The 72089-nt window shown below is 37.1% G+C and overlaps 2 protein-coding genes and 1 pseudogene across 6 annotated transcripts; 1 reads left to right on the top strand and 2 right to left on the bottom strand.

The window, feature by feature from the left end:
* The first annotated feature begins 3440 nt into the window (after positions 1-3440).
* On the top strand, positions 3441-4976 carry LOC127421041 (nuclear receptor subfamily 0 group B member 2-like; annotated as a pseudogene).
* Positions 4977-12668: 7692 nt separating this feature from the next.
* LOC127420749 (keratinocyte differentiation factor 1-like) lies at positions 12669-30540 on the bottom strand. 5 transcript variants are annotated; one of them, XM_051663273.1, is made up of 5 exons: positions 30397-30540; positions 22915-22940; positions 21881-22764; positions 19262-19330; positions 12669-14230 (listed from the first exon to the last, which is right to left on the bottom strand). In XM_051663273.1, the coding sequence occupies exons 3-5, from the start codon at positions 22740-22742 to the stop codon at positions 14151-14153; spliced, it is 1011 nt and encodes a 336-aa protein (XP_051519233.1). In that variant the 5' UTR covers positions 22743-22764; positions 22915-22940; positions 30397-30540; the 3' UTR covers positions 12669-14150. The 5 variants fall into 5 exon arrangements, with proteins under 5 accessions (XP_051519233.1, XP_051519234.1, XP_051519232.1 ...); XM_051663274.1 differs by lacking the exon at positions 30397-30540 and adding an exon at positions 25719-25756; XM_051663272.1 differs by lacking the exon at positions 30397-30540 and adding an exon at positions 25492-25704.
* A 23879-nt stretch (positions 30541-54419) lies between these two features.
* Positions 54420-59276, bottom strand: LOC127420742 (trophoblast glycoprotein-like). Its single transcript, XM_051663261.1, has 2 exons — positions 58750-59276; positions 54420-57351 (listed from the first exon to the last, which is right to left on the bottom strand). Exons 1-2 carry the CDS (start codon positions 59013-59015, stop codon positions 56502-56504), a joined length of 1116 nt encoding a protein of 371 aa, XP_051519221.1. The 5' UTR covers positions 59016-59276; the 3' UTR covers positions 54420-56501.
* Between the last annotated feature and the right edge of the window lie 12813 nt (positions 59277-72089).

Here is a 72089-nt window from a genome sequence, read left to right as displayed (position 1 = left end):
AAATAGGCACTCAGTTTCCTCAGACAGTCAAGAGAATGTTCAGTGAGTTAGGCCCACTTAGCTGTTACACAAGTGCAACAAATGCCCTAATCACTCCAATGTTTGCAAGAAATATTCCAAAAAACAAACTCCATCCAATAGGAGGCATAAGCAAAAAGAACGTGCAGATTCATCCACAAACTGTCCCAAAGGAGTGTTATTCCACAAAACAAACTCCAGCCGCTAGGCGGAACCAACAAAAAGAGAAACAAAATAGGCGCTCAGTTTCCTTGGACAGTCAAGAGAATGTTCAGTGAGTCAGGCTCACTCGGCTGCATCGAGAGCATCACACAATGACTTACTCCGTTGACTTTATAAAGGGCATCGTTTGCCGTGGGCATGTAAATATTTTGCGGCCATCCTTAGTATCTATTTTCAATTTGGCCGGGAACATCAGTTCAAAGCAACCTTCTGTTGATGTAAGAGTTTCTTACATTCCTTGAATCGATCACGTTTCTCTCTTGTCGAATTCGCAAAGTCTGGGAACAAGAAAATGCTGTGGTTCTTCCAAGAAAGCCTTCCTTTACTCCTCGCCTCACGTAACATGGGATCTTTATCGGATGATCTCAGAAATTTGACCAGAATTGATCGGGGCCTGTCTCCCTCAGTGGATCTCCGAGCCGGAACTCTGTGAGCTCGCTTAATTTCCAGCTTATGGCCTGTTATGTCAGGCAGACTCGGGAAGAGCTTGTCTAGGAATTTCACCATATCTCGGCCTTCTTCGTTCTCAGGAATTCCAACAATTCGGACGTTGTTTCACCGATTACGATTCTCAAGGTCTTCCAACTTTTCCCAAATGCACTCCAAGTCCGCCTTGGTCGCTAGCAGGTTAGCAGCTAATTCCCTCTCCGATGACTCCAGATAATCGATCCATTTCTCGACGTCCCCCACTCTTGTAACCAACTCAGTGAATTTCGTCTCCATGGCAGCAACGACCTTCATCAGCATTGCCGTCATGTTCGACAGTTGATACTGGATCTCTTCCACTGCACCGGCCAAATTGAGTCCCGGGCTTTCAGCCTGTTGTTCAGGGGCTTCAGCTTAAGCACGTACTGTAAGTGTCTTTTAATGTCTCCAGAGCCCGAGGATTTTGAATTCTTTGACCTATTGTCTTCATAGAACAGTTATGAAACCGAGTGTATTGAATATCACCGGATTATGACACAACAAGTATTAAAACTAGTAAAGTGCGCAGAGCTCGCCGTTCACCCGTCCGAACCTCGTATGGCACCACGCGACTCCCGGGTAGAGGACAATATTAAAATTATGTTAGAATGTGAAGACAGTGTTCAAGGGAGGAAATGTTTATTTAGTTTTTTAAGGATGACTGGACTGGAAAGACAGCTTTAAAATGAATGGACACTGAGGGAGAATGAAACTGAAGGTGGCAGTAATGCAACATTGTGGATGCCAACTGCCATAAAACCTCAAAGAAAAAGAAGAAGAAAAACACACATAGGCATGACAATGCTCTTCAAGACACTCTTCACTGTTAAACCATCAGTCATCTGAAAAAACAAACAAACAAAAAAAAACATGATTTCTCTGTTCATTGCACATAAAGCCAGCTAAAAAAGGGCTGTTTGAAATGTGTTTTTGCCACAAGCCAGAGTGAAGGAGCACACCTCACTTCCTGGTCCTCTGGATTCTCACCGGCCTTACTCTTCTTCAAGCTGGGCTTCCAGGCGTACTCTGGTTTGTCCAGCTCCACATCTATAAAGCCAGCGACATGCAGCGACAAAGAGACAGAGCAGAGCGACTTCCGGAAACATGAGCAACAGCAACCGCAGCCAACAAGATGCAGGCGTGGAGAGTGACACATCAAAGCTAAGAAAAGTTTAACTTTATGCAAATGATGACTGGCATTTGGAAGCGACTACCAATGAGAGTGAAGTCAGTGGAGCAAATGTCATCTGTCTCCTGTGAGATGCTGGAGTTGAGTGCAGAGTTACTGTGTGCAATTTCACTGTTTTAAATGATTTGTCTGTAAACACACATTTTTATAATAAAAAAAGATGTAAGAAATTGTCTGCATTGTGAATGAGTTTGATTCATACCTTGATAGAATCACATCTTGTTAATGAGCACTGCTGCAGTTTATATGAAAACACTCTCCCCTGCAAGAAGTATATATTTTAGCCACAAGAAATCTGACTCCTTATCAAATTAGAAGGATATCTTAGTTTTAGTGGCAGCACATCTCATCTGTGTTCAGATTTCAAAAGCTATGGCCAGGTGCGCAGTCCACCAACATTAGATCGACAGCAGTAGTACAAGGACTTGCGACATTAAAGGAATAGTTCACCTAAAAATGGAAATTCTTTTATCATTTACTCACACTCATGCCATCCTAGATGTGTTTGACTTTCTTTCTTCAGCAGAACACAAACGAAGATTTTTAGAAGAATATCTCAGCTCTGTAGGTCCATACAATGCAAGTGGATGACTAAAATTTGACATTCCAAGAAATGCTTAATTAGGACAACTTGATTTTTCCAGTAATGACAACAGTAGTGTTTACAGTGCACTAAAAACTTCCCAGAAAAGGACATCAAAACACCTTTACATATTATGACTATATTATCTGTGCTTATCCAGTAGCATACTGATTGTTGGACCCAAGCCCAAGCCTTTAGCCAAGATAACACCACTATAACACCACTAGTCCTTGGTGGCTTGGTACAGGCTGAGTTAAAGAAAGTTAAACATGATAAATGTCATTCACCCCTACTTTTCTTGTGCTAACCCTGATTCAGCTCTGACTATGTGAACTGCACCGTCTCCACGTGGAAGAAACCTTTTCCTTGAAGGACAGGTCAAGAGCTCAGAGAGGTCAAGGTTGAAGTTAAGTTACATACTGAGGGAGCTACTATTATTAAGACTCTGGGGACATGAAGACTACATTCACACAAGAGTAGAATAGGGATGTCAGTTATGTTGTACAGTAGATGCTAAATATGGCTATGTTCACATACGGTTTTAAACAAGAGTGACCACCGCTTTTTTAACTGAAGGGGCTGCCATACATTTTGAAGCCTTGCAACACAATGCAAATGGAGCACTCAAAAATCAGTTAAAATTATTAACAAAAAAGCATTTAAAATGGCTGTCAGTTAATTAAGAGTTGATGGATGAACTTGCGTCTAGATTAGACTTTAGTAAATAACATCATGTCAATTGAGATTAAACTTTACGGTATTATGGAAGTCACCATCTTTGATATTTACTTCAGTCACTGTGGTTGCAGGTGTTTTTCATAGCTATAACATGAATACAAAAGGGCTTGACCTTGGTTATTCGAGAGTCACACAATTATGTGTGAACGTAGCTAAACTGGATCCTATCTGGAGTGGAAACTGGACTTTTTCCTTCATATTGAAACAGGCATTACATCAGAGGAAATGAAGACAGCCTGTTACTGTTCAGAATTCTGGGAACCTCATGGAATTCTCTTAAGCATCTTAACTTGAGAACATAAGTGTGACTTTGCACACTGGAAGGATCCAAGGATGCTCATCTCTCACTGTGAGTGTTTAATATGCTTGAGAAACCCATAAGTCACCTGTCCGACTGCCTCAGGGGTCCTAGTGAAAACCATTTGTTTTATGAAGAGATTACCTTCCTTCCAGCATCTGCCACGCAACGACCAGCTCATTTTTCTCCAGAACTGCTGGGTACTGCTGTTTCTCCTGGGTCTCGCATGAGAGCGCATCTCTTTTGAGGTGAGGGACATGCCTGCCTCCATCATCCTTAGAAACATACTGCTGAATGGGCAGCAGATAGAAGACCACTGTCCACCCACCCTGGCGGAAGTGCACAAGCTCATGTCCTTCCTAAACAAAGAGTTTAGACCTGAGTCTGAAAGATTATGCATATGTCAAGGGTGCAATACAGTTCAATCCAGGTGAGATAAAAAAACAACAACAAAAAAAAAAACAGATGGAATTTTGGCATTCAATACCACATAAATAATACCAAAAATTATTTACGTCACTGATTCAACCTGAATATATTTGATTACTCAAACAAAATAAATTTTAAGGTTTAGATCAGGTAGAAAAAGCTACTTAAGTTAACAACTACAGGTTACCTCTTTTTAAAGTGTAGTAACAACCTGGAAACTACCCACAACACTGTAGCAACTGCATATCACTGTGGTAACCACCATTCAGAACACCTAGCAAACACATAGCAACACCTAGGCAAACTCACAGGACAAACAAATCAAGCGCTTCCCCAGCACGTTCAGGTGCTCAGGCCAAAGAACTATCATGAAAAATAAGACAAGGTCTGCACTCTGAACATGTCTCTAAAGAAGAGTCTTTTATTTTTAGCAGCAGAGGATTTAAAAGCAAATGTTTCCTCAGTGTGGACACCCAGGGCACCCGTGCATTGTGGCGATGACTTTTGCATAAGCTAACACCACTCACATTTTCTTTAAAAAAATCTAGTTTCTAATACTAGTAATTAGTCTAGTAACATCTAGCAATATGTAGCATGGACACTGTAAAGTTTTCCACGTTCTACTCATGTTAGATAATATTTAAAATCTAATAAACATAATTATATGATTTCTTTATATTTGAAATTTTAAGTGATCATGGAAGGTTCTATTTAATGTTTGAGAATTCTGTTATAATAAGTGAATTCTGTGTCACTCCACTTTTTTCTCCTCTGTTTCAGATCTTCCTGGACTGGAGAGTTTATCAGTGATTGCAGAACTGCAAGAGGAGGCACACAGACTTCTGTGCAAGGTTATTCTCACACATTACCCCACAGATCACGGCAGATTCAAGGATGTCCTGCTCACAGCTGGCTCTCTACAGATGATGGCCCAAGGCCTGGTGATTCAACTGTTTTTCAGATCCATCACTGGCCAAACAGATCTCACGGAGCACCACTGTGAGATTATTTACAACCGCAAGGCAGAACTGTAAATCTTCAAATCATTTGATCCAATTTATACTACATTGTAAGACTAAAAAGGGACTCAACAACACTTTTGTTCGATATTCTTTATTAAGCAGTAAATTTCTGTAAAGACTTTTTATAAATATTATATATATATATATATACAGTGGTGGCCAAAAATATTGGCACCCTTGGTATATGAGCAAAAAAATCTGCTTTGTTTATCCTTTTGGTCTTTCATTCAAAAAAATCACAAAAATCTAACCTTTAATTGAAGTAAAACTATTGGGGAAATATCTAATTATTAAATAAAATCTTTTCTTCAAAACGCATTAGCCATAATTATTGGCACCCTTTTATTCAATAATATTTGCAACCTCCCATTGCCAAGATAACAGCTCTGAGTCTTCTATTATAATGCCTAATGAGGTTGGAGAGCACATGGCAAGGGATCTGCGACCATTCCTCCTTACAGAATCTCTTCAGATCCTTCAAATTCAGAGGTCCATGTTGGTGGACTCTCCTCTTCAGTTCACCCCACAAATTTTCAGTGGGGTTCAGGTCAGGGGACTGGGATGGCAGAACCTTGATTTTGTGGTCAGTGAAACATTTTTGTGTTGATTTTGATGTTTGTTTTGGATCATTGTCCTGCTGGAAGATCCAACCAGGGCCCATTGTAAGCTTTCTGGCAGAGGCAGCCAGATTTAGATTTTTTATCTGTTGGTATTTGATAGAGTCCACGGTAAACCCATCTCTGGTGTTTGCTGCCAAAAAAACGTTTTTTGTTTTTGTTTCATCTGACCATAGAACCCGGTCGCATTTGACATTCCAATAGTGTCTGGCAAACTGAAGACGCTTGAGTTTGTTGTTGGAGGTTTTTTTTTTTAAACCCTCCCAAACAACTTGGTGGTGTAGGTGATTTTTTTGAGACTTTCTGACCCCAATATTTGTGGCCACCACCGTATATACATATATCTACGTATCTACATTATATATATATATATATATATATATATATATATATAATAAAAGCACTATGCTTAATGCACTTTAAGCAACTTAATTACTAGGTCTTGTTTGTCTCGTATCATTCAAATCTAAAATGGATTATACATATTTTTGTATTTGTAGACTTATGTCATAAACTATAATTTGTCTCCCCCTATTGGTTGTTTTCTGCCACAGTGACATACATTAGTACACACGTCATGTTCTAATTATGACACAGATCTTCAAATAGCCATAAGCTATACTAACTATGTGATTAAAAATTAAAGATGACCTTAAAATTGTGCTCTAGGCAAAATATGAACCACCCATTCCTCACAAATCCACAGTACTTAGGATTCACAGGATTCTTAAATGCTCAATATACACAATATTTGGTGCATGGGAACTTGTGCAATACTGTAGGTATTGTTGGCTTTGGATGACCAATTGCTTATGTCTCTGTGGCAGGTTGAGCAAGAGACAGACACAGTGGGTGTGACTCAGGCCTCGGAGAGGCATTTATAGAAAATAATAATAAATAGAAAAGAGGGAATAAAGTGTCCAAAGGAGAAAGTGTCCAAAACAAAGGGGAACCTGGCATCTTAGAAGGGAGTCCGGCGACCGCAACATGCTCCCCTCCTTGGTACGGCGGCTTCTACCCAGTGGCTCGGCTTCCCTGGGCCACGGCGTCCGAGGGGAATAGCGCCCCAGCATCCTGCCCGTCAGCCGCCATCTGTGCTCCAATCCCCGGTGTTGCATCTAATTCACGTGGGGAGTCCAGGGTGCAGGTCCAGCGACGTTCCTGGACCTCGAGGAGAGGCGTGCTTGATTTTTAAAGGCAGCGGTGATGAGGCTCTTCATTAATTACAGTTGCACCCATCATGCATTGCCAATTGACGTAAAGTCATTGCACCCCTCCTCTCTCCTCTGCCCACTCCAGTTGTGAGCCTGGCTGAAGAACGGCCCTCTGAAGAGGCGAGGTGACGATAATCCTCGGGAGGGGTGTGTCATTCTGTCACAGTCTCTCATTTGTAAAACGTTTTGGATAAAAGCATCTGCTAAACATTTGAATAAATGTAAATTGTATATGGAAATCCTGAAGTGCATGTACATTTTTCAGCCTTTTTCTCAAATTGTTTTATGGATAATATAATTTGTAATGAAGTATTTGTATTAAATTTAAAAGCAGTGCAAAATACAGTAATTTTCACTAATTAACCCCACTGTATATTTGCTAGATAATAAACATTTTCAATAGAAAAAACACAAAATCAAATAAACAATCAAAAATGGATTATGCACATAGTAGATATACATATACAAATAACAGTGAAGCATTTTCAGTGTGTTGGTGTAGTTTGTATGATCTTTGCTATTGATGCTGTTAGTGCTCCTGGTTTCAAAACCCCTCCATTTGCTGGTTAATTTAGCTTTTTAATAAACCAAGCAAATTTGCAACTGCATATCAATGGATGTCAGTTGATACATGATGGCGCCGTGGATGCCTGCTTCGGTGTGGAGCTCTCTAGCGTTTTTGATACTTTTGTTTGTTTCTCATGTTTTTGTCACTATTTCCCAATCAGTTTCACCAGGGATGAACTGCTGAATATTCGGCACAGCATACCTGATGTCAGCAGCCATATCACCCTGTAGCTCAAGACTGGTTGCCCACTGAAGTTAAGCAGGGTTGAGCCTGGTCAGTACCTTGATGGGAGACCTCTTGGGGAAAACTAAGGTTGCTGCTGGAAGAGGTATTAGGGAGGCCAGCAGGGGGTGCTCACCCTGTGCTCTGTGTGGGTCCTAATGCCCCAGTTTAGTGGTGGGGCTAAATTCCCCCCATTGGCCCTTCTCAATCATGGCTTCCTAATAATCCCCATCCATTAATTGGCTCTATAACTCTACTCTGTCCTCTCCACCAATAACTGGTATGTGGTGAGTGTACTGGTGCACTATGGCTGCTGTTGCATCAAACGGGCGGATGCTGCACACTGGTGGTGGTTGAGGAGAGTCCCCTGTTCACTGTGTAAAGTGCTTTGAGTGTAGTGTCAGAAAAGTGTAATGTTCATTGATCATTTTTTGCCAGTGTTTGATTATTCGGATGTTTTAATAGACATCTTAGAGGCACAGCGGTGTTCTACAAGTGCTCCAAGAGATGCAAGCGAGGGAAGCGTGCTGGCGCGCTTTTGAAGCTTCGTCAACGCAGCTTTAGGACTCTGCTGCCGAGTATTCATCTTGTGAATGTCCGCTCCCTCGCCAACAAAACGGATGAACTGCTTCTGTGGTCATGAAGTCATTTGAGAGACTACCTGAAGGACATCACTGGACCCCTGCTAGACCCCCTTCAGTTTGCTTACCGAGAAAACAGGTCTGTGGATGATGCTGTCAACATGGAACTGCATTATATCCTACAACATCTGGACAGACCACTTTTTGTGGACTTCAGTTCAGCTTTCAACACAGCTATTCCCAGCTATTCTCCGGACTAAATTAAACCAACTCTCTGTTCTCTGTTCTGTATTTGTAAGTGCAAATAAATGTTTCTTAGTTAATATGAGGTTGTGGAAACAACAAGTATGATAATAATATATTATATATGTATATATAGCTATACAAGATCAGAAAATGTTGTTTAAAATAGTTAGATGAAGACAGCGTCACACAGCAGGACACTAATGACAATGCTTAAAATTTGATGTCAATTGCTAACATAACTGTGTACATTTTATTTAAAAAAAAAAAAAAATTGGCCAGAATATGTACATATATAAATATATGTAAAAAAATAAAATAAAATAAGCATACCTCTTAGTGTAGATCTTTGCAGATATTTTGCAGATGAATTGCTAATAATTTCACTCTGACTATGTTTGTTGAATCTTTATATCTGCAGTGTTTTAATTCCTTCCCCAGATTATTCTTGAGAAAAAGTGAAAAGCCCTATGCTATGACAAGTGCTGTTTCTGATATCCTTTAAACTAAGTAAAAACTCAAATAGCTACAAAGTAATATTTTTCACGACTTCTTTTCTGCATGTTTATCAGGTGTGAGCATTATTCAGCAAGCCGCGCTTCAGCTCGTAGAAATGCTTTGCGGTATGTACTGCTCATAGCTTTACTGTTTGCCGATTTTATTTACGCTGCTGTTATTGTATTTGTTGTAACTTCCAGTTATTTGTCATTTAGTGATTATTCAGAGCTCATCTTATTCTTAATATGTTGTTTTTGGTTGTCACCATTATTGTGTTTTGTATATCAAATAATGAGGTCCACACAAGGTATGAGTCGAGGTGATCATACGGATATGCGCTCCGAAGTAATTTAAAAATAAAAGCCATTACATTATTTCAAATAAACGTCATTGTATTGGCTTGTCTTGCAGAGTTTATTAAATTTTCTCTCTGTTATGAGGTCCGCGCAGGCAGGTGCTCCTGATGGCCAGTAGGGCTGAAACGATTAGTCGACAATAAAAAATTGTCGACAAATTATTTTGTTGTCAACATAACATGAGATCATATGAAACTCTAATGATGGCGCACGAGAGCAGCACTGCAGCTCGCGCCTGACTGAGAAGAGGAAGAAAACACAGTTCACAGTCCAGATGCACTCTAAACTTTCACAGCTTCAGGTGATGTAGATCTCGAAGTATGAGGGTATTATACAAAAATACCAAATAAGTAAATACAGAAGCACTCTCCTTGTGGAATAAGATTTAATTATGGAAAAAGAGAGAAAATATTCCAGGTTCAATATAAGTTAAGCTCTATCAAAAGAATCTGTGGAATGCTGTCGATATCAACAGAAATTCATTTTGGCTCATTATCTGTTTTAAAAATAGCCAAACATAACAAAAACCGGGTTTTTTTTTTTTTGTGTTTTTTTTTTTGACAGATATGCAGTTAAATGGAAGACTAAAAGGGGCAATGTTGTAGGGTGATTCTCATGAAACCTGTCCTGGTCATAATTATCCCCAGATTATACAAAGGATAATAAATAATATTTTACCTAAAGGAAATTAAGCCTACATTTAGGACTATTAATTTATTTTGCATTGCGACATTATTTCAGGACACTTAAGCACATTTTACACCTCAATTCTCATTACTGCAACTCATCTGGACGTTATACTTTTACTATTAACATTGTTTTCAGTGATGATTCTTATAACCCTAATGTGTCTGAATGTTTTACTTTTACTATTTCTATCATTTTCAATGATTATTCTTATAACCGTAATGTGTCAGGACATTTTACTTGTACTATTCCTATCGTTTTCAATAATGACTCTTTTAACCGTAATGTGTCTTGACGTTTTACTTTTACTATTAATATTGTTTTCAATAATGATTCTTATAACCCTAATATGTCTGGACAACGTTTTACTTTTACCATTCCTATCGTTTTCAACTACGGTTTTTATAACCGTAATGTGTCTGGATGACATTACGTGCCAGGACATTTTACTTTTACTATTCCTATCATTTTCAGTAATGTTTCTTGTAACGTAAAGTGCCAGGATGTTTGATTTTTACTATTCCTATCATTTTCAATAATGATTCTAATAACCAAAACGTGCCAGGATGTTTTACTTTTACTATTCCTATCGTTTTCAATAATGATTCTTATAACCCTAATGTGTCTGGACAACGTTTTACTTTTACCATTCCTATCGTTTTCAATAATGATTCATATAACGTAATGTGTCTGGACGACATTTTACTTTAATTATTCACATTGTTTTCAATGATGATTCTCATAACCAAACATGCCAGGACGTTTTACTTTTACTATTCCTATCATTTTCAATAATGATTCATATAAAGTAATGTGTCTGGATGACGTTTTACTTTTACTATTCCTATCGTTTTCAATAATGATTCATATAACGTAATGTGTCTGGACGACATTTTACTTTAATTATTCACATTGTTTTCAATGATGATTCTCATAACCAAACATGCCAGGACGTTTTACTTTTACTATTCCTATCATTTTCAATAATGATTCATATAAAGTAATGTGTCTGGATGACGTTTTACTTTTACTATTCCTATCGTTTTCAATAATGATTCATATAAAGTAATGTGTCTGGATGACGTTTTACTTTTACTATTCCTATCGTTTTCAATAATGATTCATATAAAGTAATGTGTCTGGATGACGTTTTACTTTTACTATTCCTATCATTTTCAATAATGATTCATATAAAGTAATGTGTCTGGATGACGTTTTACTTTTACTATTCCTATCGTTTTCAATAATGATTCGTATAACGTAATGTGTCTGGACGACACTTTACTTTTACTGTTCCTATCATATTCAACGATGGTTCTTATAAATGTCATGTGTCTGGATGATGTTTTACTTTAAATATTCACTTTGTTTTCAACAATGATTCTCATAACCAAAACGTGCCAGGACATTTTACTTTTACTATTCCTATTGTTTTCAATAATGATTTTTATAACTGTAATGTGTCTGTACGTTTTACTTTTACTATTCCTATCATTTTCAATGATGGTTCTTATAACCGCAATGTGCCCGGATGTTTTACTTTTATTATTCACATTGTTTTCAATGATGATTCACATAACCAAAATGTGCCAGGACATTTTACTTTTACCATTCCTATCATTTTCAATTATGGTTCTTATAACCTTAATGTGTCTGGACATTTAACTTTTATTATTCTCATCATTTTTAATGATGATTCTTATAACTGTAATATGTCTGGACGTTTTACTTTAATTATTACCATTGTTTTCAATGATGGTTCTCATTTCTGTAATTCATCTGGATGTTTTACTTTTACTATTCCCATTGTTTTCAATAATGATTTTTATAACCGTAACGCATCCGGATGTTTTACTTTTTTTTTTTTTCACATTGTATAAATGCTGGTTCTCAATACAATAACGCGTCCAAACGTTTTACTTTTATTATTCATATTGTTTTAAATGATGGTTCTTATTACCGTAATGCATCCAGACATTTTACTTTTATTATTCGCGTTGACTTAAATGATGGTTCTCATTACCATAACACATCTGTACGTTTTACTTTTATTATTTGCATTGTTTTTAATGATGATTCTCATTACCATAACGCAACAGGACATCTTCTTTTACTATCACCATTGTTTTCAATTATTTTTCTCATTACCGTAGGACAGCAAAAAAGATGTTGTTATACAATGATTTAAATAAAATCTGTACAAATGAAATCCAGTACCAATAGAATACTACTATGATTTTTTTAAATAATTTTCAACTAAAAAAATAAAATTTACATAGAAGTAATGAGAATATCATAATTAGCATCTTTTTTCACATTGCAGCAATGAGAATTGGGGTTAAAATGTGCGTAACTGTCATGAAAATAATGTCACAATGTAAATAATCTTAAATGGCCCTGGAAATATGCTTACATTTCTACATGCAAAATATATTATTACATTTGATACTTTTGATTTTGAAGTAAAATAGGACTAGGATATTTTCTTGGAAGGTTTTTTTTTTTTTTTTTTTTTTTTTTTAAAATCACCCTAAACAGAACATTCCATTTAATATAACCTGGAAGATTTCTTAATTGGATTCATTTTGTGAGAGTTTTAAAGAAATAAATATAAACACAAGGATAGAATTGTGATGCATTTGTAATGAGCACTTGTAGCATGCGAGTCTCCTTACATTGTCAACTACACTTCTTGTACCATCTTCTCATGCCATATAATACAGAAAAAATATAAAGGAGAACAACAGGTGTTTTTTCTCCAAAAATAAATGCCTGAAGGATCAAGAATACTAATCCATAGACGGATTTCCTTTGTGTTCAAACAAGACACTTTTATTCACTTTTTCCCCTCCAGGCAGAAACTTCTTGACTAGAATGAGTCATTAAGTTGTTACAGTACCTAAACATGATGTCAACTGAGATACAAAGGATCAGTTTTAAGTATTCAGTGTGATGCCTTTGGTGAACAACAAGCTTCTGTTCCCTTTCTCGCCAATCAAATATCTCTCTCTGCTTGAAATAGTTTAAGCATTACAATTTGCTGGTATTATCTGGGGATTTTTAAGGTTTCAATATGTGGAGCGGCCCACAGGGCTATTTAATTCAAACTGAATGTGACCTTGTTCTGTTCTATGAATTAAAATGGCCTCACCACAGCCTTGCATGAAGGATACATTTCTTTCCTCTTTTTTAGCTTAACATTTTTTCATGAAAATATAGTGTTAATACCATAACTTATTTGTTACAATCTAAAAGCTTAAGGATTTTGTGTTGAACTGAGTGCATTACTTGACTCAAATGATGTAAACAGTTCTGCTTCACTGAAGATGCAAATGCATACATTTTAATTTCTATCTCACACATAGATAGCTTACAGTATTTACTACATGTCTGAGCAAAACATCCTATGTCACAAGAAATCTATTTCTAAACAGACAAACAGACTTTTTACAGACATTTTTTTTTAAGCAACCCTCAGACTTTTACATTAAGCTTGTACTAAAAAATCTGGCAAAAAGTGAAATTTACATTGAAGTGTTCATTGAATTCATAAATTACACAAATAATCAATTACTCCTCTAGACTTTGCATATGGCAAGTGAAGTGCTTATGTAGCTTTTTATGTACATTTAAATAAGCATAGAGACAGGCACTTATCTAAACAACTAACATTTTTTATGCATTTAGCATGCATCAACATTCATTCTGGCTCAAAGCATTTCTTTTGGTCCAACATAACTTCCTTCTACACAGTCAGACTTTGACTGGAGCTCCAACATTTGCCTAATACATTCATCATTTTAGCATTTACAGGCAAAGGAGAACTGAGACAAGAGAGTTAAAGGAAAATAATCTGGTCTTTTATGACTATCATGGTTCTATATATCTGCTATCTATAAAGACTTTTTCATTCTTCATTCTCAACAACTCAAGCAAAGTCGGTTGCTTAATACCTTCTGCTGGGCAGTCTTGAGATGCAAATAGCACAGGGGTCCACAACAACAGGGGTAAAAAAAGAAGCATAACTACAATCCCGTCTTCAGTTGTATTTCAAAAAGCCAAATAATGGAGCATGGAGTCTCAACTTCTAAGGGTTACTTCAAAATGATCCATTGACCCCAAGACAAGTACATATATTCTTCATAGAGATGGTTTAAGGACGGTTTGGAAATGTAAACTGTGTCTGGTTTGAGGGGACACTCACGCGCGTATGTTGTTGGGTAGTAAGGGAGTGTCAGATGTGACCAGCACACCTGTTTCCTGGAAACTTGGAGAGTATGCTGCAGGGACAGAGAGAAAAATAGAATAAAGATGTATTGAAACACAGAATATGCATACAATTTCACAGACTCTGCTATTTAGCCACATTACGATTTTGCTTACATCTATGACACTTTCGGACAAAGTAGAACCTCGCAGACAAAAGTTTGACTTCTTTTATTGTAGACTATGAAATTAATGCTGAGGGAAATGGAAAGGGGGAATTAAAGCAATAACGGCAACAAAGTCATGCTCTGCAGTTCAGAAAACACGTTTTGTTGTCATTTGTAGTAGAAATGCTTATGATGCTTAATCACTCTACTGAAGTGTCTCAGATTTCTCTTAAACATCCAAATCTTAATAAAGGATAATTAGACATGTTTCAGTCGTGAACTTTATCAATGGTTTAATGACTCGAAATGTCACCACCTACTGATGTAAAGGTGTAATTTACAGAAATGTTAACTGAACAAATCAGTGAACGAATAGGAACAAATCTTTTTGGTGATTGGATTCAAAATACTTGATTCAGTGGGATGAATCAAAACCACCACCACTAAAGAGTACAATGTGGTGAAGTAATCCAATCTTTGTGATGTTCCTGGCTGTGTGTGGGGCTCATGATATGCTGTTTTCAGTGATCTCAGAGCAGATCGTGTAGATTATAAAAGCTAAGTGCTGCAGGTTCACATTTGTGCAATATTAAGAAATACAGATAATACGTAGATACTTTATTAGCAGCTGTTCCTATGTATAGCAATACGTCGGCGCGTCCGCCATATTGGAACGGTCAAGAGCCATCCATCAACACATGACAGATACGGTCTACAACAGTCTGGAGTCTTTTCCAGCCAACTTTCACATTATCTGATTTTCCATAAACAAACATTGCGCAATATTTTAGATGATATAAAAATTTGTCTTCACTTCTAAAACGGGTTTTTTTTCCCGAAGCAATCTGCAAATAAAGTCCTCTTCAAATGAATGTATCATGGCAAATATACTGAAAATGTATCCGAACCAGCCGAATGAGGCATCTACGTATGTATATCTATAAAAAACCACCGTGCAACTTCTCTGTCGTTAATGTGTGCTGCGCTTATTCAACCGTAAACACTTGCCCATGGAGCTTGTCTTTTAAAGAGACAATACCAATTTAGCGCTTGTTATACATATCAATGTAAACTCAATGTAAATCGCACAAGTGCATCTAAACAAACATGTTACAAAATGTAGTAGTGTGTAAATACATAAATATCTAAAGGGCACTTGTGAAACTTGTTATACATTGTGAAATATTTTAACTTCAGAAAACACTGTAATTATTACAGAATTTAACAAATAAGCTTGTGCTGCATCTATGCAAGGGTTGGTAAAAATGTTTTACCAACATTTTTACCAATCATCATATATTATATGATGATTCCCCATTCTTATTAATATCTTTTTTAGTTTTCAGTTGCATGACGCTTACATGTTGTCAAAAGTCAGGTGAGTAAAAAACAAAAATTTACTAGCCAATGCCGATTCATTCTCCAACATGTCCGTAGAGGGTTGGCACAGGAAATTAAAATGCTTAAAAAATGTATTTCCCCTTTAAAAAAGCATACAGTGCTTAAGTTATAAATGTGTTAAGTATCCTCACAAATGTTTTTAATGGCATAGGCTATGGCGGAAATATACAACTGTTGCTTGCCAACATTGAACAGCATGAAAAAACATCAAGCAAACAGAAAGGGAGGGGTAAACCAGCACTGATGAGGAAAAGAGAGACATTTAAATTCAGAGGAGTGTAACCGATCAGATGTCCTCACACAAGAGAGCATTGTTTATGACAATGAGCTGGTACATCACAAACCCCTCAAACTCGCCGCACACCCCTCTCATACTTCTACAGCAGAGAGCTGAACAGTCTTTAATATAAGCATGGAGCTGCCAGCAGCATGGCTACACTAACTTACACAATGAGCTTGAGCTGCTAGCAAAGATAGCGCAAGCTTTAGCCAAGGCCTTTGCTTAGTTTATGCAAAACTATCTGTGGGTGAATCTTACAAAACCTGTTAAGAAACATCAAAATAAAGAAGTAAAAACTATGCCTATTTTAGGACCACTGCATTGAGACTTTATTATCATGACAATTAAAGACATTTTCCACCAAAAGTCTCTTTACCGTAATGCAAATAATTAATTAAATAACAGGGTTCCCACTCTTTTTAAGGCACAATTTTCCAGGACATTTTATGAGCCTAACCGGTGTAATATTTAAGCAAAAACACACAAGCGATCATGCTGTATACTGTGGTTATTAGATGGTTCTTTTTTCAGAATTACGTATACAACAGTTAAATTTGTTTTTGTCAAAATGGTGTGTATTCAAATGAATTTATTCAAATTAAAATCAAGCTTTTATTTTCCCTCAGCATTTTAAGTTTCTCACCTCCGGATAAGCAGTTCGCTACATGGCCCAGTGTGATTATTAAAATGCAAAAAGCTGTGATTTAATTAAATACATATATAGTCTGTACACTTTAGAGCGCTCTGCTCTCTCTCATCTACAAAACACAGAGCACGTTATGATCATGATGCAGTGTTTTCAGTGTATGAGTGGATGGATTCACACATTCATTTTGAAGCATGCAGCACCTGCAGATTATTTCATTTAATCGCAGCCTTTTGTGGTTTAATAATCAGACTAGGAAATATTGTGATTTTAATTTGATTGTGCATTCAAACATTAATTTTCATCCTAAATACAGGATGGCTATTGCCATTTTTATGACTGGATTCCTTGATTCCCATCCGTGATTTCTGCATCTTAGAAATCATTGGGTCCTACATGTGGTAACTGCGGTATAAGCACACTCCGATTGTTGCATTATTAACAATTAATTCACATCCTGAGGTGTAAAGGCCAATTCACCACGCTATCACCGCAGGGTGTGAATTCATTTAAAAAATCTGCAATCCAACCACTGTCATTGTCTTAAATTTACAACTCAAATGTTTTTGTAGTTAACATTACAACAATGATGAAACAAACAAATCAGATTTTGCATTCTATCAACACTTCCTTAAACTATATCCACAGAGCAAAGCAGAGATGACAGCAGATGAGCAGAGAATGTACGTGACAGGGCTTTGCTTGTTGACTTGACAGTCAACCGCTGATGTTGTTTCACAACATGAACCAGCCGGCAGTGAAATTTTTTTTTTAATTATTAAAATATTTTCCAGGACAAATAATTATTTTCCAGGGCATTTAGGTATTTTTTTTTTTAATAATTTTCCATGACTTTTCTATGACTGGAAAACTGCACTGCAAAATTCCAGGTTTTCAAGGTTTTCCAGGACACGTGGGAACCCTGAATAATTATTAAATTGTAATGCTTTTATAAATAATGGTAGTATTTGTTACAATTGACTTGAATTTTGTATTAAAGTAATTTTTGTAGTACTAGAATCTCATGAGAATCACCACTGAGAATAACAGGAAACACAAAAAAACTCAGAAGTATAACATCTTGATGCATTACGATAATGGGAATTTGGTTGGAAAATGTGCTTAATTGTCATAACCATAATGTCCCAATGCAAAAAATCTTAATGGTGCTTAAAGCAGGCTTTTGTTTTAAACTCCTATAATTTTGTATATTTGTTTTTGCTTTTGGGGTGAAATGCGACTTGGAGATGTTTTCGTGAGACTCACCCATATACTTGTACTGCAAAAGTAAAGCTGTGTAAGACACCCTGTTACTGGACATGTCATCTACACTGGCGGCCAAAAGTTTGGAATAATGTACAGATTTTGCTCTTATGGAAAGAAATTGGTACTTTTATTCACCAAAGTGGCATTCAACTGGTTACAATGTATAGTCAGGACATTAATAACGTGAAAAATTACTATTACTTTTAAACTACTTCAAAGAGTTCTCATCATGTGCAGCGATGACAGCTTTGCAGATCCTTGACATTCTAGCTGTCAGTTTGTCCAGATACTCAGGTGACATTTCACCCCAAACTTCCTGTAGCACTTGCCATAGATGTAACTGTCTTGATGGGCACTTCTCACACACCTTACAGTCTAGCTGATCCCACAAAAGCTCAATGGGGTTAAGATCCATAACGCTCTTTTCCAATTATCTGTTGTCCAATGTCTGTGTTTCTTTGCCCACTCTAACCTTTTCTTTTTGTTTTTCTGTTTTAAAAGTGGCTTTTTCTTTGCAATTCTTCCCATAAGGCCTGCACCCCTGAGTCTTCTCTTTACTGTTGTACATGAAACTGGTGTTGAGCGGGTAGAATTCAATGAAGCTGTCAGCTGAGGACATGTGAGGCGTCTATTTCTCAAACTAGAGACTCTGATGTACTTATCCTCTTGTTTAGCTGTACATCTGGCCTTCCACATCTCTTTCTGTCCTTGTTAGAGCCAGTTGTCCTTTGTCTTTGAAGACTGTAGTGTACACCTTTGAATTAAATCTTCAGTTTTTTTGACAATTTCAAGCATTGTATAGCCTTCATTCCTCAAAACAATGATTGACCGTTGAGTTTCTAGAGAAAGCTGTTTCTTTTTTTGTTGTTGCCATTTTTGACCTAATATTGACCTTAAGACATGGCAGTCTATTGCATACTGTGGCAACTCAAAAACAAACACAAAGACAATGTTAAGCTTCATTTAATGAACCAAACAGCTTTCAACTGTGTTTGATATAATGGCAAGTAATTTTCTAGTACCAAATGATCAATTTAGCATGATTACTCAAGGATAAGGTGTTGGAGTGATGGCTGCTGGAAATGCGGCCTGTCTAGATTTGATAAAAAATGACTTTTTCAAATGGTGATGGTGCTGTTTTTTACATCAGTAATGTCCTGACTATACTTTGTGACCAGCTGAATGCCACTTTGGTGAATTAAAGTACCAATTTCCTTCCAAAACAGCAAAATATGTACATTATTCCAAACTTTTGGCCACCAGTGTACATCTTGCCATCACCATTTGCAGCCTCTGTTTGCCTGCACTTTTGTAAACAGTTCATAAAACCAAATGTACAACTTACACTGGTTACTGTTGTTGCGTAACTTTCTGGCTTCTATGTCATCTGACCTCTCCATTGAAATCTGCAGCTCTAAAAAGAGAATAAAGTAGTTTCAATTACTTATTCAGACTTGCAGTGATTCAGGGGTTCAATTAGAATGCTAGCAAAGACATAAAGACTGTTATTGATTGATTATACTAGAATCTGTGCATGAGACTTTTGGATGGACATGACAACACACATCATGCCATTTGTACACTGTAACTAATGTTTGTTGTAATTAACAAGGCATATTTGACACATAGAGATATGGGGCTTGAATTAAAGCAACAACGGCAACCAACAGGGAGAATTCTCACATATATTCAGTAACTCTAGTACATATGCAAAAACACTTTTTAGGGTTAGTTCACCTCCAAATAAAATTCTATCATCATTTACTCACCCCCATGACATTCCAGACATGTATGAATGTTCACACTACTCTTTTCCATACAATGAAAGCATATTTTGACCAGATGCTATCAATCTCCAAAATGGACAAAAACAAAAAAACAAAAAAACAACACTATTAAAGTACCATTTGCATTTTTACTAGTTGTAAATCAATTGCTGATTTCTGGAATGGACATTTGCATTAGCAACAACGTAATTCTTGATATTAAAAGTAATTGTTTTTACTAGTAAGTAGAAGTACATAGCTGATATGTGTACTTGGAACTTCAAGTAGTAGGAAATTAATTATGGATATCTGTAATTATGTTTTGAACAGGAGTGATCATTGTGAAAGTGAAAATGCAGTTACAGATATCAGTAGTTTTTTACTTGTTGAAATTAACATTTATTAGTGCAAATTATTAATATCAAGAATTATTTTCAATAGTAGTAATTCCATTCCTGATATTAAGAATTAGCATTTTAACTAGTGAAAATTGAATTTCAGATATCTATAATACATATCCTGCACGTGCTTAAATGTTGAAAGAGCTTGCGATCAACGGCATTGGTTCTGGCATGTTTTAAAGGGATAGTGGCTACACTTTATTTTACAGTACATGTACTTTCAGTATTCTTACAGTGTACTTACCCAAGAAAGTACCGAGTTATATTAGGTAAATACATTTACTTAATATGGGGTAAGATTAGTGTTAGGTTTAGGGTTAGTACCTAGTAATTACTACAGTTGTTATAATTATATAGTACGTAAAGGTAGAACAGTACTGTAAAATAAAGTGCTATCCTTTCTTCTGCAGAACGCAAATGAAGATATTTAGAAGAATATTTCAGCACTGCAGGCCCATACAATGCAAGTGAATGGTCACCAAAACTTTGAAGCTCCAAAAAGCACAAAAAGTCAGCATTAAGGTAATCCAGGTTAAATCCATGTCTTCTGAAGTGATATAAGTGTGGGTGAGAAACAGATAAATATTTGTCTTTTTTTTTAAATATAAATCTCTACCTTTGACCAGCTCTAACCAGTAGGTGTCAGTATGCATAAAGAATGTGAATCGCCAAAAAACAAAAAAAGAATGCGGAAGTGAAAGTGGAGATTTATATTAAAAAAGGACTTACATTTTGATCTGTTTCTCACCCACACCTATCACTTCGCTTCACAAGACATGGATTAAACCACTTGAGTTTTGGTCACCATTCACTTGCATTGTATGAACCTACAGAGCAGAAATATTCTTCTAAAAATCTTCATTTGTGTTCTGCAGAAGAAAGTAAGTCATACACATCTGGGATGTAAATAATGAGAGAATTTTCATTTTGGGGTGAACTATCCTTTTAATATGCATAAGTCTGAATGAGATTTGAGAGCTTCAGTGGAGGGGAAGATTTTCAGCAAATGATGACTTAAATTTTGGCAAAGTCCCTTTAAAGGCACGTCAGTCCAATCGGCTAACATCTTTGGAACGCTCCCGAGCAGGGGAAAGACCAAAATCTCAAAAAAACAAACAAAATCAAACTTTAGTCAAGATTACGATCAAAGAACCAAAGAACATATTTCAGATCAGTAGTAAAATCTGACAACACTGGTATCATAAATTGTGCTTCGATAGCTCAGATCACGCTAAAAATGCAATTTTGTCAGACTGGTTCAGCTATTGCATGTGTGCATTCTCGAGTTTACTGACAGGTGATGTCTGTGTCTAAAAGGTAATTGGCTCTTTTACCTGTAAAGCGGGACTTGCTTTTTTACATCCACCATATTGAGTGTTCCAATTTCTCCCAGTCAGTTTAATAAAGAAGTGCTTCGTCTTGGGCTAAATAGTCTCCGATTTCAGTGCATTCCTCACACCAAGCTATATCACGGCTTCAAAAGACTTATAGTCATATAGTGTATGGACTACATTTATGATACTTTTATTGTGCTTTTTTGGAACTCGTCAGGATTATATCCCTATTCACTTTCATTATATGGAAAAAAGCTGCTTGAACATTCTGCTAAACATCTCCTTTTGTGTTCCACTGAAGAAAGAATGCCAAGCAAGTTTGAAAAGGACATGAGGGTGAGAATTTTAGACTGTAAGACTCCTTTAACATTTTTACAAAGGCCAAAGAGAACCAGACAGGGCATCTGTCAAAAGGTTCACAACTAGGCCATGGTTAAAAAAGGAAAATGCAGTTTTCACTCACTCCCATCGCTAACGGAATTGAAGCTGCTCTTCTGGCTGTTCTTCTTGCTGTTCCACGTGTCATTACCGCTGTCTCGCTGCAGCTCCTGTGGCCTGATCTGCAGCTTCTTCTTACTCTTGCGCGTGCTGATGCGAATAATCTCGCGCACCAGCCTGCACTCGGCCTCCTGCTCCTCCAAATTGTGCTCCTGCACGATGTCCGAGATTAGCTGACTGATCTCCCGCGAACGCCGCAGGAACATGGAGTCTGAGGTGCACTTGGCCAACTCGTTGATCTCAAACTCCGAGAAGACCTCCATAAGCTTCCGTGTGATGAGTTTGTCCACGTCTTCAGTCAGGTCGCCATCGACAAGGTGGTCTTCTGTTAAGCTACTGAAGTAGGTCGGACTGTCTATCTCCATTTTAGAGGTGGAAAATGAGAGATGCTCTTCGTCGTCTTCAATGACTGATGTATCCACCTTGACACCACCAATACGGATGTCAGAATAGAATCCATTCTCATTGTTTGGAGAGCTCAAAGGCTTCTCCACTTGTACGTTGACAGGTGAGCTGTCACTGGAAATCAGACAGGGCAAACGCTGGCATACGCGGTACAATCCACAAGTCAACACGCTACAAAAGAGCTTCCTGCAACCTGCCACAGAAGTGCAAGGTCCACACATACATGTCCCCGACACGGGCTCTTCTTTGGCGGGAAGAAATTTTACAGTCTCCGGCCCCGTGGTGTTGCCATTGGCATCTTTGTGATTGACTCTGTGGCATCCTCCAAGGTGCTGGACCTCAATCTCCTCTGGGTCAACACAACGTTCTTGGTAAGGCCCTTCCTCAATGGGACCAGTGAGGAAGGACGGGGAGCTCTCCATTGGGACAACCACTCAATGGGGACTTTAAGAAATTTAAAACATTAGACATTACAGCATGATTCTCTGTAAAGTTTCTTCCAAACAATATGCATTGTGAAAAGTGCTATACAAATAAAAATGACTTGACAACCCTCAGCCCAGACCGACCTCGGGTGGATGATTTTATGGTTACCTGTCACTGGGCCGAAACCTCAGGGTCTGTTAAAGAGAAAGAAACATTATAGTGAGCAGGGACAAACGGAGGGGATGGAGATTTTTACAACAAAACTACTTTGTTGTGCAGATGCAATACACCTTCCTAACCCCAATATTTCCTCCAAGAAATGTAAACCAACCAGTTTCAGAGCTTTGTGCGTTGTTTTTCTTGGCTGCTGTCAGTGTTAATAAGTTGTGGAAAAAAGTGAAAGCAAAACTTCACCTAGATACCATCTGCACTTTCGCTCGATAAAAAGGGACCTAAAACAAAACAGTCTTATGGGAGTGAAAGAACTTGTCAGATGCCTTTGGTATGTAAAAGCATATGATACTGAGCAGACAAGCTATTTTAAGCAGATTTGCTTATTTAGTAGGACTGGGTAAAAATATTGATTTTAATTAATAATTCATTCCAATGTGGGGGCCTGGGTAGCTCAGCGAGTACTGACGCTGATTACCACCCCTGGAATCACAAGGGTGTGTTGAGTGACTCTGGCCAGGTCTCCTAAGCAACTAAATTGGCCCGGTTGCTAGGGAGGGTAAAGTAAACTCCTCGTGGTCGCTATAATGTGGTTCGCTCTCGGTGGGGCACATGGTGAGTTGTGCGTGGATGCCGCGGTGGATGGCGTGAAGCCTCCACACACTATGTCTCCGCAGTAATGCGCTCAACAAGCCACATGATAAAATGCACGGATTGACGGTCTCAGACACGGAGGCAACTGAGATTCGTCCTCCGCCAGTCCTCCACGAGGACTTAGAGCGCATTGGGAATTGGGTATTCCAAACTGGGGAGAAAATAAAAAAATTCATTCCAATGAAAATCAACCTCTCGAGTGTGAGTCAGCTGAAAATGCCCTCTCAGCTTCGCTCACCAGAGAAAACAATAGTTTTCAGATTTTAAACTTCAGCAAATTAGCTGAAATTCAGCATTCAATAAGTTTTATATCTGTATGTATAGTGTCTGATGATTATATTAACGTGTTTGTTTAAATATACCATGTACCACGATTAACTACAGAAACTGTACGATTAATTAGTTTTAAAAAATGCTATCGATTCAATGCCCTACAAATTATGAATGTAAACAATAAACATGTAATAAATGTAATATTTTCAATGTAATATAAAAATGTATTGTTGGAATACATGCATTTATTCATTTTTAAAAAGCTAAAATGTGACCAAAATGATGAAAAACTAATCAAATTTAATAGTAAAACTTATATTTTTGTAAGATACCTAGTTAGAGGGTCCCCAGTATAATTAACACCATAAACTGGGAGAGAATTTTTTTTCATATGTAAGAAAAGAGGTCTAAAATATGCCCATATGAATTGATACAGTATCGAATTCAGAATCGAATCAAGAGTTTGTGAATCGGAATCGAATCGGCAAATCTGCATCAATACCAAGCCCTATTATTTAGCATTGATTTGTGGAGTCCAAAAACAGATGTCATTTAAGCAAGATGTTTACCTCCAATCATAAACTGATTTTAAATCAGTCAAAAGCTGATTGAATTTATGTTTCTTAAAAAGCTTTTGATCTGAAGTCGATTGCTTAAAAGCGTGAAATTATTTTTAACAGATAAAATTGTGCATATACATGATCTTTACAACGTGTGTGTGTGTGTGTGTGTATATATATATATATATATAGTTTGAGAAACAACATCGTCGAGGAAGCACAAGTGAATATAAACTTTTGCTTTAAAAAGAAAAAATAAATATTAACCGTCAATTTTCGATTGTTATGCAAAAAATTGCATTAAAAATCCCTTAGAGACGCAATTATCTAAAATATTTATATATTTTAATATTTCCAACTAAACGATAAGCCCCAAATATTGTTCGACTTCGTGTTAAATAGGCCTGCAAATACATGCAGACTAAAATGAATGTTTGTACTTTAATATCTATAAATATAAAAAATAAATAAAATAAAAACTTCAAACATTACTTACACATTCAAAAAAAAAAAAAAAACTGAAAAGTTTACACCGTCTCCAAACACGTCAGTTTACATTTTCCTTTACAAATCCAGTCAGATATGAGGCATTTGGGGGGGAAACTGATCGAGTTTACCACTTAGAAAAACTCTTTAACAAGTTCTAAACATTTTACCGGGGAATATTAATGAAAATTAACAATCTTTGTTATTGTTGGACTTTACTCACAACATATGGAGGAAATGTCGCAGTTTGACGTTTTTTACGGTTCTTCCGGAAGTCCGGGACGCTCACAAAGGTTGTTTGACCTGGATTTCACAATTATTTCATAAATCCTTCGGTAGCTCTCGACCAGTCGGGTTAATTTTTTATTAAAAAGAGCAAAAGGCTACGGAAAAGTAACTCGACGGCGGTTTGCTCTTCAGTCTGAACACGCAGGTAAATGTACCTGATTCAGCAGGTAGCCTGAGGACATGGACATCGATGACGTCATTGACAAAGTCTAACTACCTCTTTGATCTTCAGTCAGATCAGAAGACGTCTGCAAACAAGGGTGCACTTGTGGGAAAGAAGTCAGCTTGAATAATAAATCAGACTGAAAAATACCTGCTGTAGAAAGTTTAATATGATACATGGTCAGTGCTCGCAGCCTTTGTGTTGTTTTAACCAACAGATGGCGCCAGTGTTCCTCAGTTCTTCAAAGTGGATGTCATGTGTTTTCCCCCTTCTCCCCTTTTCGAGAGTATGACTATGTTCGTACTAGCATACTACTGAAGTAGTATGCAGTATGTATACAGTCCACAGTAAGTGCATGGAGCGCCCGAATGACTTACCACATTTACCAAAATGTGCAGTATGCAACAGCGCACGCTGCACTGAATAATGTATCCCACAATGCAATGCTCTCAACTTGACCTTCCCTGCGTCTCCATTGGCCTATTTATACTACGCCCTTTTTTGTTATGGAAAAGTGCACACTTTTGAGTGTGTAGCTAAAGAGTGTGCAAGTATTGAGACATACGATCACCTTATAAAATTGCGTCTTGAAACCACAGACCTTGGTCGCATTGGCTGCGTCTGAAACCTGGAAAATGCTGCCTCCAGAGGCTGTATCCACCTTTTTCCTACATTTCCTGATGTTTAGCAAGAAATATGGGCGTTACCAGAGGTGTATAGTAACAAAGTACAAATATTTCGTTACTGTACTTAAGTACAGCTTTTTAATATTTGTACTTTACTTGAATATAAATATTTCTTTGGACATTTACTTTCACTTTACTACATTTTGAAGAGAAAATTTTTACTTTTACTCTGATCAATTTCTCCAGACACTTTTGTTACTTTTGCGACTGAACACCACAAAACAATAACAGCTGTATGTGCAAAAATGCATGCAGATCGGCGATAGTGATGTGTGATTCATTGAAAGAATAATTTTAGTCAAATCTTTTAAATTTGATTCCTTTGACCTGAACAAAATGATTAAAAAAGCAATCTGAATGATTCGCAGCCAGATTACATGTTCCGTCGTCTGTTGCCACTGGGAAGACAAGAAACTGCTCATGTGAGTTTCTTTCATTTTTATTTTATTTTTTGTAATTATTTTTTTTGACTAATTAATTTGATAAGTTTAGGCTTAAACATTATGAAAACTGTTAAATAATGAACTCATGTGTAATCAGTCTCCCACCTTTCCAGGAGACCTGTTCATATAAAAGTCAATCACATGCGTTTACATTTTACATTTAAACAAGATATGATGTGTATGAATAATTACCAGCGCTCATGAAAATGTCCAACAATATTTATTTTTATATTTTATGAAGACGTGAATGGTCTTTGCCTAAGTAAAACTAGTTTTCTGTTGGTTGCTAAAGTGTTATATTTGCTTTGTAGCATATTTATGCTACAGTATGTGGGTTTTCTGGATGGTTACTAGGGCATGCTATGCAGTTGTCAAGGTGATCTCTGCTGTGTGTTTTGGACATTGCTACAGTATGTGGTTGACAAGTTGTTACTGTTCTGTTGCTAAGTTGTTTTCTGTGTTTTTAGCACATTGCTCTGCAGTTGACAGGGTGTTCTAGATGGTTGTCAGGTTGTTGCTATGCTGTTAAGTTGTTTTAACTGTTTCAGCGCATTGCTATGCAGTTGTCAGTGTGTTCTGGGTGGTTGCTGGGTGGTTGCTTATTGGCCCAAATGAAAAGAGCCCACCCCCACAAGTCTCTGTTCTGGTCACTAATATGACTCAACTCCCTTCTTCAATGTTCCAATTTTAATGGACTGTGGTGTTCATTTACACTTATCCCATAAATATGATCATTGTAATGTGACTTGAATGCACCATTAAAGGGATGGTTCATTTAAAAATGAAAATTCTCTTATTATTTTCTCACCCTCATTCGATCAAAGATGTGTATGATTTTCATTTTTTTTTCTTTTTTTCTGCAGAACACAAACAAAAAAAGAATATTGATCGATTTTCAGAAGAATATCGCTGTTATGTAGGACAATTCGATGTAAGTGAATGGTGGCCAGACATTTGAAGCTCCAAAAAACACATAAATGCAGCATAAGAGTAATCCATAAGACTCCATCAATGTCTTCTGAATGGATCCAATTGGTTTTGGGTGAAAATAGACCAAAATATAACTCCTTTTTCAACTATAAACCTTGACATTAGCCGTCTCCTTGGCGATTAGGATTTCAAATTCGATTATACTTCCGATAGCGCCATCTAGGGCTCTGCGCATACGTCAAGCACTAGAAAGTGAAATCAAGCTTGAAATCATGATCGTGCCTAGAGATTGCAATGGCAAGGTATACAGTGAAAATGTGGCTTGTTCTCACCCAAAACCAACTGAATCGCTTCAGAGGACATGGATTTAACAACTGTAGTAGTATGGATAACTTTATGCTCCCTTAATGTACTTTTTGTAGCTTGAAATGTCTGGCCACCATTCACTTGCATTGAATTGACATATAGAGCTGAAATATTCTTCTAAAAATCTTTGTATGTGTCCTGCAGATGAAAGAAAGTTATACACATCTGGGATGGCATGAGGGTGAGTAAATGGTGAGCACCACCAATCAAATAAGCTACCATGGGTTTAATGAACTGTTCCGTAATTTATGCAGTTTTACTTGTACTTTTGATACTTAAGTAAATTTAATATCAGTTACTTTAATACTTTTTACTTAAGTCGTTTTCTCATGAGCTACTTTAAATTTTACTTGAGTCAATTTCCATGAAGGTATCTTTACTTTTACTCAAGTTTGACAGATGGATACTTCATACAACACTGGGCGTTACTTCCGTTGTCAGTTTAACACAGCTGTTGTTGCGGTGTACTTCCATTCATTCTTTTGTTGTGGTGTTGGGACTTTGAAGAGAGCGTGTATGATTTCGTATGGACATACATCAAACACTATATCAGTGTGTTACTGAACGATTATAAACTGCAAAAACAGTCAGAAAGACAAAGAAAGTGTGAACAAAACCGGCGTGCTGTTTCTCCCAGATGCATTTGAGATTTAATCTAAGCACAAACGCAACATTTCCAGCAAAATTATTGGCTGTTTCAGTGGAGTACAATCGTTAGTTCAGCTTCAGATGTGTGTGCTTGTTATCTTGTCACCCTGCATGTTAAAATCAGACAGACACACTGAGGAAGAGCTGTGATGTTCTTACTTGGGTATGTAATTGCTCTTATCGGACAGTTATTTCCTTTTAAATCCGCACAAAAGTTTAAACTTTTGTTGGTTGACTGGTGAGAGGTGGTGCTTTGATGTAGTTTTTGACTACCTCTGTATGTGTTTTTTGTGATCCAATCACAAAACATTTTTGCACCCCGTTTACAACTATAGCTGACCTTTGTGATCGGGTCATCCGAAAAGCATTTTATTACCAGCTGTAGACAGGGTCTTAAAAAGACTGCAGCTAGAGCTAGGTAATGCTGTAGAACAACTTTCGGCAGAAGTCCCACCCACATTCGTTTTTCCCAGTAAGACCCCCAGGAAAAAGGTGGATACAGAGGTAGGAAGGGATCAAGGCACATCCGAATCCAGTGTTCGTGTCACATCCTGTCTACTGAGATACCTTCATCTTATCGATTTTTGAAGGCAACATAGGTGTATCCTTCGCTGTCTATGAAATCCCACAATCCTGTGCGCGAGTATCCACAGCGGTTAAGCTGAAAAAAAAAGGCGGCTGAAGAGAAGGCTGATAGACAATTTGTGTATAAATGTTCGCTTTTATTCACTTTTTCAAACTTTTCATTCCATTTCTAGCAAGAAATTAGTATTATAGTTATGAAATAAATACTTGGTAATCACCAAAACTCTCTTGATTTTGTTCTAGATTATTAGACCATTGTGGTTCAGTTGGATGAATGAAGCAGACATGTTAACTTTAGTGGACACCAGATGGCGATAATCAGTTGCTGGTATCCTAGCAACGATGTGACCTTATGCTGCTTCAGTAGCCTGTCCAAAACCAGTTTCTGGAAGTACCTTTGTACACGCATGCTGTCTGTTGAGTCACTGACTGATAGGGCAGCGAGATTACAAGACAGCTACATTTGGTTTCGGACGCAGCCATTGTCACATGCATCCTGTGACCACACCGACCTGTCAATCATCCTGTTTCAGTTGTCAAGACAAACACGTTCCTCATTTCATTTTTACTATTATTCATTATTTAATTTAATTTACGCTACCCCACAATGATTCCTACTGTATTGGAGAGAAGAAGCAGTATGGCGTTGAAAACAGTCTTTCGTATGGAGATCCACTGATGTTTTACAGTTGATGCATATGTAGTAATGTGTATTTAATGTAAGCCAAAATTATATATTTTGTTATCATTGTCTCCATTGAATGTGTGAAGTTCACAATGTGTTACAGATGAAACCTAATAAGTAAAACATGAAATAAATGTTTTTGAACAAGTTAATGTGATCTTATTCATAATCAACTAAAGTAAAAAAAAAAAAAAAAGTAGTTTTATCTATCATATCTTGAATGTTATAACCAATTCAGAAAGTCAGAACAATTGCATGACACTGTGCTGGATCACTTTATTTATTGTTTTTGTCTTTTGAAGCGTCACAGACATAATTCAACAGCACATTGAAAGGGAATCTGATCTCCGCTATTTCAGTGTGATAGGCTACAATAAATGGCAAAAATGAGAACATACAATTGTGTTAATTTTATTAATGTTTCTGTTTAAGATTTTTCCATTTTTAATCCACATAGTGCTGACACTTTTACTTAACGGTTATTTTCAAGAAAGAAAGCTCTTAAAAGCACAATGTGTATCCATAAGCAATACAAATACAGTAGATGGACATAAAAGCTTGCAGGTAAGATTATAATGATTATTAATCACTCGAACTCTTTTTTGTTAATTGTGTAAATGGAGCAGCCGATCGTTTGCAATTTAATGAGGAGCATCGTCGTCCTACAGTGTCAATGAAGTTTCTTTTCACAGTGTTTAACAATTAAACTTACGTGATGCTTAAGATGTGAAAACATTTAAGAACTGATGAAGTCACCGCCATGTTTGTAGTTTTTCTCATTTCACAGTTGTAGTTCTGAGGCGAAGCATCAAACTCCTAAAAAAAAAAAAAAAGCATGCATGGATCCACACTTCGCAAATCTGCCGGAAATAGTAGACCATCCGGCTACTTTGGAACCCGTTTCTAAACATACTACCATTTGAGACATATTATTCTTATCTCATACTATTTATAAGGATAGTGTACACATTGAGAGGCAGCTGTTGCTTTTCCAATGTGATGAATGAATCGGAATATCAACAGTGATTTTTAGCTATCTTTTGACTTTTTTTTTGTTTTGTTTTGTTTTTTGTTTTGTTTTACCAGACTGCCAAAGGTTAAGACACTTTTACACAAACTTAGATTAAAAATGCAAAATAAATGTTTTTATTTCTTGAACAGGGCTAGGCAACATAGGGTAACCTATTTAGGGGGGCTTCAGGCCCCCTAAAATTCACCTCAGCCTCCCTAAAAATCTGTGATTTTGCAATCAGCACGTAAGAGTTTTAAACAGTAGCAGCCGCAACCCTTCACTTGTTTGAAGCACGAGGCACTTGAGGTGGCATTTCTTGCCTGTAAAGACTGACTGTAGCGTGAGCCAAATGAATTGGAGTGTGGGCTGTGAAGGAGAATGTCATTGGTTTGACCCACTGATCGAATACACCCCATTTACTCATTCGATTCATGAACGAGCGAGGATCAGCGTCTTATTGGCCCTGTCCCAAATGACACACTCCACCCTTGTGGTTTTCCTCTGAGTAGGGATGGGCACGAGTACTCGGGTACTCGAACGTGGCAGCAGTGATCGATCATGAAAACGATGATCGATGGTGATCACGCATGATGTGACTTTTCATTAATTCGAAATTCAGTGACAATTACCTGACAACTAAACACAAACGTGTCAAAGAGGGAGCTTATTTTTAATTTTGAGATTGATTACGCTGTGGTTTTGAGGAGTACATTGATTGTCCGAGACGTCTCATAGCAACCAAACTGATATACGACGCTGCAATGCTATTGTTACGATAATCACATGTGATCGGTTGATTACAATCATTAAAAAATTATTCTTAATATACATTTTTAATCCACGATTGACATCATCTCCTCTGCCATGTTTCTGTTCTCCTGCTCAGAAACTCCTGTCTGCTGTGATTGGTCGAGAGAATCAGCAGTGCCAGTGGGGACTGTTGGGTAGTAATCCGCAGTGGAACCAGAACCCTTCTGATAGGGAAGCATTACAAAATTAGCGTAATGTGGCCGACATTCTATGGCGGTACACTGGCTAGGAGACAAGAGGCCATTCTTTTTGAAAGGATGTCTATGGAGGAGATGCTTCGCAATGCTGAATAAATCACTTTTGTGAAGAAACAGCTAATCACTTAATAAATTAACTGCCTATCCGCTAATCTTCAACATGTTTTACACTAAACAATCCTTTTGGAGTGAACTATGTGTGGAGTTTAGTATGATAAAATTGCTGTTTTATAAGAGAAGTCATGGATGATTTTATGACTGGAAGGTGTCAGTTTACGGCTTTCTCCATTCATTTGTATAGCATCAGCAAACTGTCGTAAAATGCTAGTTGACCGTTACAGCCGTTACGCTCTTCCCAATGATAGAACAGCGACGGTTGTATTACAGTATTATAAGATCTCTGGTGGAGCCAGAAGGTCATTACTGGGTGCTTCTCATTTCTGAAATTGTGCGTCCTCATTTCCTTTCCTTGCTTCCTTTCCTCGTTTCCTAACTCCACCCTCTTAGGAAACAAGGAAACGAGGACAGAGGAATCGAAGCAAGACATGTTTGTAAAATGAAATGTTCTTGCTCACACGCGTCACTTCAGAGCACGTTTTTGCGCAGCTTGCCTTTATGTTATCTAAACTTTTTTTTAAAATTAATATATTAATAATAAATCCAAATAATTCAAGATGCACTGTTGAAGTATGTGACAATTATGGTTTATTTAAACCACAAAGGTGAGACATGATTAAAACTGGTAAGTGAGATGTGAAGATGGAGGAGAATAGGTGGTGGTGGTGTAGTGGACTAAAGCACTGAACTGGTAATCAGAAGGTTGCTGGTTCAATCACCACAGCCACCACCATTGTGTCCTTGAGCAAGGCACTTAACTCTAGGTTGCTCCAGGGGGATTGTCCCTGTAATCAGGGCACTGTAAGTCACTTTGGATAAAAGCATCAGCAAAATGTAAATTATATGTGCATTAGGTGCTTTGACCAAAAAGCCTTCTGAATAGGATGCTCCTGTGCTTCCTTGCTCAAGCTTCCTCTGTCCTTGCCTCCTCACAGTGCATTTAGAGAATTGATACATCCTTGATTATGATCAGTGACTTCAATCAGTTTTGGGGTCACAGGCTCAAGGACAGAGGAGCGAGGAAACAAGGATGCACAATTTAGGAAATGAGAAGCAACCACTGCGGACTGTAGCGCAATGACGTAGTGGATATCATGTACTACGTCATTACGTAGTGGATTAAATCCATGTTTTAATGGATTTAAAACGTTCAGAGCCATGATATACTGCATGTTTTTAATACAAACATTTTATTCACTGTGTACAGAGTGTAGCATTATGAATAAATAAAAAGTGAGAGAGTTCAATAATGACTGTATTTCCTTTTTTTTTTTTTTTTTTTTTTAAGAAAATACTAAAAAAATACTATTTTATGTCAATAGTAGGCCATATTAATAACTTTTGAGCCGTCGAGGATTTCAGTCTTCTACAGAAAATGAGAGGTTGCTGACTACTTGGAGTGAATTTATTTGGTATGGATGATAACTATTATATGTTTTTTTTTTTTTTCTTTGATTGTGTTTCGAGAACATACATATCTTCTTTCATTTGAATTGGGATTAACATCTTATTTTAGTATAACCTGTTTTATATACTTAAGATGACAAGAATAAAAAGAAAACATTTATCTTATATTACAATACAGCACAAGTAGTTTTGTGGAGATAAAATACAAAACAATGCATATATCCAGTATTTCAAATAAACACCCAACTCTGAAGCTTCCAGAGAGAAAATAACATTTGTTATATGGATGAATTTAAACATTAAAGTTTACACAGCTGTCTACCCGGCAGTACATAAACTACTAACTTTTAGTAGCCACTAAGCTAATATAACCTGTCAAACAAAATTATGTTTAGGCTATATGCCACATTGACAACACTAAATAATATAATATTGTTACGAGAATTTAATATAATATGTAGCTGTGCGCATGCACATCCACTACGTCATCGCGCTACAGTCCGCAGTGAGGACAGTCTCATGAAAAGCCCGCACTGATGTGGGCTCAGCCAAAGGTCGCAATAAGGCTCGCTAGCACCCCTCAGAGCTATAAAATGTCAAATGGGACACCTTTTTGTGGACTTCTGGAACACACAAATGAATGCCACGAGACCACAAGTTCACATAAAGTGTGCCATTTGGGACAGGGCCATTATGACCAATTGGAGGAGAGGAGGTATGTTGCTCGTTTAGGTCAGTAATCTCGTTTAACAAGAAGAGAAAGGGGCTGAATTAATTAAGAGTAAAAGTGATTAATGACATTACAATGATATCAGGACTTAAATAAAACCTGTCATAATTTTTAAGCTATGTTGTCTTTTTGTATACCTTGATGGTCATGCACAGCAATGCACAAAATTATGTGCTTTGTTGTCATTTGCAGGGAAAATGCTTATGATATTAAAACACTGATAAAGTGTTTTAGTAGGCAAGCTGATTTTAATATAATTAGACTTCGGTCGTGAATATCTCTGTGCATTATCAATAATTTTGGTGATTTACAAAAATGATTACTAAACGAATAAGTGAACAAATCTGAAAGTATATATATACCGATCAGCCACAACATTAAAACCACCTGCCTAATATTGTGTAGGTCCCCCTCGTGCCAACAAAACAGCAGCAACCTGCATCCCAGAATAGCATTCTGAGATGATATTCTCACCACAGTTGTACAGAGCGGTTATCTGAGTTACTGTAGACTTTGTCAGTTCAAACCAGTCTGGCCATTCTCTGTTGACCTCTCTCATAAAAAAGGCATTTCCATCCACAGAACTGCTGCTCACTGGATTTTTTGTGTATTTGGCACCATTCTGAGTAAATTCTAGAGACTGTTGTGTGTGAATGTCCCAGGTGATCAGCAGTTACAGAAATACTCAAACCAGCCCCCCTAAGATCGAAATCCTAGAATCGCCTTTGCTGGGCAATATGGCCAAAAATATGATCACAACATTTCCTTTCACATAGTTTGATATCGATATTTATCACGATATACATTGCATACAATTAAGGGGAAGGAAATGTATTCCACATGTTTGTTAGACCTCAAGAATGAATGTAAACAACTTGTTTGTTTACAAGTAAACTTCACAGGGTAAGATACCTTTTAATTTTAAATTCAAGAAGTATACTCAGTTTAGGATTTAATCCTACATAAGATGTGTGACCTCTTTTCCCCACAATTTCATGGTCTTCAGCGGACATTTGACTCCTTGTAGTCATTCATATTTAAATTTCCGACAATGTTCTTCTTCCGGGTTTTGGCCCAGAAATGTCAGCTACCTGTCAGTGCTGTCTTGTTCGATACACAACTGTATCATATTAGCTTGATAGCCAGCTAGCCTGCAGTCATGCAAACCAGTAATGAGGCTAGATAGCTGCTAGCCAGCTAATAATTCCCAACCAACCGATTTCATGACCGTGATTCAGTGTAATGAACTCAGGCTTGGTGGTGGGTTTGAATCCATTTGCAGAAGTATAATAAATCCAAATCAACAGGCAAAGGGATGGTCAAAAATACAGGCAACGGTCGAGGATCAAAATAGACAGTCCAAATGGGCAAACAAGACAAAAACAGTAATCTAATAAACGTGAAGTCCACTAAACAGGTAAAAGGTCATAACATGAAGCAGTCACAATGGCAATGGAGAAAACACTAAGACTGGCAATACTTTGCAATGTGTTGTTGGAAAGCATGGCTCTTTATAGATAGCAAACAGGAAATGACTGTAGAAGAAAATGGAATGTGATCAGTATTCAGGTGAGGGCTCCTTCTGGTGGTTGGAGGAAGCAGATGTTACATTCAGTAAGCTAGTTGGGTATAACCTTGCCAAACTTCTTTCAGTTTTAGCAACACGCACCTGATCATCTAGATGCAGAACATAGGCTAAATATAGAAAATTACTAAAGAGTCTATTAAAAGTTTTTTTTTTTTTTTTTTTTTTTAAATCGAGATTTAATCACCAAGCCCTACTTGACACCACACTGAATTAAACACTGGAATCATGATAATATAGCATATAATTGTTTGAGCGTACTGCACAGTATGCAGTAGGCTAGTATTCTATTCTAAAGTGTGCATGTGCTCAGAAATGTCAGAAGTCACAATGGTTATGTTCAAAAACAGCTAATGTCACTGGTCCTTCTCGACCCACCTCGAGTGGGAGGCGGACGTGCTAGCAAGGACTTGTACCGCCAGAATCATTTACACAAAATTGGCCATTCAGAAATGAGATAACTGGTCACAACATTAAACACACACTTGAGGTCCTGTGACAAAGCACACCATGTCTGTTGTATACAAAATGCATTCATTTTTAAGAGTAGGTAATAACATGTTTAACATAACAGGAGCTGATCATTCAAGAAAGACAATAACTGGTAGTCTTTTAAGACAGGTTTTTATTGGTTTTAAACATAGTCTTTCAGAGAGAAGATGGTGGATCTCAAGACAAAAATTGCCAGGACAGCTAGTTTTTGAGCAGCAAAACACTGGATCAGTCAAAGCCTCCAAGAGTCCTCATGGAGACTGGAGCTGGATGACAGACAGCCTCCCCAACGCAAACCTAATCATGACTGCAAGAATTTGAAAAGAAACCATTAAAAAAAAAAAAAAAAAATGCTGGAGTCATGTATGGATGCAATTATTAAAAGCTACCTTTTCAGCTTTTAATAACTGTAGGCAGCGTTTGGCATACAAGCATACTATATATCTGCATTATGTATTCTGTATGCAAATTTCCCATATGCATAGAATAACCAAATTACTAATTTGCAAATACAGAAAACACCACGTGGAAACTTTTACAATGCAATATGCTTGATTCAGTTTACATCGTAACAAATGAACCAGAAGTGACTATCGGCTCGGATTAAACACATTCCAATGAATTTTTTTTTTTAAAAGCTTGATTAAATATGCAAAATAAGCATACACTATGCAGTAAATGGGATGCTAATGTTCCATTCCAAACACATCCTGAATTACACATGGGAAACACTGTTTGGAGGAGAGACTTCTGGGATTCTGTAAATGGTGGAACTATCCCACTCCTCAACCTGGATTTAATTGTATTACTTGCGTAGGGCAAGTCTTGATAAACACCATAAAATTTGAGATTCTCAGTGTAGAATCTTGGCTTATGTGAAGCAGTTGTACCCTCTATAGCAGGCGTTGGGCACTGCTTTCAGATGAAGAGAGCTTCAATCCATGGAATGTGGCTGGGCTCTGTTGACCGAGACCCGAGGGGCTATTTTGGGACTTGTCATATCTAGGGGCAGAAGAATCCACTCTCTGAACTTGAGCTTCATTTTGTAGGGCTGTAAATGGAGGAACAATAACTAGTTATCTTCTTCCCAAAAAAAAAAAAAAAAAAAAAAAAAAAAGGATTTAAACATGCAATTGAATCTAACATATGATGCATTTTGGGCCAAACCTCGTCTGTTACTGCTGGAAAATGTGGGAGAAAGCCTTCGGATGACAGCTTGGCCAATATCACTTGGAATTGTGGTGACTTCAACCATAGTGGGATCTGCATTTCCTCCTACTTTGGAACCTTGATATTGTGGAACTGAAGAACTAATGAGTGTCTGTACATTTTCACCTGGCCTCTGGCTATGGTAACTTTTGGAAGCACCACTGTAAGTGCAGGAAGCACCAACATTGTCACCATAAGCCCATTGGTTCTGAATATTACCAAAGCTGCTTGTGGGCTGTTTATGAAACATCACACGGGCTGTATTGATCTCATTAGAACCAGCCATAAAGGATTTAGTGGAACTGAAACTTGATTCACTTAAAGGCTTTAAGCTGGGATAAGTGCTAGTGAATCCCTGGACAGTTCTCGAATTCTGGCTGGCTTCAACAGGCTGGTACGGAGGAGCAGTCTGACCAGAAGCAGAAGTTGCCCTACGCTCTGGCATGCTAGTGTGGGGTTTTACAGGAACTTGGGGTTTGTTGGATGCTGTTCTACTTTGAACATTTGCAGGAGCCTGCATTATTAGGATTGCTCCAGAACTCACAATTGACGATTTTGTAACATTATGTTGAGTCCCACTTCCAGAGGGGTGCAGAGGCTCCAATATTTGTTTGGGTTGGCTTCCACGCACAGAAGAATAGATGGGAGACCTACTTTGGGATGAGCCATGAACATTGTAGGTTTGCTGGAATTGTCTGGGATGCCGAGTGGCTTCATGAGATTCTTCGTGAGAGGGCAACTTGCTACCTTGAGCACCTTCTGGGGCCCTCAAAAGAATCTCATTAGAGCTAGCAATTGAAAATTTACCATTGTTGTCTCTACAGTCACTTCCAGAAGCTTTTCTTGGCTCAGGGCTGGAACTGTATTGACTTCCCCTCATGGAGTAGCGAAGTTCATTCCTTGAAATACTAGACTGACTGCCATCAGTCAGGGCATCTCTAGAGGTCTGACTTGCTTGAGTGGACACATAGGGATCAACATGATGGGAAACTCCAAGAGGTTCTACAGAATTGGGATGCTTAATGTGGTCCACATGATCTTGTGCACTTACACCACCATGTAATACAAAGACTGGCCCTGAACTGACAATTGAAGGTTTGACCCCTGGGAATTGGTGTCCACCATGAGGAGGTTTTATTGGATTGGTACTTGAATGCACAGGTGTTTTCCTCAGAAAAGTGCTACTGGCTATGTGGAGTTCCCTAGTACCTTGGGAAGAACCATGCTGATGTGAAATCAGATGAGAGACAGGAGTTGGCTCTCTAGCAACTTGAGGTTTAAACTCTATATGCCCATATGCATTTTCAGGAGCCTGTACTACAAAGATCTTGCTAGACCCAGCAGTTGAGGATTTAGGCACCTTGTAACTAGATTTACTTCCATAGGGTTTTGAGGGCTTTGAGTCAGGTACGTGTGGGGTTCTCATCAAGGTAGACCCACTCCGAGATGAAGTATAATCCAGCTGGCTAGCCGGCTGGGCATTGTTGAAAACACCAGTACGAGACTCATACAGAGCAGAGGACTGACCAAAATCTGACAAATTTGGAACAGAAGCAGAGGACTCATAACTGTCAGCATGTTCAGCAGAAGTCTGACAGTCTTTTGAATCAGATTTTAAATTTGACCCTTCAAACAGTCTCTCTTTAACATAACCATCATAATGTTCTTGGTTGCCCTGATTGCTGGGTTTATAAACAAAGCCGTGGGCAGGGTCATTCAAATTCTTCACTTGTTTAACCTCCGGTCCAATCTCTGGGAAAGTATGTGTGGAAACTCTTTGCACATTGGTGGTTGGCATGTTCCCTGTTAGAAACAGACCAAAAACGTAATCACTTAACTAGCATTTACTTTTGTACACAAGCTACAATTACTTAGAATAATAATGCTAGAAGATCAGCAGTGCCTTAGGCTTACTTTCATATTTCCCCAAGCAGGCTACATAAGCAGGGCACAAGGCAAATAGAATTCTAAAAACAAAAATTGAGTATAGCATTTAAGACCTTCATAGCATATACAATCAAAAATATAACTTCAAATCAAAGGTTACCATTGCACTCACCTTAAACAAAACACAGAACACATTTTAGATAAGGCACCCACAAAGACCCCAGAAACTAATTTAGCAAATGCTGTTAACACCCTCACTTGATCATTTCTGAGGCAAACTGCAACAGGAACCCTTATAAACTGCACTCGTTACCTTTAGCCAGTCAGTGAGCAGGAAACCTGTTGGCTGCAGCTGTTTACGATCATTGCTTTGGCTATGTTTGGAATAGCATACTACCATATTACTCCTACAATTTCTGCAGTATAAAGTATGTATACTGTGCATTGTATGCATATTTTCTGAATACTCAGATGACCCAGATGACTACTATGTTTGTCAAAATGTGCAATATACAACAGAGTATGCTGCACTGGATATTTTATCCCACAATGCAAAATGCTCTTACATTTACAATCTGATGAACTCCAGAACTACTACCAACCACAATTTTTAAATATCTATTTCTCATTTTATTTGACTGCCGAATGTTCAGACATTTTTACACAAAATTGTTAAAAAAAAGTTTTTGTTTTATTTCCAAGTCACTCACATGCAACGTAATAAGGCCATGTGACAGCAATGTAGCTTAGGCCTACTACTGTTTGAAATGTATATTGTTCATAATGCTTTCTGTTTTAGCAAAAGGCTGTTCAAAAAGTTAACATAATGCTACCTCCTAAGATACCTTGTGTTGGTCAAAGTTTTAGGCAGTATTGCCTATATCCTTCACGGAGAAGGTAATTCCAGAATGCACTTTGATGAGCATGGTGAAAAAATAAACATGGCAGACGAAGAGAGAGAAATTTTGATTTCAATACTTAAAAGATTGACAAAAACACTTTAAAATAATAGAAAGCTGACAGTTTTACCCTAAATGTGTGTCTGCTATGTATATTTATGCTCATTTATATCAAGTCAATTTGAGTCTCCTAAGTGCTTCAAGTGAGGAGTGTTATTTGTGTGCTTTGAGTTTTGCCTATGTAGATTATTACAAATTTCTCACTTATGAGCTTCCATGTCGGTTAGGATGCAGTAATAGAAGACGCTTTCTATGTAGGCAGGAGGCAGCTCACTAAGTTTTGGAACATAGGCCTACTCAATATGTGTGCAGGAATGGTCAGAATCCATATCAAATATATATTTTTAAGACAGTGGTTTTTAAGAAGAGGCTTCTAATGCATCAAGCTCAGAGACATATACCTTAAGCAGGTATGAAAGCCATTAATGCAGTCTAATGTATGCCCTCCCTCACACTCAAATGCGCACACACACAATCCTCAATTTGCCATCCCCACCAGTGTGCACTTGATAGATAGGGATCATTAGTGTCATTCTCCTGCAGTCAGCAGTCTGTCTCCTGATGCCAGCTACGCCAAATGCTGCGAAGATCTGTCACACCGCCCTACTTTTCCTTGGCATGTCATTTATTCCTCCATCCAGGGGTGAGGTCATAATGTTGGAATGGAGTAATTTCTTAGAAATTAGCAGGATCCCACATATGTCATATATGAACTTCATGTGTCATTATGGATAGTGATATGTGATATTTTGTGTTAGGGTCAGGTTAGCATTAAAGTGAATGAAGTTCACTTGGTGGCAATTAATATGTGGTACTGTGTTTTTTCACAGAGTTTCAATATGTAACCTTGACACAGAGATTTCCATCTTTTCCCATTCAAGTAGAATATAGGAGCTTGTCTGTTCCAAGGTGGCCACCACGATTTGCCGTAATGGGCCTTTAATAATGTCTACTGCTTTAGTATTTTCGAACAAATGGCAGGCCGTGTACAGTGTATACAGTGTAGTATTTACCAAACAGTAAGTTAGAATTAAATTTTGAACATCGCCAAAGGAGTGGATACGAAAAGACGAAACAGAGAAAAAGTAATAGAGAAACAAAAGTTACCATCAGCAACACAAGTTAGGAGAAAACAAACTCAGTATGGAAACGAAGAAAAGAAATGGAGGCTTTTTCAATCACAATGAGTCTCATTAATCAGAGAAACTTGCAACACACTCGATCAGCCTTGTGGAACTCTGCATCCTTTGTTTTAGATGGCATTTTTGAGGGAATTTTCAAGAATAGTCAGTACTACTAAGCCACACATGGCAAAGTCCACCGTCAGCAGAATCTGCTCAGCCAGCATGCAGGAGCGTACAGGAGAGAATGTCCCATTGTGAGGTGCAGTGTGAATCTATTCATCACTGGACACTCAAGCATACTCATTATAACACATGGACTGTATTTTGTTTTTTCCCCATCAATAAATCTTGCCTCCTGCACCACAAATTATATCCTATCTGCAACTAAAATAAAAGCTAAAGATTCAAAGATACATTATACTTTACCAAACACCACTCTTTCCAATAAGGTGGCTAAACAGAGCAAGGTCTTGTGAAGCTTTACTGACCATGTTTACATGCATGTTCTGATTAAGGTCCTTATTCTGGATAAGCCTCTTTTTTTTTTTTTCAAAGGTTGCTATTTGCTACCTATTTGCTATTTCATAAACTGCATATTTAGCATGTTTTCTACATCACTTGACTTTTCACCACTGGCGTAGAATTGGGGTGTGGGTTATAGATGCCCCCCCCCCAATGCTGCAAAGGGGGTGAATTGTATCCCCATTCATGCGTCTGTCCTTGTTTTATATAAAATGTTCCCTTTTTCAGGACACTGTATTTTAAAGATAATTTTGTAAAAATCCAAATAACTTTACAGATCTTTATTGTAAAGGGTTTAAACAATGTTTTCCATGCTTGTTCAGTGAACCATAAACAATTAATGAACATGCACCTGTGGAACGATCTTAAAGACACTAACAGCTTACAGACGGTAGGCAATTAAGGTCACAGTTATAAAAACTTAGGACACTAAAGAGACCTTTCTACTGACTCTGAAAAACACCAAAAGAAAGATGCCCAGGGTCCCTGCTCATCTGTGTTAACGTGCCTTAGGCATGCTGCATGGAGGCATGAGGACTGCAGATGTGTCCAGGGCAATAAATTGCAATGTCTGTACTGTGAGACGCATAAGACAGTGCTACAGGGAGACAGGAAGGACAGCTGATCATCCTCGCAGTGGCAGATCATGTGTAACAACACCTGGACAGGATCGGTACATCCGAATATCACACTTGCGGGACAGGTATAGGATGACAACAACAACTGCTCGAGTTACACCAGGAGCGCACAATCCCTCCATCAGTGCTCAGACTGTCCGCAATAGGCTGAGAGAGGCTGGACTGAAGGTTTGTAGGCCTGTTGTAAGGCAGGTCCTTACCAGACATCACCGGCAACAATGTCGCCTATGGGCACAAACACACCTTCACTGGACCAGACAGGACTGGCAAAAAGTGCCCTTCACTGACGAGTTGTGGTTTTGTCTCCGCAAAAAAAAGAATGTCATACACATCTGAGGTGGCATGAGGGTGAGTAAATAATAAGAGAATTTTAATTTTTGGATGAACTATCCCTTTAAGCAATGAACCAAACCAATCAGCTCAGAGGTGAATCACAACATTGCAAACTTTAATTTGAAGCACAAAAAGGATTTGAAAATCAAACAAAATGACAAAGGACAAGGACAGACTGCGTATGAAAAGTCTTTAGAAAGGGAATGAACTATAAAGCATTGTGAATGACATAATCAGATTATAATCTATGGAAATATGTAAAACTATTTATTTTAAGTTGTTGATTGTAAGTAAAGAAACAATACATTTAAGGTACACTGGAAAATATTCAGATATACAATTATAGTAATAGTTAGAGAGTGTAGGGAATTCGAGTTGACTGAGTCATTCACAGTTTTTTCGCTGCAATTCTCTGATTGGATCATGGGTAATGTAGTTCTTCACCAGGAATTCCACAATTAAACGTGATTTTTTTTCATAATTAAGTTTAAATAACGTACTGATGGCTTTAACAGTAGCGTACCATTGTTTAATAATCTCAAAGCTCATGGTAGGTCTGTCATGGAAGGTTTCTAAGTGTGCGGTGACATTTACCTTCTCCTGTTGAAATTCTTCGGAGAAATTCCACCTTGAAATTCCTCGGTCGAAATGCAGTTATCTCAATGATCATGAATCGCGCGAACATTGCCGCAATGGACTTCCAGTGGCGAAGGATTTCCTTAGTTTTTTGCTGGTTTCACACACGCACAATGTCCGCCCACGCCTTCTTCGCCTGTGGAATTTAGCTGTGCAAAGGTAGATGTGACTGCATCTTTTTGTTAATAATTAGTTCACCTATGGAAAAAATTACTGGGATTTTTACTTCTGGAACCTGACTTTTGCACTCTGTTTGCAGTGGAAAAATAATGCCTGTCCACTCTAAAAGTGAAAATGTTGTGTGATGCAACACAATCACATCCAATAAGAACTCATACAGAATGTGTAGTATACAGTTATGGGGAGGTGAGTTTCGGACCAATACGATTTTAACACGGATGGAGGCGGAACTACCCAGCATGATGCCATAGAAACAGAAAACAAGTGAGCAGCAAAATATCCTGTCACTTGTCACAGTCACATCTGGTAAGGACAAAAACTCAGATATACATGGAAGAGATTGTAGAGAGCTTTTATCATTTGTAGATTTATTACGTGAAGCATGTTGGGACACCGTGTCAGACATGAGAATGAAAATCTTAGTGTTAGGAACTAAATAGCATATTACGTGCCGAAATTCTAATGTATGAAAACAAAAGTAAATAAAACAGGATCTAAATAGAATCAATTAAAGCTCATGAAAGTGCCCATTACTAAGCAGAATAACATTGCTGTTGTACACAGTTGCTCTAGGGTCATGTGATTTCTAACACTTGTTACGTTAACCGTGTGTGTGTGTGTGTGTGTGTTTGTGCACTGTTATGATACAGCTATATATTGATCTTTATCAATCTGTTTTTCATCTCATTGACAGGAAGGAGCTCTTAGAATAAAATGAGAGACTGTGAGTCAGCAGTGAGCCAGATGGCATCTTCCCTTTGGAGGTATCTGCCCTTTGACCTCTAGAACGTTCTCCACATCCCAGCCAATCATATGCAGCCATCCCTGGCTTGGCACTTAGAACCCCTCCTGCTCAGGCATCTGGTCCTCGTGAACAATGTAAGTAATAACAATAACTGGAGTCATGGGAACAAAAGGTCAGATTACCTCGAGGAAGACACGCCCACCTCTCACGACACTCTTCTGTCAAAAAATCTTTATAACAGCACTAAACAGTTATCTCTCACCCTTGTTTTCACTTTGACTAACACTCTCCGTACAATGGGCCTTGTTCAAGAAACACTAGCAGAACAGATTTGTGTATATCATTCGTAAAGCTGTTTTGAAAAAGTTTTCGTATTTTCGAACTGTTAATTGGAACGAACTAAATTTACACCTGCTCCTGACCATGTGTAAATCGTGTGTGAGACATCCGAACATTTTTGTTTCCTTTCAGGCAAACTGCCATCACTAAATTTTGCTAAAAGTGAAATGAAATGAGTAACTAAAATTTTTTACTAATTACTGAATGAGTGAAATTAACCTTAATAAATAACTTAAAGTAGTTAAAAAGTTTGTTTTCTTTTTAAAACGTGTGTGTGTGTGTGTATATATATATATTAATATTTGAAAATGTTTCGTTGATGCTTGCACTTATCTCTTTAAAGTATAGTTTATTCCCAACTCTGCTTTATACATTTTATATCTTTTTTTTTTTTTTTTTTTTTTTTTTTTTAGCAGAACTACTTTTTATGGGGCGAAAAGGTCGTGAGATGATGCAGTATGTGTTTCATTTTCTCAAAAAAAAATTATTTCCTCTATCGTGACTGGTTGGACAGTTTCTTCATTTGTTTTGAGCTGTATAATTTAGGTATTTTTATAATTCAGTATAGGCATTGGTAAATCGTGTTCAGTTGATAACGTATGGTCAAGGCCAGTGTTGTTAAATGTATGCACTGGTGTGTACGCAATACAGCGGAAACAATAGAAAAAGCCAAACTGTCGTAGCTTGCAAATCATTAATTTACAGTATTTTGGCCAAAGAACCGAACCAGAGAAGATTAATGGTGTTGGACCTCCTCCTGCCGGTGTAATCTGAACAATTTTTACTCTAAAGCTTCATGTCAAACCATTTTTTTATTGACTTCTTAGACTGTTTAATTCACAAAAGAGCCTCCGGTAACAGTAAGTTCCTCCCTTTCTTTGAGATGCTATTGTGTTTGCTAAATCTAAATTTTACTATGTTAATGCACTTCATTCATAAAATGTATTTCATTACTCTTTCGCATAGATGTTAGAAGTAGGGCAGTGAATCGATGACATTCTTAAAAGGAATTAATCACACAGTTTTCTAACAACAAACATTAAAACATTACTATATACAACAAAAATTACATTTATACTTTTGTCTCAAAGAACTTGCAAGAAATTAGTTAGTCATCATTTATTTTAATTATTTAAACATGTACATGTTAAAATGTTCCTTTTTTTGCCGGATAGAGTTAATTAGACATATTTTTACATGTATTAATCTTTGTTACAAGTATATGTATTCATGCCATAAAATCGGTGGACATGCTGTAATTTCAATTTGGGCAAAATCTTCTGTCGTATTCCAGTGGAATTTGTTTAATAATATGATCAATTTGGCAGATTGAATTTATATTAAACTTTATTGTTAAGAGAAACTTAAGTGTTAGGGTACAATGGGGCTAAAGGCTCCACGGGGTAGATTTTATTTTCTCCCAAAACACTAAATAACATCAAAAACTACCACAGGACTTTCCTAAACACCTGTTTGACACTGTAAACTGCAAAATTTTCCTGATCCATGAGATCTTTGCGTGTGGTGTCTAAAGGTTGATTTTGAGGCAATTTGATCTCATTTTTATTATTTTTTAAAACGTTGCAAATTTATGTAACTCATGAAAATCCCTGAAATTAATATTTCTTTTGAGACAATTCTTTTATCATTTTCAGTTTTGTTTAAGGTCATTAAATCAAACATTTTTCAATAACGGTCCAATAAGTCAAAGGATAATATTTGGGGGTAAAAAGCCCCCCTGTTTCAAGGGCTAAAGGCCCCTATTAAACACATTGTTTTTTTAAGTGGGGTGAATAGATTTGTTATTAAAAAAATGTTCAATGTGGGCTCACATTGACTCATCCAATCATAATAGAGATTAGTTTGTTTATAGAATACTTGATGTAATAAAATGCCAAATGTGTTTGAAATTAACAGGAAATGGTTGACTTTTTTCTGAAGTAGTTATTTTGAGTAAGCATCTTAATTTGTAACTCAAAAAAGCATCTTGGTGTCTCAAAATTATTTGCATTAGTCGATAAATTGTGCCCTATAACTATTGCCCCGGTATCTACACGCTATCACTTTAAACCCCCTAGGGGCCTTTTACCCCAAGCGTGGGGTAAACTTCTTTTTTTTTTTTTACAATTTTAATCAAAACAACCTTCCGTTATTTCTTTTCACACAAATGATGTTGCTCCATCAATATTCAATAATAAAAAAATATATATATATAATTGTGTTAATATAATTGTATAATTGTGTAACTAATAATCACAGAAATTAATGTTAAATTTCCCAGCCCTTGTTCAAATTTACTGGAGAGTCTGGTGCCTTCTTTATAAGGCATTTTCATGGGCGTGGACCATAATAAATGTGAATGAACGTGCACACGTGCCACATTTAGGAACATTTGGATTCACTAACATTCACACATTTGATGAACAAATCTGGGTGTACACAGTTTTTGTGAATCCAGAGGAAAGTTTTTGGGAAGGTCCATTTTAAGCCTAAATTATTCCCAATTTACTCATATATTTACGACAGTTTCATGAATGAGGCCCATTTGAACTAAAAATTCAGCAGGTCATTACAGATGTTTAAAAACTTTGTCTCTGAGGCTGCTCGAACAACATGTTATCAGTAACACTACAGGAAAAGGTAAGCACATTTGGTTTGATGCAAAGATGTCTGATGGGAGATGCTGATTGTCAGTAATTTGGCCAAATGGGCTTGATTTCAGGGTACATGAACTTTAGAAAGCAGCGTGTCGATTTCCCATGTGATCATGTTGGTGCTTACATGGGCTGTTTATGCATGAATTAAAGGGAAGGTTCACCATAAAAGTAGTCCATATGACTTGTTCGTTGTATGACTTAAACGCTTGTTCTGCATTAATGTGGTTTACTCCAAGTCTTGACAAAAGCAATTACATACTGCAAACACAATTGTCAAAAGATACCATGCTGTAATAATTTAGACTAAGATAAACCTTTTATATCCTGACATGGTGATAAAAGCATTTGCCATCACCTGTTATTCATTCATGCACATTGTCATAAGCCAACCAATGCCATTGTTATCCAAGAGACCATGACTAGAACTAAGCAACGAGAAGTCGTTCCAAGCCCTAATGTTTGGATACACCAACAGACGGGGAGGCAGCACAAGAAACAAACCCACATAACAGCACCCACAGGAGAAGGACAGGGGAAAACCCTGAGGGATGATATAATTTTTGACTGTACCGCATTAAGTGAACACTGTATGGATACATTCACAGATCAAAGTGCTTTGATGGGTTTTTTGTTGTTTGGGATGTCAGAAACATTGTCCTATTGTTGGATGTGGGGGTCATTGGGTTCCTTGTGCATTTGTTTTTAATTTAAACCCCATTTGTGTGCCTTTGTTTGTGTGAAAGGCCATGAAAAAATCAGACTTTGCATTTTAGAGAGTTTCTCAAACCCATCATGAATCCTCCTTTATGTTAGTAAGCAATTATGATTTATTAACTTTCATTCATATTAAATCCAAGAGTGTTTTTCAGCACAGCACATAATACATATGAGAATCTCATGAAACCTGTCAAGAACTTGTCCAGGTCACATTTCAAAATAAAATAATAAAATAAGAATGTATATTAGGCATTAGCTAAGTCACTGCAATAAATAGAAATTCACCACGAAAAACTCAATCACATTAAACAACGTGGAATGCTAATATAATGTTTTTAAGATTAAAGGAATATATATGGAAAGGCCATATGAGGGGAAAGCTCAATTAGAATGTAGCATTTGGCAGCACATCCATCATTGTGTATGAGCTTTAATGGGAGTGTGTGTTTGTGTAAGCAGGTGCATACAGGTGTGTGAATGAGTGTTTATTGTTACCCCTAATTGAATGTGATAAATGGGGTGGACAATACATTAATGGCTTTTCCAGCTGTAGCTGCCCCCATTCTATTTAAGCTCTCAAAATACAATCATTTGCCCAAGCTAAAGCCAACAGTTGGACAATGAGAGCAGGACTTTTATAGCTGCCTATTGTCATTGGACTGGTTGACAACTGGACAGAACCAAACAGATCTACCTGAATAAATACTATGAGCTAATAAATAGTGCTTTGGGAAAGAATGAGATCCTTTATGCATATCTGTGTGTATGTTTAAAGCAAAAGGCTTAAAAAAAAGTTTCTTATCTATTCAAATAGCCTTTCATTTATATAAACCGTCATTAAAAAAAGTACATTAGTCTTGCTGCAACCAAAAGGAAATAATGTGATTTCCGACATCTTAGCAAACCATTATTGAAGAGAAAAGCCAAAAATGATTTTCTGTTAAGCTGCTTAGCACGTTGCCAAAAGGTTGCTAGGGTGTTGCTGTGTGGTTACTAAGGTGTGTCAAGTGTTTTAGCTCATTGCTATGCTGTTGTTATGGTGTTTTGGGTGATTTCCAAGGCGTTGCTATGTGTCTTGTTAAGGTTTTTGTTAGGGTGTTAGTACAGTATGTGGTTGCTAAGGCATTTCATGTGTTTTTTATGCATTGCTATGCTGTTTTTAGGGTGTTCTGTGTGGTTATCTAGGATGCTGCTATGCAGTTTTTAAAGAAATAGTTCACCCAAAAATGAAAATTCTCATTTACTTACCCTCATGATATCACAGGTGTGTATGACTTTCTTTCTTCTACTGAACACATTTGAAGAAAAACAGAAAAATATCTCAGCTCAGTGGGTCCTTAAAATGCAAGTAGATGGTGATCTAACCTTTTAACGCTCCAAAAATCACAGACAGTCAACATAAACGTCATCCATATGATTGTAGCGGTTAAATGAATGTCTTTTAAAGTGACAAGATCCCTTTTGCTGGGGAAAAAGCACATAATATTTAAGTACTTTTTTAACTATAATCAAATGCTTCCGGTAAGCTTCACGAGAGATCACGCGGTCTCGTGTGATGTATTTGCGTTGCCATGATACAGACGTAATCTCACGTTCATCTCTCGGTTGGGACATCTAGAATAAGCACACAAATGCACCATTGTGAGTAAAGAAATAGATTCAGATATAGATATAAACCAAAACCAACTAAGCCTCTGTTCAGCATTCTTCCTTCTCACTTGCAAACAGCACTGCTCTTCCGGCTGTGTCACACGTGCAGCAGTTCTTTCTTAACTCTTTCATTGTGGAAAACTTTTCATTTCTTTCAGTGCATCACAAAGCAATTACATCACATATGAATACTGCTGCTGACCGGAAACATTTGTTTATAGTTAAAAAGTACTTTAATATTGATATTTTTCGTACCAATAGCGGTCGTGTCGCTTTAGAAGACATTAATTTAACCACTGGAGTCGTATCAGTGACGTTTATGCTGACTGTCTGTGATATTTTGGATCTTCAAAAGTCGGATCAACATCCACTTGCATTTTAAGGACCTACTGAGCCAAGATATTTTTCTATTTTCTTCAAATGTAATCTGCTAAAGAAAGAAAGTCATCCACACCTGGGATATCATGAGGGTGAGTAAATAATGAGAGAATTTTCATTTTTGGGTAAACTAACCCTTTAAGGTGTTGTGAGTGGTTTTTAATGCATTGCTATGCTGTTGCCAGGATGTTCTGGGTAATTTCCAGGGAGTTGCTTTGCAGATGCTAATGTTTTTTTAGTGCATTTCTATGTGATTTGTTATGCTGTTCTGAGTGGTTTTTTTACACATTGCTATGCGGTTGCTAGGGTGTTTCTATGTGTTTACTAAGATGTTCTGTGTGGTTTGTAGCACGTTGCTATGCGGTTGCTAGGGTGTTGCTGTGTGGTTGCTAAGGTGTTGCTATCTGGTTGCTAAGGTGTTCTCTGTGTTTTTAGTGCATTGCTATGCTGTTTTTAGAATGTTCTGGGTGGTTTCCAGGGTGTTGCTATGTGATTTTGTTAAAGTGTTCTGAGTGTACATTGCGAAGCAGTTGCTAGGGTGTTCTGGATGGATTTTAGCAAATTTCTATGCGGTTTTTAGGGTGTTCTGGGTGGTTGCAAGAGGGTTAGGTTTAGGGTTAAGAGCCCACCCCAAAGTCTCTGGATATGGCTTGTAAGTCCATAGGATTTGTTTGGTTGTTTAATCAACCACCAAATCTAAGTTTGATCGCCTACAAACATATTAGCACACATCTCCTCAACTAGCTGTTAGATTTGTGGTATCATTCATATCTGTTGCACAAATAGTGTGTAATGAGTTACACGGAAAGGTTTAATAGAGTTAGGTGTTTGTTCGGGGTTTGCCTTATCAAGTATCACTAAAAAAGGATTTTTGTTGATAAAACAGGATGTACAGTACACATCTTTACTAAATGACAAAAAGAATGCAAGAATCAAAAAGTCTGACAAAGATGTTTGCTATACAAATGAAGATGAAAGGATAAAGAATTTGGAGGCAGGAATTGAGGTTTAGAGAGAAAAATGCCTCTACAGACAGTCAGCTGTCGCTTAATCACTGTTGTCATGTTGATGACTGTTGTGGGTTTGTCTTTTATGTATTCAATCCCTCACAGAGTTTAGATTTATTTCTGAATCCATATGTTACCATGAAACACCCCTTAATGGTACCAGGATGTTCATATACCAAAAAAACATTAGAAGCCAGTCTGCAAATAAATGACTAATTGCAAAAGAGACACATTTCTCATTTCTCCATCCCTAGAGCACTGTTATTTTTATTTTTTTTAACAGTAAAACCACACTACAGGGCCATCAAGATAGAATAAAACTATTAAAGCAAGTGGTCCTCATGAACAGCACAGCAGTCATATGAACTTGATTGTCTTTGGTCTTGTTAAAGGGCCAGTTTGAGGCAAACCAGATGAAATTTAGAACTGTGTGATATTTTGTTATTCCGGCAGGCTGGCTGTGAGGATGGGAGAAAATTACATTAATCTTCAATGCTGTTCTTTGGCACAGCGGTGTCCGGCTAGATGATGCCATGTAAATATAATTTGTTTTGTGGGTCTGAGCCCTTAGGACGACCATAAATTCATAACCAATTGGGTAAATTTGTTCTTTGTTTTTATCAAGTCCACCATGCTCCACTGCACAGTGAGCTGTTGAAAGAGAAAGGTACTTTATAAAGCTTTCAGTTCCACTTTTTACCGTGACCATCAATACTACCTTTTATTTTTTAAATAGCTATTCAAAGTTCATTTGAAAAATCTGTTATAATTTACTCATCCTCATGTCGTTTCAAACCTGCATGACTTTATTCCGTGGAACACAAAAGAGGATACAGTAGTTAGAATGATGGCATTGCTCTTTCCATACAATGAAAGTTAATGAGGATTGGTGCTGTTGAGTTCCAAAAATGACAAAAAGCACAGTTTTGACAACAATGCCAAACGCCATTTTTTTTTTCATAAATGTACAGCGAATATTCAGAAGTGTGAATGAGATTTGTGAGATATGGTGATTTATGGAGATTAAAAGATTATCAGTGAATAATTACATTACAACATTTCAGTCTGTTTCTCATACAAAGACTTGGACTATAGCGCATAAGTGAATGGACTACTTTTTATGGTTCTTTTTTTTTTCTTCATTTTTTGACCTCAATGAATTTTGTTCCCATACACTTTTCTTTTGTGCTCTATAAAAGAATGACATGAGAGTGAGTAAATAATGGCAGAATTTTCATTTTTTGAGTTAAACTTAAACTCTATGGACCCACCGGCGCTGTATCGAGAAAAAAGTTTACACTTAAAACGTTAAAGTCCCCACATACATCCCCGGTCAGGCATATGTGGTATCATTTGAAAGCTTAGAATCTGAAACTTTCAGAGAATACCATACTTTTCCATTTATGTTACACAAAATAACAAAAGGCCTGAAAACATTTGCATTGCAAATTAGTGCCCCCTAGAGGTAATGGGGTAGAAACATTCATGTGAATACAAAAGTCTCTCACATGGCACTTAAATGAACAATTCATGTATCGAATGAAAGCTCTCATTCTCAGGAATGTGACTGAATGGTTTATTTTGTTGCCCTAATACCACAAAGAATCACAAAACAATATGATTTTTGTAAGTCATCAAATACATACGTTTCTTTTACGCACTGATCATTGCTGCTTTAAGCCCCAAATAGGTACAAACTTTATATCTGCTTTTACCTTAGTTAGTTGTCTAAAAAAAAATGCAATTTTTACTTGTCTGTGAGCTTGCTTGGCTGAATAATCCAATGTTATATCTTAGATGTCCAGAACAAAATATGCCATCCAATGGGAAAAGCATGCTAAACAAATCATCATAAAAAATATGTCTTTGACTATGGATGATAAAATGTTACATAACGTTGCAAAGATGAATATCTCAGCTTTCTAATGTCACCTAGACTGAGGTTCTAGTCCACTCAGAGAACAAGATATTCCATTAAAACAATGAAGGTGGTGCATAAACTGAAAATTAGACTGAATGTCTATGGATGAGCGCATCTGTGAGGGCTAAAATACGTTATAGCTCCACCTACATTTCAGATCTGAATATTGTGATAGAAGGTGGGGAAGAAATAATTATTTTTTCTAGTGCTTGCTGCCATCTAGTGGAATAAAATAATGGAGGGTTTAAAGGCAGAAATGTGAAATTTATAATTTTATAAAAGCACTTGCATTAATTCTTCTGTTAAAACTGATGTATTATTTGAGCTGTGAAGTTGTTTAAATTTAACATTACATCGTCTTGGCAACAAAGTTGTAAAATTGGCTATAACTTTACACAAAGGTTTGTAAGTGATTTTATCACACTAAAATCATGTTTACACACAATGTTTATGTCTTGTGGCTATACTTTTGAAACCGTGAGTATTTTTTAATGTTTACGGATTGGCCACATTCACTTCCATTGTAAGTGCCTCACTGTTAGCCAGATTTTTGCCTTTTTAAGGAAATGGAGGAAAAAGTCAAAATTATGTTTTGTGGTGATCAACATTATGCCACAAATGCTGTCGATTGATCTTAACTTGTTTTGAACCAGGCATGTTCCGTTAAATTTTAAGGTAGAAGGTCAGCTTAATAAAAAATCCCCCATTCAGTTTAAATAGATTAAACTTCACACAGACTTTTGCTCTGAACCACAGATGATTTTCAATGGAGCATTACATTTAACTTTACAATGTAACCCATTAATATACATATGCTAATCTCATGTGTTTCCAATAGCTTGTTGCATGTGGATATTTGCAGCCGTAAACATTTCTCTTCAAGCTCACCCACATTTGTTATCGGATATGAAACACTTCAGATATCCTCCAAACCCTCTGTGAAACTGTTTCTGGCCTCTTCTTACAGAGATATAAAGTGTCATTACAACGCCTCTATGAAAGAGAACAAGAGAATAAGCATTACACGACATTGGCAAGACCATACATATTTCAATGAGTCTGAGTTTTGTGCTGACACTTGTTTTCTCTGTAAAGATGGAATTTTATTTCGTTTGAAGGATAATATATTTTAAGTGAATAGTTCACCCAGGCCAGTCTTTTTCATAATGAAAGTAACAGACTAGGCCTTTCAAGCTTCAAAATGACAGGAGACCACCATGAAATTATCAATGTAAGTTATTATTTACTGAACTCCTCTTGACATCCACCCTAGCAGTCCTCATTTGGACCACTTTTATGGTACTGTTTTTTGTGTGATTTTGGAACATTTTGGGTGAACTATTCTTTAAAACACAATGAGGGTAAATACTATGGAAAACCATGTCAGTTCAACTGAAACTAGGTTTGCATGTGGTGAATAATCCCTATTATAAACTAAAAGAAATATCCATGAGCTGTCCTATTAACATGGAACTAACAGAATCCTCCTCCGAATAAATGATTAAAAGAAACCACAAATCTTTTCCTCTGAAGCAAAACATACTAATTTCGACTTCAAAATATTTTTTTATTGTTTTAGCATGCAAAATAAACTCTGCCCTGAATAAAGACCATGTATTTGTTCATTTAATGCATTACAGTTCCATAAGTGTGTTATTTTGCACTGGATACCTGATATTTTCACAAGAGTAAACATTTTGCTTATGGCATCCCACTGGTTTTCCTCAGCTCTTCTATTGGAAAGGTTTATTTGACTTTAATGAATAATGCACAGGTACAAAGCTAGAAAAGCACAATGGAAGACAGTCAAAATTCTGGGAAGTCTTGCATACCAAATATCAAGTAATTTATCAGGCACAATGATACATTTCATTATTACAAGCAAAGTTATGGTAGTTTTTAATAGATAATAATTCAAATGGCTGCCAAATGGGTGAACCTCATGAAGAAATGCCCAGATCATATTTTACTTGAATATATAATAATAATTTTATAAATTATTATTTAAAAAATATTTTGCATCAAGAAAATGGATCATATTTTAGGATCATACATTTTTTTTCTTCATTGTGACATTGTCATGTTAATTTAGCACTCCCTCCTAAATTTCTCATTACTGTATTATATCCTATCCAGACACAATAATTTTACATTAAAATCAGCATAAATTAAATTCATATTTAAATAAAAAAAATTTCACATTATGCTAATTCGATTTTTTTTTTTTAAACATTCACAGTAGGTAAATTCACACATGATTGGGGGAGGAGGTTTAAATGTGCTTAAATATCATGAAAATGTCAATTAAAAAAAATTAAAAATCTTTTTAAAAAATCTAGTCTTTAAAATAGGCTTCATTTTCTTTGTGCAAAATACAATTTATTTTTGTCTTTTGATTTTGGGGTGAAAGACATCTTGTACATTTTGTGACTGTTTTCATGAGATTCACCCAAACACTAAATAGCCATTGCATCTTTTGCCAAATGTTTAATTAAACCATTTTATCCAGATACAAGTTAAATCCAGCACACTGATCGACAACACATCAAGGACATTCTCTATCCCAACTCAGTCTCATACATTTGGAAACGGTACTCTGTACTCAGAAATAGAGCAGGGGACCCTTCAACACAACAACCCTGTCTTCATCTGTATCTTATCACAGTAAAAGTTCCTTAAACAGAAAAAGATGGGGAACATATGAGAAACTGAGCCAGACTGAGTCTTCAAAGAGTGAGCAGTCCTGGAGGAGGAGGGGTTTTGCTCGGCGGCCTTCGGAAGGGCTGGTTCTCATCCTGACAATAAAAATGAGTGGAAAAAAAACAAAGCAAACGTCTCTTTTGAATGAAAAAAAGATCCAGAGATTTCTGTGAAACTGGGTCCCTTTCTTCAAAAGATGCTCCTTCTGCAGCTTAGAGGAGGTTATCCTCATGCCGGCATGCTTTTGGAGAGAAAATCCAGCACATTCTTCCCAGACTCCCTGTGGATAGAGGGACAGAGGACCATAGAAGGCTGCTAATTCTGTTGCACAGGGTCCAACTCTTGAACTGCATAAAGACAAGGCTGCACAATCATGCAATAGGCTATAAGAGTTCCCACAACTTCATAAACCGCATAGTACACATACATGTGAGAGTTTACCTTCTTTAAAGCTGGTCAGCCCCTAAAATCCAATAAACAAGGCACTTAAGTTGAACCAGAACGGTTGTGGGCAATATTCCAGTATAGGACAATGGAGAGTGGTGGGGGTTTTGGAGGTGGTCGTCAGAGTTGCTTTATGGCTTCTGCCCCTTTATTGGGCTAATCCTCAAGCATCCCACGATGATTAAGAAGCGAATGCTTATGGAGGCCAATTCTGTGCAGAGTTTGAGGGGGAGGTGTGCTTATAAAGGTTCAAAACACTCTTGAAAAGACTTGACAAGCAGTACATGCTTTCACAAATGAGAGAAAACCTATGCACCTACTTAAATGTCTACATGTTTGCGACACAAAATGTAAATTTTCCCAAGTATAAATGCAATAGAAAACTAGTTCATATAAGGAGCTTGGTTTTGGAAGAGCTGGATCACATGTCAGCCATTGTAGAGACCTGCGATAGTCTGGGATCATGGTCAATCTCGTATTGGTAGTGATACCCTTCCCAAACTTCCCGGCAGGCATCACGCATTTCGTAGATTCGCTTCTTGATGCCTTTGCGATTCAGGTAGAGCACAAAAAGGAACATGAGACCAACAAAACCCAGCACGATACCCAAAAACACGTAGGAGGTTTGCAACGCAAGGTTGTCGGCCTCTCCCGCTTTGTGGCAACCCAATTCAAGTTCGGCCACCATCAATAATGACATGTTCTGCAGTTCTGCAGGGAACACGCAAGCCAGCCGCTCAACATCCACCACACGCTCCTGTGAGTTGTTCAGCCAGACAGCAAACGTTTCAATGTCGCAAGTGCACGTATAAGGGTTCTCCGCCAAGTGGAGCCTTACCGAATGCAAGTGCTCCAACTCTTTCAAAGCCTCTTCTCGCAAGGTCCTAAGAGCATTGTGGGTGAGATCGAGCTCCTGTAGATGGTCCAAACTCGCGAATGTCCCGTTATGGATGGCCACTATAGAGTTGTTGCCAAGATGAAGGCGCCGCAAGCCAACAAGATGGCAAAAGATGCCAGGGGGCAAGTAGACAAGGCCATTACTGGACAGGTCCAGCCCCAGCAGGTCACTCAAACTGCTCCAGCGAAGAGAGGTGGCGAGATCATTGACAGACGAGTGGTTGTAAAGAGCCCGACTGAGGTTGAGCTCCCTCAGCATGCGGCTCTGGACAGTGAATGCCTCAGGATGGATGAGGGCCAGCTGGTTGTTGCTTAGATCCAGCGATCTGAGGCTTCGCAGGTTAGAAAATGTGTGAGACTTCACCTCATAGATCCTGGATAAAAAAAAGGAACTATACTGAACAAAAATATAAATGCAACATGCAACAATTTCAAAGATTTTACTTAGTTACAGTTCATTTAAGGAAATCAGTCAATTGAAATAAATGTATTAGGCCCTATTCTAATCAATGCATATGGAACATTTCTGGGATCTTTTATTTCAGCTCATGAAACATGGGACCAACACTTTACATGTTGCGTTTATATTTTTGTTCAGTGTAATTTACATTAATAGGATAAGTTTATTTCATTTCTCTCAGGGCCAACTACCCCACCCAATATTCAAACGATCGATTTTAAACTCCAATCTTGAATACTTCTTAATTCTTGATTTTGCAACAAAATCTGCTCTTTACTAGGTGACGCACTGCACCATGTACAGTGTTTGGTAAGTTCCTCAAAGTAGTTCACTACAAATTACTAATTACTTCTGTCATTTTAATTAGAATACTGAATTTACTGATTATTTCATTGAAAAAGTAATCACATTACTAATTACATTTAAGTTGCTTTCTATAACACTTCACATAAAAGCTTTTTGTTTTGAAATCACTCAATGAATTCAAAATAATGTCTATATTTCCACCTTGTTTATTGACTTGTCAGGGGATGCACAATCTTCAGCTTTCACAGAACCGGATTTGCATATTAATGGAATTCATATTTTAAATGTATTCTACAAAAATATTACTTTAGAAATATCTCTAACCCAAGTAATGTACATAAATGTAACTAACTTAATTGAAAGTCAGTAACTAGCCTGATTACAAGAATTTAAAATGTAATGTGCTACGCTTGTACTAAAAGTAATTTCATTGCAGTAATTAATTACTTTCTAATTAGATTACTTCCAACACTGGCCATATATATGTATATATGACTGTTTAATTTAAAATAAAATACAAGCTATAATATCAGAAAATGTACTTGGGTTCAATCAAATCTGTATTGGTTTGGAAAATACATCCGTTTAACACTTTCAAGCTTCTTCTTGAGCTTCCCCTCATAAAAAATTACAAATAAATTACCATGGTAAATTGAATTTTACTTCATTTCACCTTAAAACCATCTTTTTTTAATAGGTTACATACATTTGCAACATGACATACAATTTTGGTATTATAGCTTCTGCTGTCATTAAGGAAATAATGTGGAATTGGACGATTTTGGAAGTTTCTTACACTGTTTAGCATGTTTTTACATTAAGGTGAATTGAGGAAGCCTAAATTGCGCCACTTTTAGTCATTGAGATGAATGATATGGTATGCTGGAGGGAACGATACGGGTACCATGGAGAATGTTCGTAAAATATGCATACGCATCTTCAGTCAAATGTGAGTGCAGCATGTATAGGCTATATATACATCACGCAACGTTACATTTAAGGCTACCTGTTGTTAGACAGTGACAAATTTGTCACATTGTCCAGTCCCTGGAAAGATTCGGGTCCAATCTGACTGATGTGGTTCCCGGTGATGAAGAGGTTTCTGGTGTAGCCCGGGATGCCGCTCGGAATGTTCCTCAGATCTTTAGAAACACATTTGACCGTGAGCGCGGCTTCCGAACACTCGCAGCCGGGCGGACACACCGATGCGCCCGCGGAGAGAGCAGCGCACAGCAGCCCGAAGACAACGGCACACCGTCCACACTCAAACATGGTTTAAAGCTCTGGAAACCCAGAAATGCTGCAAGGGTCTGCCGAAGTAATGTCGATTTCCTTCATTCAGCTGTTGTGCGCGTCCAGAGGTCCGCGTTCTCTCCAATCCAGTGTGCTCCTCAATCTAAACTTCACTCAGTGATGTGTAGTGCCGTTGCGCGCTGGACTTCATGCATTACTGAAACTCCACGTGTGAGTGAGAGGCAGACACTTTATTTCCATGAGAAAAGGAGGTTTTCAGAGTTGGGCGTTTGATCCGCTCCTCACGAACAATGCAACTGAATCACCTCTGCTCTTACAATCGGCAGGGAGGAACTTTGGGCTCACACCTCTCCCCCTCCAGAAGCCTATGAACTGATCTCAGGATCATGCAGATCTTACACTCATCGTAGTGATTAATCGGCTTAATTAAAGTGACAAAAGCTCATCAAACGATTAAGATAATCCAAATGTATTCACAAAAACTTTCAATTTTGTTTAACTTATATAGCCTACTAGTTATTGGATTTGAATCTGTTATTTCTATAGACTCTTACAATAAAAGGTTAATCTTTTTTTTAACACTAGAGATAGCTATATGGTTCTGTGGAGATTGAAAAGGTTCTTGATGTTTCATTATGGCCTGTAGTTTCTTTAGATCAGTGTGTTGGCGTCTGGGTTCTTAAAAGCACCAGTATATAGATGGCTTAATACGGAAGCTCTGAACCGCAAGGTTAAAAAAAATAATAATAATTTCTTATTATTTTCTCTCTTCAAAAATTTTTTTTTCTCTCTTCAAAATTTAAGACTTAGGGTCAGGAAGGAACTGAGATACTATTTTTTATTTTATTTTATTTTATTTATTTATTTATTTATTCACCTTGCGGTTCAGAGCTTCCGTAGCTTAAAAATGAACAAGAAGATAAAAATATTTTGTGGAAGTTTAAGAAAAGGTTCTTCAATGATATCAACCCCCATTTGGATCTAATTGGAACCTGTAGAGCGTAAAAGAGTAATAACATCAATTTCTATCGTCTGATCTAAATGCACAAATTCTTATTTGGCTACTGCTCCCTGGAAGAGTGATTAATAAACGAGTACTGTTTTGTATGTAGACGTTGGAGACATTTCTCATAAAACCCACTCCACAGGACTCCTCCTCCTTTGAACTCGGCGGGGTTCTGCTGAAATGAAGCGACGAATTCAACACGTCGTTCTTTTGCCTGCCGTGCGTCATTTGTCCTCCAGCGCAATTAGATGTTTCCAGGGTAACCATTCAAACGAGCGCGCCAAAATATAAAGACATTCTAAAATGGCATGCATACGTTTTGACCAAGTCATACTTGGCTTCTGATCGGATGAGCACCATGCATACCCGTTGTAAAATGGCCAACATATGCACAGTAAACACAGTAGCCTAGGGTTCGCTTAAAAAAACTTCAGAAATAGGCCTATGCTATTCTATGAAGGCTAATTCTGTATAATATTTATTAAAAGGTATATATATATATATATATATATATATATATATATATATATATATATATATATATGAGACCTAATTGACAAATTGGTAATTTTGCTGTTGACACCATATTAACTCTAAAATGTTTTGGTATCATGGGGATTCAAATATTTAAGAGGTTGGGGAGAGAAGCAATGAGTGAGTGTCAAATTTTTGTGAGAAATATTAAAAAGGGGGTCCCTGCCAATACTGAGGACATGCAACTTCGTGAGTTGATGCCAGACTTTATATACAGGTGCATCTCAATAAATTAGAATGTCGTGGAAAAGTTCATTTATTTCAGTAATTCAACTCAAATTGTGAAACTCGTGTATTAAATAAATTCAATGCGCACAGACTGAAGTAGTTTAAGTCTTTGGTTCTTTTAATTGTGATGATTTTGGCTCACATTTAACAAAAACCCACCAATTCACTATCTCAAAAAATTAGAATACATCATAAGACCAATAAAAAAAACATTTTTAGTGAATTGTTGGCCTTCTGGAAAGTATGTTCATTTACTGTATATGTACTCAATACTTGGTAGGGGCTCCTTTTGCTTTAATTACTGCCTCAATTCGGCGTGGCATGGAGGTGATCAGTTTGTGGCACTGCTGAGGTGGTATGGAAGCCCAGGTTTCTTTGACAGTGGCCTTCAGCTCATCTGCATTTTTTGGTCTCTTGTTTCTCATTTTCCTCTTGACAATACCCCATAGATTCTCTCTGGATTCTCAGGGGTTCAGGTCTGGTGAGTTTGCTGGCCAGTCAAGCACACCAACACCATGGTCATTTAACCAACTTTTGGTGCTTTTTGCAGTGTGGGCAGGTGCCAAATCCTGCTGGAAAATGAAATCAGCATCTTTAAAAAGCTGGTCAGCAGAAGGAAGCATGAAGTGCTCCAATATTACTTGGTAAACGGGTGCAGTGACTTTGGTTTTCAAAAAACACAATGGACCAACACCAGCAGATGACATTGCACCCCAAATCATCACAGACTGTGGAAACTTAACACTGGACTTCAAGCAACTTGGGCTATGAGCTTCTCCACCCTTCCTCCAGACTCTAGGACCTTGGTTTCCAAATGAAATACAAAACTTGCTCTCATCTGAAAAGAGGACTTTGGACCACTGGGCAGCAGTCCAGTTCTTCTTCTCCTTAGCCCAGGTAAGACACCTCTGATGTTGTCTGTGGTTCAGGAGTGGCTTAACAAGAGGAATACGACAACTGTAGCCAAATTCCTTGACACGTCTCTGTGTGGTGGCTCTTGATGCCTCGACACCAGCCTCAGTCCATTCCTTGTGAAGTTCACCCAAATTCTTGAATTGATTTTGCTTGACAATCCTCATAAGGCTGCGGTTCTCTCGGCTGGTTGTGCATCTTTTTCTTCCACACTTTTTCCTTCCACTCAACTTTCTGTTAACATGCTTGGATACAGCACTCTGTGAACAGCCAGCCTCTTTGGCAATGAATGTTTGTGGCTTACCCTCCTTGTGAAGGGTGTCAATGATTGTCTTCTGGACAACTGTCAGATCAGCAGTCTTCCCCATGATTGTGTAGCCTAGTGAACCAAACTGAGAGACCATTTTGAAGGCTCAGGAAACCTTTGCAGGTGTTTTGAGTTGATTAGCTGATTGGCATGTCACCATATTCTAATTTTTTGAGATAGTGAATTGGTGGGTTTTTGTTAAATGTGAGCCAAAATCATCACAATTAAAAGAACCAAAGACTTAAACTACTTCAGTCTGTGCGCATTGAATTTATTTAATACACGAGTTTCACAATTTGAGTTGAATTACTGAAATAAATGAACTTTTCCACGACATTCTAATTTATTGAGATGCACCTGTACAATCTTCATCAAAGTAAAAAGGCAGCATTTTTTGAAAACGCAGCTGACCTGGAGGCAAACGCTCTTTTCAGTGTTATTTTCATGATTTCTACAAGCTCTAAAATTAATAAATAAAAGCAATATTTAAAAATAAATAAATGGAAATGTATAGTTTGGGCCCTAAGTTGTTGGAAAAATAGCAATGGATTAATTTTCAGAGGTACCTTTTAAATGCTTGCCCTTTTTAGGGTTAATAAAGCCTGTGTATAACAGTGAAGTTACGCCGCTTTGCACCGTGCCTTTTTCACCGTGCCTTTTTCACCCCTTGGTAAAATCACTGAAATGCACTGCTTCTCCTTTTATTGCCTTATCAAACACATTTAAAACAATTGTTTACCACCCCTAAAGGCAGCATAAAGGTACAACTCGAGTGGTTTAATCCAGGGGGCCGCAAGGGGGAAAATTACATTATTACTGTTTTGTTCTGATTTCTAAAGACTGGTTGGAAATCATGAGATAAATCATATATATACACAAACCGATCAGCCACAACATTAAAACCAGCTGCCTAATATTGTGTAGTTCCCCCTCGTGCCACCAAAACAACGCCAACTGTTTTCTAAAGACTGGTTGGCTAGAATAGCATTCTGAGATGATTTTCTTTTCATCACAATTGTACAGAGCGGTTATCAGAGTTACTGTAGACTTTGTCAGTTCGAACCAGTCTGGCCATTTTCTGTTGACCTCTCTCATCAACAAGGCATTTCTATCCTCAGAACTGCTGATCACTGGATGTTTTTTTTGTTTTTGGCACCAAGTTGCTTTAAAACAATTTTTGTGAAAGCGTACATTTAAATTGAATTGAAAATGTTTCTCTTAAGGTTTATATACAAACATTAATAGTGAAAATAGGATGGTAAGAAAAAAACACTATAAACTAATGCTGGGAAATGGAATGTGTTAATTTCTGCGATTATTAATAGTTTGTTTAACTATTAATTAACTTCGTTTTTGTTTGTTAAAAAAAAAAAAAAAATTGTAATTAATGAAGTGTCCGTTTTTTTCCCCTTCCTGAGCATTCGCAAGATGGGAGAAAGGTGTCTCGAGTTGTTCCTGGCAGGCTACTCAGCCTTACTGGCTCCATTTGGTTAGGATTATGGTGGGAGCGAGGTTAGGGCATGTGCAGCCTTACAGGAACAAACCCAGGCACCTTTGTACAATGGGCGAAAATTCACTAATGATTTTCCCCACTTTCTGTGGCTAACTGGCATATATACATTTTCAGGAGGTACATGCTCGACTCAACTGCACATCCTAGCACAGAAACTGACTGTGTGGAGCAGTGCATGTTTTGTCACATGCGACGCATGTCCTGGGCATAATAAACACGGGAGCAGATTTACTGCACGGAGAATGGAAACTTCACGTGAACCGGGCATAACGGGCAAGCTGCTGATCTCTTCACATCACCTGTAAATGTGCAATTACTGCCCTCTGACAAGTTTCAAAAGTGGAATCGCGAAAGAAAGACACCGCATGTGCGCGTGAAGCCTGGTGTATACTCACTGCATTCAGAAGTTGCATGCGACAAAAATGACATCATGACGTTGGCGGAAGTGCGCTTTGACTTCGCTAGACCCCAATTCGTGCGGCGTGCTCATTCCATTTTTTTGTAACTGAGCGAACAGTGTTAAATATGTTCAGATACAATGCAAACATACAAAAACAAACCAACAATAACAAAAACAAAAACACAAAAGTAGGTTAATAATAATAATAAAATATATAAAAGAGGGGTTTCAAAAGAAAAAGATAATTAATCTGTTAGGTAAATCAAATATTTTAACAAATCTTTTTGCTTTTATTATTTTTACAAAGCTTTACCATCTTATAATAACATTTCCGTTCTATCAGAAATACATTAAAATTAGGATTGGATTAAAGTTTTTCCATTAATAGAAATAGAAGTTTGTTGCTTTTTATTACAAAGGTTTTTAAGACTTTGCCAAAAACCATTGAGGACATAAAAAAAAAAAAATAACAGGTTAATGAAAATAAAGTAAATTTGCCTTATTCCTGAAACATGAGCAGAACAAAATTGTGTGCAAATTGTTAGTAAAACAATTGTGTAAAATGTGGCATTTATTTAAATGAGACAATTTACATAAGCATGCATTTACACACACATTTGTTTTGCTCATGTTTCATGAATTAGGCAAATTTACTGCTCAGTCACTACACTGCATGTTAACATTTCTACAAGAGTTTATGTGAATGTAAGCATTTCAATGTACATTTTATAAGCATAAAATATAGTAGAGGTGCCTACTACACACTGAATGACACAGAGACTGTAGCATTGCTCTTTAGATTTAAATTGTTTTGAATAGTTTGTGTGAAATGTTTAATACTGTAGCATATTCATGTATAAATGTATAGGATTAAGGTCAATAAATATTCTATTAGCATTTTTAAGGCATGATACATGTATTTGTCCGGTGCCATAATATCGAAAAAAACAAAACCAGACTGAAGTTTGATGCTTTTATTACAAAGATTCTTGTAAATGTTTTAAGTAGTTGTGTCTGACTGGCAAACTACTACTTCTCACTACTACTTTCTGCTGATTCAGATGCTATTTTCTCTGTGCTGCCCCCTGTCGTTTCACAGATTAGTACAACGGCGGGCGCGTCAAGTATAAACAGCTCTAGAATTAAGGAAGTGCGCACGCAGTCTGCGGTGCCAGGAGAAAGTATCCACCTTATTTTGCAATGCGGAAGCAAGCAGCAGCTGCATTTCTGGCAAATGTGACAAAGTTCCACTGTTATTGATCGCAATGTAAATAAACAGAAGGATAATAAGACCAGAATTTAGTGATATAAGTTTATAAACTATCACACAACCACAGTATGTACAGCAGAATGATGGCCTAATGTCAGATCATTTTCTAACTTCAGCATTTATAGTAAAAGAGTAAGTAGATCATTCACTTGTTGCTGTGTGTTGTATTGAAGAGACGGTAATAAAATGTGTTTCTTTAATGAGATCGTGACGATGCAGTGTTTCTTGTCTTCATGTAAACTTCCATTTATATGTACCTGCATAACCTCCTTTTATGCCTTTATTTGCCTTTATTTATTTCCAAAGGCGATGTTTCATAAGCCATGCTGAATGGCAATCTGCGTGTCTGTTTACTATACAGCGCTAAGAAAGAGAGAATGCTCTCTGACAAGAAAAGTAAAATGCGTTTATTATTTTGCTAAGATGAAACAAGATGCAGTTTTAATGCAAAGAAAGTTAAAGCAGCATTTGCCCGGTGACTTTCTTCTCTCTGCATGTTGTGTAAAGTTTGTGGAGGTGTGTCAGACAGCACGGAGGACTGTCCTGTCAGCGCCTGATCTCTCATTCATTCTGCCTGTGCAACAGTGTGATTAAACGATGGCAAAATGCGATATACGGTAAAACTATATGCCTCTGAAACCGATGAGTGTATGAAAATCATAATTAATGATAATAATATGATGACATATATTGCCAGCCTGTGATATAAAGCAGCATAATGTAGTATTTTTGTATCGCTAAAATAGCTGAAAGTGGCTGATACAGAAGTGGTCCACATTCAAGGTTAATAATGGCGGTGCCCTGGTTTCGCTGAAAAACAAGGTGGAATAAACGAGGCTTGATAGTGTGGCCGTTCAGCAAGCTGCAGACAGGTATACTAGACTGAACAGCATCCAGAGAAAATAATAATTTTTAGATTTTAAACTTCAGCAAATTAAACTTCAATGTGTTTAATATCTGCATATATGGTGTCTAATAATGCACTGGCAATGTACAGTACACTTAAGTTTATCTTGCCAATAAAGTTTGATATGAATTGAATCTGCCCATTTTATCCTATTATTAAACAAAGTCCACTGGAAAACGTCAGAGGATTTTGCTCTTAAATGCGTTTTAATAACAGCATCATGCTTTCCTAACAGTGAGGAGCAATCTCACTGTAACAATAACCCTAAGCTGTCAGCATGTTCACTGATTTTATGGCATGTATACATATACTTGTATCAAAGATTAATACCTGTAAAATTGTCTACTTAACTATCTGCAAAAAAAAAAAAAAAAAAAAAAAAAAAAAAAAAACTGAACATTTGAACATGTACATTTTTATTTTATTTAAAATAAATTATGACTAACTGATTTCTAGTGAGATCTTTAAGACAAAGTATAAATTAAATGTATTTGTTTTTTAAGTTTGTTGTAATGTATCACGTATCATAAGTTAACTGCGATTAATTACAGAAAATTGTGCGATTAATTAGTAAAAAAAAAAAAAAAAAGTGATTCCCAGACCTACTATAAACTTAATAGAAAATAAATATTTTTTGTAGTATGTTTTTATAAAAAATGTATTTATGCTTTTTTTAAATATTTTTTATTTTATTTTATTTTTATAATAAAAATAATTTAATAACAGGGGTACCTCACAAGTGGATCATCACATTTGGGGGTCCTAGACATCAAAAAGTTTGAAAAACCCTGGTTTAATCCATGTCTTCAGACCAAATTTTAAGTCCTTATTCACTACAAATCTTGACATTATTTTCTAGGGTTTATCATCAACTTTTTGGTGAAAAAACACGAACCTAGCAACACTGTCTTGTGCCAAGGAAACTGCGGATGTCAAGATTTATAGTGAATAAGGACTTAAATTTGTGTCTTTTTCCCACCCAAACTGATCGTATTTCTTCAGAAGACATAGTTTAAACCACTTGAATTGTCTGGATTACTTTTATGCTGCCTTTATGTCCTTTTCAGGGCTTTAAAGTTTTGGACCCCCATTGACTGACTTTTGTGTACAAAAACACATCATACGTTCTTCGAAATATCTTTGTGTCCTGTGGAAGAAAGTCATATTTGAGATATAAGGGTATGTAAATGATGAGAGAAATAGCAATATTGGGTGAACTTACAGTACTGTGCAAAAGGCTTAGGCACATAAGATGTTTCACAAAAGTATTTGTCTTAAGATGGTTATTTATATCTTCAGCTTTAGTGTGTCAATAGGTAATATACATTTTAGACTCCCAAACATTCCTTCTGCAAATAGAAAAGATTAGAATAGAAAAGCATGTAGCCCTGCAACAGATGTCATGGCACCATAAAGCCCCCCACTGAACATCGTGTCAGTCTGAGATTACATAAATAGACCGAAGCAATTGAGACTAAATATGTAAAAGAACTGTGGTGAATTCTCCAAGAAGCTTGGAACATCCTATCTGCCAACAACCAAGAAAAACTGTGTCCAGGTGTACAGTAGGAGAATTGGGGCTGTTTTAAAGGCAAAATTGGTCACATCAAATATTGATTTAGCTTTTTTTATGTTTACTGGACTTTGTATGATGTTAATTGAAAAATGAAAACTAATTATGGCATAATTTTGAAGAAATCCTCACTATGCAACATTTTTCACAAGTGCCTAAAACTTTTGCACAGTACTGTAAAACATTACAAAAAGTAAAACCCATTATATAAATAATAATACATATTTTATTGATATCAATCATGCTTGAAATATAAATACATTAATAAATGAAACCGATTCTGGCAGAATTGATGGGTAAATTATGCACCATGGAGGTTTGTAAATGGCTTAGACGATGATTTATGTTTCCATTGGTCTTTGACTTTGTATTGACTTTTGCCAGTGATGTATGTGGTGATCATGGGCATCCACCTACCAGACAATTAGCTGAAGCAAAAGAAAGGCAAGGAAGGTCTAACACTAATTTACACTGTACATTTTTTGGTTACATGAAGAAAAAGCATAATTGTAAAAACCACATAGTCATCTTTACATTCTTATATTGCAGACAAGTAATTTGCATGGAAGGTTATTACCTTGTGAATATAAAACTAAGTTAGTGGTAACTCATTTTGAGTTGACATTATTCAGGGAAGAGCATGATAAAACATTTAAAAGTCATATCTAGCACTCAACAACCATTTGTAAAAAGAAACTGAGTAAACAATGCATCTATTCAAGCAGACATACCACGTGCTGCAGTCAGTTCTCTAGAAGGCAAAATACACCATTACAAAGATTATTTCAATAACCTGTTACTAAAACATGCATTTATGTAAATGTGATTATTAGCAATAACTGAGAACTGAACCAGGACTAAAAATGTCAACTGTTAAATACCAACCACCAACATTATACTTTCTCAATAACTTAGAGATGCATGCGCACAGGCTTACAGGGGGGAACATGCTAACAAGCAAACATATGCATGCATCACACACCATCACTGGTTCATACACAAAAATGCAGGCACAGATGGTATGAATGACAATTTCATAAATATTAAAAGTGTCTTTGTTAGTAATTGTATTAAATAAACATAATAACACGTGTAACTGGTAGTGCATGAAAGAAACCCATTAGAAGCTCAATGTGAACACAGACAAGTATTAAATTAGCCAAACCCAAAAATTAAGAATCTGTGATCAAATTTTCTAATGCTAAAATTAATCAAGAAACTTAAGTGGCACTTTTTCATGATTAGGATACTCTTTTTGGTGTCTCGTTATTGTGAGGAAAAAATATACATATATATATATTTATAGAAAATATAAGTTAATTACTACTGCAACATTTGGCCCCACCTATCGTCCTTTCTGAGTAGTAGGTTATGTAGGCTAAACTTGTGACCCTGTAGCCCATTTAGGGGGATTTTATTTATTTATTTACCTTTTTATTTATTTATTTTTACAAATTTTAACAATTAACGTTTAATTTAATTTAATGTTTATTGCTAATATATAAAACAACACAAACCTGGGATGTAAACTGAATTTAAACAGGGTAACAATTATAAGCCTCATATAAAATATATATAGTTTGACCTATATAGTTGATGTTAATTCTCTGAAGGTAAAACATCTTTCTGCAGAAGCCAGATCCCACCATAGAATAAAATATTAAAATAAGTCATTTAAAAAGTAATTTTGACTTTATTCCTCACAATTGTGACTATTTCTCACAATTAAAGTCGTATAAACTCGCAATTGCGAGAGAAATTTAATTAAACCTCACTATTGCAACTTTATTTCTCGCAATCACGAAATATAAAGTCGTAACATAAGTTAGTGGCGTAAACTTAGTAACAAACTCGTAATTGCATGACAAACTTAATTGTGAGATTTAAAATAATAACAAGTCAACAACATAATTGCATGAAATAAACTCGCAATTCAGTTTGTAACGCAACTGTGCAACCTAGTCTCATACAATGTTACTATAATAAAATTTTAGCAAACTGACTTTTACGTGCCGCTTTCTACATTTCGCTGCAGTTGCTTTGTGAAATTAACACTAGAGGCGCTACAACAATTGTGTTTTATACACTTTCACACAAATCACGGGTACAATGGCTGATTTTGACTTTATAAACACTTATTTTTCACACTATTACTCACACACTGATGTTATCAAAACATTTTTACTATAATGCATCATTTGAAAAACAATACATTTTACAGCTTGTACAGACCCACCTACATTTACAAACTTATTCCAGAATGATTAGCTTCAATGGTGGCTCACGTGATAGTGTTGGACTTTGAACGCAGAAAACCGCGGTTCGAGTCTGTTTTCGATGTCTGTTTTGTTCACCTCCCATTTATCTTTTAGAACTCTATTGTTTAGGTTTAAGTTAAAGTTTTATGTTAGGGAAGTACCATTTACTCATTAAAACGTCCATCTAAAATTCACCTTACAAACCTCAGTTGCTTACAACATCATTTCACTCACTTTTGCCCCCCCTGGACATTTTATTGGGAAACTGCAGCCAAATGTGTAATAAGGCACGTAATGCAAAAATGTTGCCATGGTCACGCAGATTTCATGAGATCAGGCTGCAATTGTGAGCTTGTCACCGAGTTTATTTCACACTAGTCTGTCCTGTGTACATCTATAACTGTCTGGTTTGGTTCAGCCACTAAATCAGACAGAAGGAAACAATAACAGACAGTCAGGACTGCTGAGGGGATTACTGGTACCCCTGCCCACCCTACAAGACCTGTACATCTCCAGAGTGAGGAAATGTGCAGGTATAATCACTCTGGACCCCACATACCCTGCCCACTCCCTCTTTGAACTGTTGCCCTCTGGCCGGCACTACAGAGCACTCAGCACCAGGACATCCAGGCACAAGGACAGCTTTTACCCTCAGGCCATTTTCATTATGAACAATTAAACTGCCTCAGGACTACCCCATAGTGCAATAATGTAAATTATATATCTCATGTATATATGTAAATTAACATATTTAATTAAATAACTGTACATACCCCTACCTTGCACATGTATTACCACTTGCGCATGTACATGTGGCATTCTATGTTATATGTCCTATTATTTTGTATGTCTATTTATACTCTTACCTTGTTTTATATTCTCCGTCTCACTGTAATGTTTTGTGTGCACTTGTTTCTCCTATCACCAAGAAAAATTCCATGTGTACGTGAGAACACTTGGCAATAAAGCTCATTCTGATTCTGATGTTCACTGTTTCAATTTTCACCACACAAAAAAGACATTAAGTGTTTGGTTTCAGGTCCTATTTTGTATCCTATTCATGGAAAGTGCCAAGTAAATTTTTACATTTTATATATCTTAACCATAGAAAACTATCAGTGAATGAATTTTTATATTTTATAAAAGTATTTACCCTGTGGAATACCATTAGCTTTCAGGGATTACAAACAGGAAATGGGAACTTCAGGGCTGTAGTGACTTTAAAAGTGTCTTCTGATCCATCAGTTCACATCTTTGAAGACAGGAAACCCATAGGTAAGTGCGTCAGCGAGCCAATGATATTTCACAGCGTCTTTCTAATTTGATCAACTCTAGCTGGTACCAGCAGGGGCCACAATCCTCAAACACACCAGCCAATCTGAAAATCTTTATTAAGAGTCTTCAAAGAGCTTAAGACACTTGGCTACTTGCTGCTCTTGGCAATACTTCCAGAGAGTGAAGGAGTGTGAAAGAGGGAGAGGAAAAAGACGGGATGTGAGATGGGAGTAATAGAGTAAGGGAGGAAGAGGGGGACTCTGTGAATGTTCTGAGTCAAACAATGGGTGGATTTAATTCTGAAACGGTAGCCATGGTAACGGATTTGGTGTACAGAGCATATTCTTGGATTACAGAGTGATTCAATTGGTGTTTGAAACTTAATACAAACTTAGAGAAAAGCAAACAGATCTCTAACAGGGACAAAAGGGAGAACTGTGTTCTGGATTACAGTGATGGAGTTTGCCTGTAATCTAGGGGATGAACCAATTGGACCCATTTAATGTACAAACACTTTCAGCTATGTACCTGCTTAAAGTCAACATGAAAACTAACCCTATTTACTTTCTTAGTACACATTCATGGTCTTATTGAGTGGTGCACATTATTCCAAAGAAACAAAATGTTAGTCTTTGCAATGATCATTATCAAAATTAAATCCTAATATAATAACTTGCTCCGCTTCCAAATTGACAAATTTTTTGGTTGACATCAAGTCCCTTATTTTTCAATCCCTCCTCTCCAACCACTTGTCATATAGAGATGTCTTTTCATAATCCAATCAATTCCTGATGGATAAAATTAAGCACCGTCCTACATGTTTCTCATCAAAATTATCCTGTTTCACTCCGAAATGTGGCACATTGCAGATGTAAAATGGGTTGCGAGTGATGTGTCATGTTGACTGTA

The sequence above is a fragment of the Myxocyprinus asiaticus genome, chromosome 30, assembly GCF_019703515.2.
Source record: "Myxocyprinus asiaticus isolate MX2 ecotype Aquarium Trade chromosome 30, UBuf_Myxa_2, whole genome shotgun sequence".
NCBI lineage: Eukaryota > Metazoa > Chordata > Actinopteri > Cypriniformes > Catostomidae > Myxocyprinus > Myxocyprinus asiaticus.
The sequence above is the reverse complement of the archived record's forward strand: the minus strand, read 5'-3'. Positions and strand labels throughout refer to the sequence as shown.

Excerpts from the sequence above, each read along its gene's own strand:
- LOC127420742 (XM_051663261.1), bottom strand. The coding sequence starts at position 59,015 with ATGTTTGAGTGTGGACGGTGTGCCGTTGTCTTCGGGCTGCTGTGCGCT. Across the intron at positions 57,352-58,749 it reads TTGTCACTGTCTAACAACAG|GATCTATGAGGTGAAGTCTC; the intron begins GTAGCCTTAAAT and ends TTTTTTATCCAG.
- LOC127420749 (XM_051663273.1), bottom strand. The coding sequence starts at position 22,742 with ATGGAGAGCTCCCCGTCCTTCCTCACTGGTCCCATTGAGGAAGGGCCT. Across the intron at positions 19,331-21,880 it reads CAATTCCGTTAGCGATGGGA|AGCTGCAGATTTCAATGGAG; the intron begins GTGAGTGAAAAC and ends TTCTCTTTTTAG. Across the intron at positions 14,231-19,261 it reads ACGCAACAACAGTAACCAGT|CATACTCTCCAAGTTTCCAG; the intron begins GTAAGTTGTACA and ends CTGTCCCTGCAG.